The sequence below is a fragment of the Falco rusticolus genome, chromosome 1 (assembly GCF_015220075.1).
Source record: "Falco rusticolus isolate bFalRus1 chromosome 1, bFalRus1.pri, whole genome shotgun sequence".
Classification (NCBI taxonomy): domain Eukaryota; kingdom Metazoa; phylum Chordata; class Aves; order Falconiformes; family Falconidae; genus Falco; species Falco rusticolus.
Genome location: NC_051187.1, coordinates 50,364,344 through 50,425,291, shown reverse-complemented (window position 1 = coordinate 50,425,291; position 60,948 = coordinate 50,364,344). Strand labels below are relative to the sequence as shown.

Below are 60,948 nucleotides of genomic sequence, written 5' to 3'. Positions count from 1 at the left end.
GACGGAGGCACAGCTGTTTGTGGCACTAGCCTCAGGCACGCACTTAAGCAGCTAGTGACTTCGTCCGTTCCCCATCCCTCAGCAATCAGGAGGAATGATAGCACTGGACATTTTTCTCCCTCCTGCTAGGCATGGAGGCACACATGCTCTTCTTAATTACTGCAAGGTGTTTTCATCATTGTTACTAGTGTGCTTACACTAATTTACAGTGACTTACTAGCATGCACCACTGGATTTCCCCTCTCACAAAAAGGCAGCTGGAAAGCCGAGTTTACACTGGCTTTATTACAAAACTAACCAGCACAGCTTCAGCTCTCGGCATGCTCACAGCCACCCCTGGGAACTCGTTTCCTGTGGCTGTGTGGAAATCACATTTCTGAACACCACACCGAAGCGAGGGAGATGCAAATGACTGTATCATCTCCCGCTGTTCTTTTTCTCATATGCCTTTGGCTGGTGCATCCAGGGAAGGCTGGGATGTAATGCTGCTTGCAGTATAACCAACAATCCGATGCTACATGGAGAGGCACCAAAGTCCATTTGCAGTGAACTAGCCAGAACAAAGCACGTGCTTTCTGTAGACGCTTGTGTGCTTTTTCTCCTGTGGCTGCGGCTACTCTGACAGCTTCTTCTCTAATAGTTGCTTCACCAGAACAGGATTGGATCGTCCTTGGGTTTCTCTTTGTACCAGGCCAATTAATTTATTTAGCACTTTTTGATTTCCTGCCTTTACCGCCATAACCTTTAAAGAAAAAACATGACAGACAGCATTGTTACAGGAGAACCAGACATCTTCACTCACTCATGCACAGCCAAGGTATGAATATTTTTGTCTGCTGTGGTAGCGTATTATATTTTGGGCTAAGCTGTTATTTATAAGAACTGCCTTCAGCTTTGCAATAAGCTCCTGCTCTGCTCCCATGAGACAAGAGCAAGTCCCTACAGCAGCAGGGCCTTACAACTAATAGAAAGATCTGCTCTTATTGAAAAAGTCAGAAAACACTTTTTGGATTGTAACAGTGTCTGCAACTTGCACAGCAACTTCCAGGAAAGGAGCGAGAAAAATGAGATGGACTTCTCTTGCTAATAGGATCTATCTTTCTCATTCAGTATAATGTTCAGTTATAACAAGTAATTTGCATCAAATCATAACCTATTTGATAGTATTTGTGAGGACCTTCAAGCACAGACATAGGTGTTTTTGTAACAGCATGTTATTTCCTTTAAGCAAGGAATCCTTTGCACCATAGCAATTAATTAACTGATGAGAAGTACGGCCTCCTATCAGACAGCTAGTGTTTGATGCACAATCACCTGCAAAATAGCAAGGGCCATAATTAAAAGCTAAGTAAAGACACTGATGAAAGCATTGGAAATGTCTCTTTCCTAAAGGAGCTGCTACTGCTGACAGACAAGCGTCTGGCCCGCGTGCTGTCTGTGTGGCAGGGAAGACACCGTCTACATTGTCAGAGTTACTGGGCAAAACACAATCCCTGCAATTAAACAGGATGGCGTATTTACAGATATTAAGGGAAGGATTACGAACATATGAACCGCCAACCGTGCCAATACCAAGCACAAATGCAAATATTGCTCCTCATTATGGTATCCAAAATATTGGCAGTCTAAGATCTTTGTAATGCCACAATATGGAAAGGACTCATTGCTCCTGATCGGCTGGGAATTACCTATACGGGGCAGCGTGCCATACAACCCAGACAGTGCATTTTCCTAAGTGCTCGGTGGTAGCTTGAGCAACTGTTTGTAAATTAGTTAATTCTAAGGAAAGTTACTACCAAAAAGGACACCACTGACTTTTTTTTTTTTTTGCCCCTGTTAAGTACTCAGCTAACACTGTTCTGTAAGGCAAGCTCTCGTAGCAGTGAATTACAGGCCTTCAAGGCAGCGTTTGCCTTGGTGTAAGATCACCTGGAAAAAGCAGGGAAGTGAGGCCATTCTACTGCATTTGGCTTGACTAAACCAGTGGAAAACAGAGAGGAATTACATTTTCGGAGAAAGCATTATTATTGAAATGGGAGTATAGTTACGGACCTCCAGCTTCTGCACTTCCCAATCAGTTCTAACATTCTCCCTATCCCCACTTGTGCTTCCAGACCAGTCTGAACATACAGCAGCGCTTTTATCAGGCTTTGCAAATGAGTCAGTCTGATGGAGGTCACGCCGACCTACTGCAAGCTCATTTTCTTTATCAAAAGCTCTTGCAGAGCTGTTAGCATCCCCCAATGAGATCCGGGGTGGGTGGTATTGTTCTCAAAAGATGTTAATGTTTTTTTCCAAATGGCAAATGTATCTAGACAATGTTTATATTAGAAGCAAGCTATTCACTTCTGCTTTTACATTTTTTCTCCAGAGAACATATAAGCACTTGTTTTCGTTTTGCTTTTTATAAAGCAGATTTTAGACCCTGTCAAGATCCCTTCCCATTCCTCCCCCTCGTGATCAACAAGGTCTTCTTTCCCTTTTTCCCAGCTCAGACCCTGTTGGACCGATAAGCCATGCAGGCTGCTGCGTGTCCTCCCAAGGAGATGGGGGAGAGCCAAAACCCCATCTTCCCTACTGCAGCATGTGCGCTGCTGCCTCAGCCCAGCAGCAGAGCGGACAGCAGCTCTGGAGCCACCGATGCTGCTGCCACAGGGGTCCGGCTCCTCCCCACCCCACAGACACTGGCAGGCAGCAGAGCCAGCTCGACTCATCTCTTTGGCAGTGGAGGGAGACAGGGATGTGGTGAAGAGACAGATGCAAGTAAAAATTTTGCCTTGCCAGCTCTGATATAGCCTCTAATTCTGTAACTAATACATGCCTTGCTGGCAGGTAGCTTTAATCTCCAGCCTCAGAACAGTTTAACACTGTTGCCCTAATATCACAACAGACGACATAAAAATCAGAGTTATGTGGCTGGGTGGCCAGGTCAGGCTAATGACAGTATAGCTGAAGGGGGACAGGGTCCTGCATTTTTGCTTTCCTGCATTAAATTTTTATGGTCTCTCACAATGACTTAACACATGAGCCAGACTGGTAATTTCTTCTGCTGATCATTTTGTGTGAGCTTCAATTTAAAAAAAAAAAACAACCAAAAAAACCCCACCACCACTTAGTAAAATAAGAAAGGAGAAGAAAAGCCTGATACTATCTCAGCAGCAGCTTTACTGCTCCTATACTGGCTCTAGAGCTCAAATGCCAATCAAAAGGAAAAAGAGAGAGGCCATTTTAACCCGCTCTTTAGTGCCACAGACTGCAGTAGTGCACAAGCTTCCCAGCACCATCATAATCACCTCATTTTCTTGTCCATCAATCACTGCCTGGCAGATCTGTTCAAGCTCTTTTTGATCCTGTATCAGTTCAAGTTTCTTTTCTTTAACAATTTCCAGAGGAGTCTTCCCCTCTCCCTTCCACAATTCTGCAAGCACCTGAAAATCACAATGAACAGCAAAGGTCAGCGTCTCGACGCACCAGCGTTGTTTACACACGGTATTTCAGTTACTGAGCCAAGAAGGCAGATTTTAGCTCAAGCAAGAGCAGGTTGTCTGAACGTTAACAAACCCAAGATTTAAGCCTGTGCCTCACTGAAAAAGCTCCTGTACCCTTCCTCATTTTTAACAAACCCGAGATTTAATCCTGTGCCTTGCTGAAAAAGCTCCTGTACCCTTCCTCATTTTCTGCATCCTGAAATAAGAGAAAGCATTTTCACTTACTGCATGAGTACACGGTGCACTCTGCAGCCTGCCACAGTACCGGGAGCTGCCCGCCACTACCAGCGGGGGCACCTCTTCAAAGGAGCTCGCCGCGTGCAGCCCCCTGGGTACCTCGCTGCACCGAACCGAACCGCTGCTCGCTCGCTGGGAGAGGCCAGCACCACGGCAGAGACTGCCACCGACTGCAGGGCTGCTCCTCGGGCTGGACTCATGCCCATCGCATGTTACTGCCAAGAACTGCCTGTGAGCGGTAAGAAATGCATTTCCACAAGCGATGTCTCTGCCCGGGAGCTGACGATTAGCTGACTATCGTACCAAGCCCAATCCCAGGTAACTCATCCCATTACCAGTGCTCATCAGCAAGCTGTAACGAGGATACGTGTGACAAAGCAAAAGACAAATAGTGCCAAGCAGAATGAATGCAGCGGCTCCAGCCCGCCTATGCATCACCTCCAAGTACGGGACCGCTGGGCAAACCCAAGCCTCCAGAATAATCCCTTGTTAACGCTAGTGTGTTTCCCTATGCTGTAGCAGGGCTATCACCCTGGAATAAACTTGAGAGAAGAGAACGTTTATAAAAAACCAATTTCCTTGGGCAGTCATTTTCTGTATTCCCTTTGCTCTTATTTGAGAGCTGTGGGAGGAGAGAAAGAAACCCCTTATTAAAACAGCTGCTTGTGCTCCATCCTGAGCTAAAGATATAATTGTATGTTTGGGCCATTGCTGTGTACCGATACGGAAATGGATGTCACATCAGAATTTCAGCATTAAATACTCACTGTAGCGTGAAGAAGAGGCTGGGATGGGGAGACGAGAAGGGGCATTCAAACTGCATGTTAAATAATTAGCGGGGCAGCAAGACAACTTGGGAAAAAAGAAGCATGTGGGATGGCATCTTAACTATCCCAGCAATTTTCTTCAGCACGAAGAATTTTCTGGTACAAAAGACCTCCAGTTAAACAATTTTTTTTGTAGCCTCAACAGGCATTTAAGAACCACACATTGACATAATTCCTGCAAGAGGAGATTTGCTTGCCAGCAGCACCCCAAAGCTTTTTATGGGATCTTATCACTCTGCTGGAGACCTTGAGAGAGGGTAATGACAAGCAGCCTTATTGTGGCAGCTACATCTTGTTTTTTCCCTGTAAGAGGGTTAAAGGCAGATCACAATATTAGAGCTACTGATAAGCAGCCAGAGTTACAACTGCTGCAAGTAAAGCTTTCAGATGTTTATATCTAAATAAATCAGTGCAGTATATGATGTCTCCTACAAGATCTTCCTTCTAGCGCAGTACTTAAAAATCATCATGCCAGTGCTACTTGGAATGTCCCTAGAAAGAAATACATCCAGCAGGGATTCAAACTGTCTGCAGCCACCTGCCTTTTTTTTTTTTTCCTTCTTTTTTTTTTTCCTCCACTCCATTGCCACCCCAGGCAGCCCCCTCCTGCTCCTTCCCTGAGGGACCGGGCAGGAAGCTTCTCTCCTGAGGCCTCCGGAGGCACAGGGATGTGCATCACCCCTCAGAAGGAGCCCTGTCCGCATAGCACAGCCCACAGCAAAACACCCTGGAGAGTCTGAAGCGCTGCACAAATCAGGGGCTGGACAATAAATAAGCTGTATCGCTCTCCTGGCAAAAGGCAGATGTGATTTTTAGGACTGGTAGGTATTCAAGCAGGAGGCCATGGGCTGCAGGAGGGGAAAATCTACAACAAACAAAACCTACGCAGCCGATCATGGCAGAGTTACCCCCGAGCAACTCATGCATCAGACTGACTTAGATCAGGGGCGGGACAGCTTGACAGCCAGAGATCCAGCTCCGATTCCCTGCTATTCCTACGCCAAATGTCTCCTGGCACCGAGAAAAGCTTGCCCATTAGAAACCTTGAAGGCACCAGATTTCCCCCGTGACATCTGCATCATGTGTACTTTTCAATTTGGTAACAAGCATCTCCACTTAGCTAGCAGAGCAACAACGCTATCAAGGCCCTTGCTTGTTTACAGGTACGTAGGAAAGCAAAAAGAGATGTGGCCAAGACCTGTCAAAGATGCACTTTTAAAAATGTGTTTCTGCACTTGGCAAGGAATACAAAATCTAAAGAAAGCAGTTTAAAAAAATTATTTCAACTCATTTACACAAACTGCCTGCACCAGAACAGGAGGATCAAATGATGAAGTCTCCAGAGCCAAAATGAGATTTTCAGGCATCATTTCCATTACTGAAATCTCAGTAGTTTCTACTATTGATTCTTGCCTGAGCGTGATTAGGTTTTAATGATGTTCTGCGGTCTCTACCTACACAGGCATAGCAGCAAACCATTGGTCAAGATGAATTAATCGGGACTTGCAGGTCTGGCTGCCACGGGCATCGTATCAAACATTTTGCAACTGGTGAAGGTGCCAGCTGACTGCTGTGCCTGAGAATGCTCCAACTGGAAACCCTGTCTGCAGTGATTTGCTGCCAAGGGGGGGAGGGAAGCAGCAGGCAGTACCACCCGAGGCAGTCCTGCGGGCATCTCTCCTTTCCGGCGATGGAAGCCTTGATGTCTGGCAGTTGTCCCTCAGCCTCCGACAAAAGTCAGGGGCAGGCTGGGTCCAGTCCTCCAGATGGTATAGCCCTAATTGTCAGAGCAGATGCTTCTGTTTAAGTTTGTGTACTGTACTCATTCCCCTGCTATCTATGCTAAAGTATGGGTGCCAAGTGGGTCTCCTGAAGTTATTTCTATGTGGGTGACCTATGCAACTGCAGAAGCAAACAAGACCTGGGGTCTGCTCTGCTCTGTACCCTGCTACAGACCCCCGATGTGACGAGGGTGTCTGTGCCGAGTTGCTTCAGCACGGCTTTCAGCAGCGGGGATAAGTTTCTGCTTCCCTGGCCCAGGAAGCAGCCTCCTCCCACAGCGCTGTAACTTTAACAAGGCAGGCCCCTCCGCCAGAGGTGTCCTCGCTGCCAGCCCCACCAACGAGGCATGAGGCCCCATCTCGGACATACTCCCCGTCAGGCTGATTTCAGCCCTGGGTGAGCAGCACTGGGCTTCAAAACGGTGCCTCTGGGGCGGGCCAGAGGGTGCGCCTGTGCGCAGGTCCCCAGTCCTGGACACGCTCACCCCACAGCCCTGCACAGCGACAGAGCTGGCAGCTGCTCCCCTTTCCACAGGCACGCTGGTCTGAAACCGCTCGAGACCTCTGGCGTAGGGTGCTATATTTGATGGCAAGTTGGGTGTGAGCTCTGTAATTACCCAAGTGGTAATTACGTAAGCACACAGTGCCCCTTCTACGGCATACGCATCCTACCATACAACGTTCTGTGTCTATAATCAGTGCTCACAGCTTTTATCTGCCCGTGTTTTGGTGGCTTATACAGCAGAGACCGAACACAAAACCTCTTAAAAAATTTAAACTGTTAACAGCTTCCTGCAGCGAGCATGTATGTATATGCATGTCTGCACGCTCACCCCATGGAACCCTTCCCATCCTTTCTCACTGGATCTGTCTCTACCACTGCAGCTCATTCTCCCCCACCCCAAGTGCTGCAATTCATCTGCTGTTGTGTATATATAGCCCTTTCTGCCCTCAGGCCATCCAGTACCTCTGCCTACTGCTGAGAATTGTTATAAACGTTTGTTATTCTTCTGACATCCAGGCAACCACAATACTTTTCTAAATGCGGCAAGGTTTCTGCAGGTTGATAGCATCGCTCAGGGATGGCAAACAGTACTGTTAGTTCACTGTGTCCAGTTTCAGAACGCCAAGGACAACACACACATTACAAGGAGTTGGTAATTAAACAAGAAAAGCACCTCTGAAATTCTTGACATTTCATAACCTGTCAGAAGTGCTGGCACACAAATATATCACAAGGGGAAAAACTCCTGTAGAAGAGCATTAGTACCCTGTCCCTGCCTCCACAGGGAAGCCACGAGTCAAGACTGGAGTTCTGAAGCTTCCCTTTCAAATGCAGACACCAAACTGATGGGTGTGCCATAACCCCCGCAGGCACAGAACAACTTTGCATTCCAATGCTTTTCCTGTTAATACTTTATCTCCTTTCTGAAGCTTTTACTTTTCCAGCCCAAAATTTCCAAATGCACATGCCTGAAGTCAGGCACTTAAATCCTTATTTATGACACCTGTCATATGCAGCTGGCTATTCCCAGAAGCAGACCAACGACAAGACCAACTTAATTGAGAACCACAAGCATCTCCAAAAAACAGAACAAGAAACCAGGAAGCTGAAGTGTCTCTTAGGGTGAAGAGCCACATTTGCAACAGTTACACTTGGTTTATAATCATGCAAAAAAGCCTTAACTGACTTCAATGCTATTCCAAAATTGTACTTGGATTAAATCAGTATGCGCTAGAAAGATGGAAACCCGCCCTTTGTTTTTCAGAGTTAAAAAAAGTTTGAAAGCTGACAAGGTAAGTGAAGTATCTTCACTAACAGTTTCACTGACAAACACCTGAGAAGAAACAGTCATTCAATGTACTTAGAGGAGGATAATAATTAATCTGAAAAGACAATGCACTCCACATAAATGAGTGGGTGACAATTTAAAATGAATGTCAGATTATTCTCTATCACAAAAAACCCTCCAAATTTTGTCTATAGACACAGCAGTCACTGTACCCATAATAAGCACTTCACGACTTCAGATACAAATCAGGAGCTGATTTTTCAGACTGTCCTAAACAAGATGATATTTCAGAAGAGGAAGAAACTAGCTTTACCATCAGTACTACTTGTTTGAAAGGTCCATAACAGCACTTGCTCAAAGAAGCAAGGATAAAAGAAAGGCCAGACCTCTCCACTTTTGACTCAGGGGTACACCAAAGCAGAACTCTTTCTATGAATACACTCAGGTGAATTATATCCCTTTCCACATGCTAATGCCTGGGAACATAGACCTTACTGTCCCTTAGTACCTAGTAACTGATGCTCTCAGCTTAACTGCAAGTCATGGATTAGCTCCTACTGACCCTTTCACTCGAGTCTGACTTGAACTGTGAAATTGAGATCTAGTGTCCAGTCTGTTCAGAAGCAGGATTTATTTCATTGTCTTCAGTTCAAACTGCTTAAATCTACTATTTGGCTTGTGTCCCGCTCTAACACTGAATATGCAAATATATCTACATTTATAGATTAGAGAATGTATACACACGAGGCATTTTCATCTATTATAGTACAGATACAAAACCTACCCTTCGTCAGCACTCTAAATAATTTCCCTTTAAAGCAACCGATGTACCGGTACACACCGATTATAAAATTGTTATGCAAACGGAATAAGCAGCCATAGATTCAAGTTATAGTAAAATCAAAAAGGTACTTACCTGCTTTGCTGCTGTAGAAGAAATATCTTTTTTTTCTAGAAGGTTCAAAAGGTCAGCCAGGAGAAAAGAACTAACTGGGCTAGGGGAAAAGGGGGGCAGAGGTTACCTCAGTGAATGAAGTGAAGTAATATATCTAGGCTACGAAGTGAAGTAATATATCTAGGCTACTGTTGCTTGCCCAAAGATCACACAATTTAGCATGACAAGCTAGTATTTTTTCCTCACGATACGCTATATTCAGCTTCAGTATTGATAGCCTGAATGTGTCTTACCACTGCCAGGTAAGGTAGACTTAACCAAAAGTCAGGAAGACCCTGATTACTACTCTTAACTACACGGTCCTCTTCTCTGCAAGACGTTTGGTTAACTTCATTCAGAATGACAGTGTCGAGGCCTCCATAGCACTGCCTGGCGTAACGTTAATCTGCTTCACAGATAATAACTAAAGTAGAAGCGAGCAACCAAGTGACACGATACTATGCACGGTATATGAGAAAAGGATCACTTCTGTTTCACCACCGTAGTAATCAAGAAGCCTGACCTTTCCTTTACTGTAAGGGAATGTTGTTTCAAGTAACTCAGCAGGTCATTTAGAATCCAGCCGATCACCTTCTTCGGCTTCATTTGGGTCTGCTTTACCACATTTTCATAGAATTCTGTTAATCCCTCTTCATTCTGTGTAAGAAAAGTTAAACGCATCAAAAGGATACCAGAGCACAAACACAATTAATTATACAATTATATTCAGAGTATAAATACTCAATCCTAAAGTAAACCTGGTTTGCGAATTTACTGCAAAGTCACAGGACTTTGGAGTGATTTTATTAACATAACAGCAAACTAGCTACATTAGGTCTAGAACAGATACATACAGCCTATCTGCCAGCCTGTCTGTTGCAACGGAACTTCCAATAAACCAGCGATCTTTTTTCTCTTAACTCCTCCCTAAAACGAGCATTTGGGGAGAAGCTTTCTCATCTTCTCATGTGTTTGAAGTATAATGCTAGAAAATATAATGCTGCCATCTTGCAGGCTGTCATGCTACCTTTCACCAAGAGGAGATTTTTCCTGAAACTGTCGACAGATATTTCACTCTTGATCTTGCAATCACTTATATTTGTTCCGGATTGAAGGAGTAAGTTTAGCTTGCATTCACCCTTCAATGACATGGAAAGGTCATACCCTAAGAAGCAGGGGTTTATTCTTCTCGTTTTTTTCAGAGAAGCTACGTAAGCTTTTCCACAGTGCCCTAAATGCTCAGAAGATACGACAGTAGGGGTTTCAATTTATAGCCTAAGTGAAATCTGAGATTGTTTTTAGAAGAACAGATACTGCAGAGTCTGTTGAACGCTGTGCTGTTTGTCATCAAGGCACTGATGGATCTTTTAAGTGCAGCACAGAACTCGTTAGGTCTGCTGAAGGCTGGTGAGATTCTCAGTGGCGGCTCCTACCTTTTCAGGGAGGAAGCCAAATCCAGCGTGCCACTGGACTTCTGCGGTGTGTGGCATAAATGCACAGGAGGAGAAGCCAGCTCTCAAAAGTTGAGAGTTAAGAGTTTAGAAACAGCCAAGGAGCTATTCTAAGTGTACTGTCATCACAGCAAAAACATTTCCCAAGCACATACTGACTGCAGCCGGATCACTAACAGTTCCAAGCAGAAAGACTGCAGGTATGCACAAAACTGAAGCCTGACTTTTCCACTCAAACACGTCCCATCCCATCAAAAGAGTCCCATTTGCCCTTCTTTTTAAAGGCAATTTATCACCATAGCGATACAGAATTTTAGACCTTCCTCCTCAAAATTTTCACAACACAAACTTCCAACAGCTCTAGATACCACATTTTTCATTGGTAATGATGTATGGCTTTTGAGAAGACTGCAGACAACTGCTCTCTCTTCCGTGAAACAGAAGAAAATGTACTTGGATTAATGGCTGATGTGCTGTAAAACTGGTGTGACAAAAATCAGACCCATCCCCTTTACCGTGAGACCAGTGAGCAAACAAACCAGGTTCTCAGCCTCGGAAAGCCACTGAGGCCTTTTGTGAACCAAGGTAAACCTTGTAACTCCCCCTCGTTTTCTAACTAATATACACAGACATTAATTCCCTTCTTTTCCAGTGTTTTTACAAATTTGACTAGCTGCTACTTCATAATTAAATTATGTAAAATCTAAGGCTAAATAGACTAGAGGAAAAAATGTGGCTTAAAAAAAAAGCAGTAAAGGAACGACATGATTACCAAAGTACAGTAAACTTGATTAAAAATCGCGTGTGTGTTAAGTGGAATTACTAAAATGATGCATTACTAAATACTGTACTCTTCCTAATTCACCTCAGGATTCAATAGCACAAACAAACACTGATTATTTAAACAGCAGGTTCCCTTCCACAAACACACCTGTCCAATTTAGGTAAGAAAAAGTGAGCACGTATAAATGCTGGTTCTTTACACATGCTGCAGAAGGTTTTACAAACACTCCAGGCACAGTGGGTCTAGTTATAACATCATGTACACAAAAACAATGTCTGCGGATGCCACACGTCTAAATGCAGGCTACACAACTCGGATGCAGCATGTCCAACGCTTCCATCATGTGGAGGCTACAGAACATATCTCTAGCAGTGGGCACATTCAGATTTCTGGATACCAACAGCCTGGCTAGAGCTACAGCTCTGACCCTGCTGCCAGACCTTTGAAAATCAAGGGCAAACATCTCCAGCCTTCACATTTTACTCAGGGATTCCAGGCAGGAAGAGCAGAAAAGCCCAGGAATACTCAGACAGACTTACATATGCTACCATGCACCAAACCACATACTCACTACGTGTGCACAACCAGACATATTACCCAAAACTCCTCTGCATTTCGTTTTAGGTGGTTTTTTTTTTAAATGACTGACATTTTCTGTAGCCAGAATAGGAATACCCCGCAATGCTAGACTGAAATGAGTAAGGCAGAATGTCAAAACATCAAAATGACTGACAGAAATGAAACATTTTCTTTATTTTCTTGCCATATTAGAAAAATGTAGGCATAACTTGATTAGCTTCAATTTCTAGATACTGCACTACTTGAACTTGACTTTAATTTCTTCTAAATTTTGGTCAACTTTCTTCATGCCAAATTCACTCCAACTACATCTTGTCCCTTGTGACTGATCTGAGCTGAAAACCACTGCACGCTCCAGCAAGCTGGTTTACAGGAATGTTGACTGTTCTCCCTTAATTCTGAGTAACGTATTTTAATCTTCATAGAACGAAAGGCAGAAATCTGGAATTACAGCACCGTGTTTGTGATCCAGGCCCGCTGAGTGCTCCCATTACACACCAAATATGCTGTAACTTACTCATTGGTCTCACTGGCATGGTACCTCGCATACCAGTATTTTAACCAGATGCAAACTTCCTTCTTAAACATGGTTTAAAATGATCATTTAATAGTACTGAAATGCAAAAAAAAAAAAAAAAAAAAAAAAAAAAATAGTGGTGGAGTGATTTCAGATGCTTTTTAAACAAGTTTAAAACTATGCATTATCTTACAGAATAGCATGGGTACAATCTTTAGGGACATTGGGTCTGTAATGCAAAATTATGCTTTTAAAGACCACTAATGTTTCTCAAAGAACTGAAGAAACCTACATCAATGTTGACAAATAAAGTGTCATTTTCTGCTTTCTTATTCCCATTTTCACCACCACAGTGCCCACAATAACCAGCTGTGAGGTAACAACTGCTGCAAAAACGTGGAAGATTGTTTGGGAAAAAAAACCCAAACAGAAAAGCTGGCCTGTTAAAGCAGACAAGCAGAGCAGTCAAAGAAAGTTCAAACTTTTTCCTAGAGCTTCTTACAAAATTATTTCAGTTCTAAAGATAAGCATAAATTCTCCTGCATACCAACGTGTATGAGGATGGCATGTCATAAACAAAATGGTCAAAACGGACTTCTACAGCATCTCACTGTTGACTGTTGGGAGGATTAACCAACGTAATTGTCCCACCAAAGCAATAAGCCAATGCCCAAGTGGAACAGCCACTTTTATCTGAGTAAACAGAGGAACAGTAAATGCACAGGAAGGCTTAGAATTCAGATGAGAAAGAAAATGATCAGACTGCTTTTTTCTGATGCTGTACTGTGACAACTGATCTAGTTTTCAGTTGGACCTCTCTGGACTTCAGCGTGCTTTTTGAAAACAAAATGTCACATTAATGTCTATGCCAATACATCTTATTTTTGTGACTCAGTAGGAAGCAAGGCACAAATATTACAATACCGTAACTGGCAAAACTGTCAGAGGTCCTTCTTGACTGAAGTATTTTCCAGCCTACCCGTTTACACACCAAAGCAGAAACTGCACGCAGAAACTGAGCACCCAAATACATGGAGTCTATGTGGCTCAAAGAATTGCATCTTTACGAATAAGAATGGTTCTGCATGAAGAAATCAGAAACTTCATTTATTTTCACAATTTATACCAAACTGTCAAAAACATAGACGCTTACATTTAAGAAATTTCAGATATAATAGGCAATGGTCTTCCATTTCAGTACATCTTGTAATTAGGCAAAGCAGGAGTCTCAGATTCTCAGCACTGCAGTACATACAGGCAGCTATTGTGTATGAGAATAAAGCTCATGAAGCAAGCTCAGAAACTAACTTGCATATTGAAGTATGGTATTGTTTTATTATAACTTTGGCGCATAATGTTTTCTCTTAACAAGTTGGCACAGAACACAGATTTTGCATTTTAGCGTCATCCCTTTACCACTGCCATTTATTTAATGAGCACTCCTGGGCGCTCTAACCTGAAAGAATGCTCATTAGATTTGTGCGTGCATCTGGCCCTATCAGCAATCTTCTGCAACTTCCGATGTAAGCTTAACACAGCAACAGACACACCGTTTTCAGATGAATTAAGGTTAACTAGTCTCCCAGTGAACAGGCAAGCAACTTTTATAGAGAGTATACATGCTGACATCGTAATGCACAATAAAAGAAGACCTGCAATGAAGAACGTGTTCACTTCATGCATTCAAATGGATGCATTATCTTATTACAAGCTGGATTGCAAATTTCAGCTTGGAGCTCATCAATTGTTTTTTACATTGCAAAAAGAAAAAAAAATTAAAAGGGGAAAAGCAAAGGCAATAGTGGATTTCAGAGAACAGCTGGGAAGGGCAATTGATGAGGTAAATATATAGGGCTAGTTGATAAGAGAGAACAGAAAACACACAGCCATTAATACTAACAAAACTGAAAAATGCAAGTGGGATGATGGCAAGTAAAAGGAATAGGCGTACTGGGTCTGGCTGGGATGGAGTTTATTTTCTTAAGAGGGTGCTGTGCTTTGGATTTATGACTAGAGCAATGCTGACAACACACCAGTTGGCTACTGCTGAGCAGTACCTTTTCTTTAGCCCACTCTGCCCCCCACAGCGAGTAGGCCAAGGATAGGCATGAAGGTGGCCACGGGGACACACCTGGATAGCTAACTCAAACTGACCAAGGGTATATTCCATGCCATATAACATCCTGCTCAACAAGGAAAACAGAGAAGGGCATTTTGGGGGAGGCAGTCACTGTCATTGGTCAGAGACTGGCTATGCATCAGTCTACTTGTGGAAGTAGTGAGCAATGACATTTGCATCACTTTCGGGTTTTTCCTTTCCTCTTTCCTTCACTTATTTAAGTGTCTTTATCTCAAACCACAAGTCTTCTCACTTTTGTTCTTCCTGTTCTCTTCCCTGTCCCACTGGCAGGGGAAATGAGCAAGCAGTTGCGGTACTTAGCAGCTGACTGGGGTCAACCCATCACAGAGGGGGAGAAGAAAAAAAGTCATAAAAAAGTGTTTAGGACCTATCTACCCTTCTGAGCAGTGTTTATTTTAATATAACAAAAATAGGCTGATGTGAAAAAACGCATGCACGGACAGGAACACTGGCTGCAAAATCACACTTTGCAGCCGTTATACAATGAAAGAGAAAGGTAAGAACTATTGACACCTCTTGGTGTTATCACCGCAGCCTCATGACTTTGATGAGACTTATGACTCATCTGCCCACCAAACAGTAAAAGATCTGCAACTCACTAAAATGGCACACCGCCACAAAAGCAGTTTTCTTAACAGCTTTCTTCAGAAGAAAGTACCAATTTTTTTCCTGTAGAATCAGCTTCTGTACAAGTGTATTAAGTTAGAGACACACAAAGGAGGAATATTAGGTAGTTATGTGCACTGTTCTCCCTCCATTTATAGTCAAAAGGAAAGGAACACCTCCAGAGGACAATTTAAGGTACTTATGGTTGCTCTGAATCTTACTCTAAAGAAGTCTTTTTCCTTCTGTCTCCACTAATCACAGAGGTAACCAAACAGGACACTGTCCTAGATTAACTAGCTATGTGAAATGTCTGATGTTGGGTGGGTATACTAACCCCCACATAAAGTTACCGTTGGCAGAGATGATACAGCTTGTATTTAAGAAGCTCAAAGTCCTTTAAAATAATTTTGGAAGTCATGTGATTTTGCTGTCGCTTTCTTATTAATACCCATATTTCCCATGTCCTTTTCTTTCTCATCCCCTCTTCCGAACCTATCTCTGGTAAACCGCATTGTGAGGTCAAAGCTGATGTTGTACAGCCATTTGGTTTATTTACCAAAGAATAAGTCTGGTTTGTTTTGGTTTTTTTTTTTTCAAAATAACGTGGAAGCTAGATCAACAGGCACATGAAGCTGTAAGATTTAAACTATGGTGTTTGCTTCTGTGGTCAGGAAAACACATCTATTAATTCGTTAAATACTGACAACATGTCCAGCCTTGTCCCTGACCCAAAGAGATGAAGAGCAGGCACTTGCAGACAAGGGTTTGTCAGCAGGAAGTTGTACATTTGTTGCAGTCAGTCACGGGTGCATCCATGTGTAGACAGACAAGATCAATATTAACTAACAGTTATTTGACTGCACCTTGCATGAGAAACACTTTTAGGCACACTGTGTATGGTTTCTTTTCCCCACTGTTCTACGTACATGGCTCCAAGGTAAAAAGTATGCACTGGACATATTTCCAAATAAAAAACATCCATGAGAACTGACAGCTGGTTAATATGACATTTGTAAATCTTTTCAAAAACTGTGCAACTTTGAAGTTTCTAGGCTTCTTTTAGCACTTGATCAATAGACCTACCAATAAGGTGAAGCTGTGTTCAGGAAGAATCCCATACTGTTCAACAAGCTTCTCTCTCTTCACACTGGGGAGGTCAGGAAGCCTCTCATGAATCCAATCAATATTTACCACTTGCTGATGGTTCATATTAGCCGGCAAAGATTTTGCATCGTACACAATCAATGGAGGAAGGTTTGGCTCTGGCATGAAGCTAGTAACAATCAAGAAAAACTGCTTTATAATAATTTTCAGTCAGAAGCTAAACAACAAGGAATACATTTTTGTATCACAAGTTTAAACTTACCTGGAAACTGTATTACTACTTCAATTAAAAAAAATACTAAAAATTTATTACTTGGTATATCACTGTTAAGTAGTAAGAGACCAGCCCCTGAACTGCTGCAAAGCCTCTGTTTTCTTTATTTGCCACTGATTGTCAAAGAGTTGATGATAGAAAAAGGGGTAACTAAAACAATTCTGCACCCAGAAAAATAATTTAAAAACTCATAAAACCAGTAAGAATAGATACGGAAACGATGCACTCCTTCTGGCATCAAGCATGAATTGTGGATCTAGAGAAAAATGGGAGTGGACTGGCAGGGAAAAACCCAGACTGATAGCAAGCTGCCAGAACTGATCCGGGCAGGTTGTAACCTTTTCCAGACTACCTTCAAAAATCTTGATGAAATGTCATGCTGTGCTAAAAGCAAAGTTACTGTGCTCAGCAGGGTGCACAGAACAAAAGGCTCCCTTAAAGAGAAGGCCAATTCAAACCACTCAAATAACTGTGATTGAAGCAGAAACCTCACTCTTACATGATCAAATGAGGGGTTCAAAAATATCAGAATAAAGAACATTGGGCACCCTCTACATTTACTATAATAATTTCTGTTTCAAATCTGCCTAAACATAGATTTTAAGTTTAAAGCATAATGTGCAGTAAGTTACAAAAAAATCTGAAAAACCCAGTTTAATACTGATCATAATCCTAGTAGTAGTAACAATCTTTCTGGTTTTTATGTGAAATATCTTAAGACTCACCAGTTTTGCCTAGGTTTTAAACAATTTTATTTTGTATTTGTTCAAATTAGTCTTGTTAAGCCTCATGCCAGCCCCTACCACAATAAGGAATTCACAAAATGATCAGGACCTTTTCTGCTGCATTTCCACAAACAGTAATTTAAAAAGCAGATTTAAATTTAAAGTTTGTGGGATGTTTCCAAAGTTCTTGGTCTGCTCTAGTAAGATCAGTGGTAGAATATACACAGATTTAATGACCACAGATTCTGCTAAGAGGCTCTGAAAGTTCTCCATCTGGGAACTGAACTCCAGGAGTAACAGGAAGACTGTTTCTGGGATGCAAAATTAGGGAACTACTGGGAGGATCAGCACTAAGGTGGCTGGAAGCACGGGAGGAGGCAGAGGGTGCACAGAGCAATCAGCCACCACTCAACTGCATCACTCTTCCCCACGCCATCCAGACACCAGTGCGATGCCTTCCGTGCTAGGGCACTAAGTACTTGTCCCCAGCAGTGTTGCTTCCCAACAGGACTCATGTCTTGTCCACTCGCCCTCCGGCTAAATCCTTACACGGTGGCTGTTTACGGTTTGATGGCTGTCATCTCACACTGGTGGAAGGCAAAAGTACTTATCAAGGTAACATCTTCATCAGGTCTACAAAGATCTTCAGGTAGAAGCCTGCCTATGAATGCTGACATCTTTTCATAGGAGTTAGGATTTTCAAACAGTGATAGTGATCTACGATCACAGAATTTAAGCATGGAGAGGCAGAGCCTAGTATCTGAAAATCGTTTCCTTCTATTTACTTAGAGCAGGAGCAATGCTTACCTCAGAATATTCTTATGTTTTATGACAGGCATTCTTAGAACACGCTTGTACTGGCCACAAAGTAAACTTCACCTTACTCACCTTGAGCTAACGTACTCCAGCTTAGTTTTTCGGAAAGATATATGGGTTTTAGCAGAGATGAGACAGTTCTAGATGTGAACTGCTCAGACTAGCACTGATTTTGATAGCACTCCTCCCCTTCCAGTGGAAGGTACACTCAAAATACATACTATGCTGACTAACTTTACATGCTCATTACACTGACTATACTTCAGAAATGAAATAAATTCTCAGTTCTTGAAATGTTATTAAAAAAATATACAAATACCGATAATCCTGTTTTCCTTCTTTGTCTCTCATTGGTACAGTGCACCTAAAATAAAAACAAAACAAGTAAGGTGTGGTCCTAACATAAGAGCAAAACTACTAACATGTGCCAAGCTGTACATCACAGAATTAGCTTTATGGCAAAAACACAAACCAAAAACTTTGCCTCATGAAGATTAGAAGAGCTTCTTAAAGCCACTTCAAAGAATGTGTGTATGTAAGAGGGCAGTCATTTTCACACAGACACTGCCTGATGTAGCACACAATGTGTTGCAAAAAAGCCTCAACTTTAAGAATAAATCACTACCTGTGAGGAGACTACGCTTGTGAACACCAGCTTTAGAAGACAGAAATTAAGCTATACTATGTTACCTCTCGTATCATGTCCCTAGGTATCTATGGCACTCTAAAGCTGCTATTCCTGATGCTCCTCCAAAATAAAAACTCACCCAAGCTTGGAATCAAAAGCTCTTGTTTCATTCAGAATTGTTCCTCCATTTTCAAGTTCCTCAATTTGCCTCTGTATTTCATAGTCTGACAGAAACAAACGAAAAAGGCAGTAAGCTTTTTATACTGCACTATTAGCTTGTGTACACTCCACTTTTATTTTTCACTAATATGCAATAATGGAATAGGGTTTTTTGGTTTTAACTTTAATGAAATCAACAGCAGTAGTTACAGGCAGAACTATCAGTCACTGTCTCTCTCTCCAGCACCGTTTTCTTCTTTGCACGTTTTCCTCATCTTCTTTCACTCCCTTTAAAAATAGAAAACATTTCCTCCTAGGCACTGCAGCCAAGCCATACATTCCTAGTGATCTTCCAATCACCCAATTGAGTCTTTTTTTGAAGATGTAATAATCATCCTTTCTTGCTCATACCCAAGCTGCATCTGAACTTCATACACACCACCTACCGTACTCAGTGGAAAGCAATCATCTACATTGGAGAACACAAAGCTACTGCTAACCTATTTCGGTACTAAGCATGGTAGGCATTGAATCAGCTGCTTTACTCTTCTTGCAGGCAGCGTAACCTCTGCAAGAAAACAAGAAAACAGACTAACATGGCTGCTATACCCAGAGTACCTCATACTGAGATTTATGTTGTCAGGGAGCAGCAAAAGCAGTGCTGCTCCATAAGGAGGGATAAGCCAGGAGCCAAGGGTGACCAGAGCACAGGCAGGACCCTCACTGTCTGGTGCAGTTCCACTAGTTTGGACAGCGGGGGCAGAGGCATCGGCCACTAACAGGGTCCACTGACAGTCAAGGTGAGGGGATGAGCTGCATCCAGGGTTCACCCAGGGAGTTCAGGCAGAAGCAGCGAGAGGTAAGTCCAGAGACAGGACGGGGAACAAGAGTACAGAACAAGTCTAAAGTCCATCAGGAGACAGGACTGAAAACTGGCACACCTGTGATGTAGCTCAGGCAAAGTCTGAAGACCCCAGCCTGAGCTTAAATTGGACTCCTGGACTCACAGGCAAGATGCACAGAAAGGACACCCAGGTGAAACTAGTCAGGGCATTTAAGGCCAATTAGTGCACTCAGGAGACTGACATATTCATGTCAGATCACATAAAATATCTACAATGCTCTTATAATGAAGCAACCATCATTTACCTACTGCTTTTGCCAGGAATCGTATACTATTGATATTCTTCACTTCGGTCCTCACTCCATAAGGCTCTCCAGGGTGATGCACGGAAACATTGGCATCCACTCTCAGCTGACCCTCTGTAAAAGGCAATTTTATCAACAGAATAGTGTGCCCTGTAAACTAGAGTAAAAACCTTGGCATGCATTAATAAACTGCATGTTATGTGCAGACCATTACTAGCAGGCTTCTATATGTTCAGAAAAGAGTAACAACAACCTCATTATAGCTGTCTGTGATTCCATCTCAAGCCAGTGCCTAAAATAATTCAAAATTTTCTAAGTATATGACGACTATTTTTTTTTTTTAAATATTGCTCGTAATTCCTCTCAGAGAAAATTGGACGGTGCAGTGCCACGCAGATCCTCTAAGCTACATAGTGAAGAAAGATTCTGATTCACAGCTCTTAAATAAAGGGCAGAATTAGACAAGCAATGTGGTGGATTGTGAGCTTCCATTCCTCTAAAAACAGCACAGAAATAAGTTTTGGAATTACAATTTGATGGATATATACTCCTTCAGCATGGAACACAAGAACTCAGAGTTATGTTGAACAGATTTACTAAGGTGTTCTCAGAAATTTACAGCTCAAGGACAAAATGTGAGAAGTAGTGGATTTTTTGGTAATTTTCTTCTTCACTTTCAAGAAACTGCAATCTCTACGTCCCCACGCCCCCGGCCCCCAGTTTCCAAAACTGCCAGAATCTCAAACTGAATACCAAGTTATCTATAAAAACACTGTGCGCTTTTAATGACTCAACCACAAGCAACTTGTATCTTCCTAAGTTTTGTCCCTCTAAAGGCATCCCTTCTGAGTAGAAAAGGCTTGACACAGTTGATCAACTAACAGAAGAAGCTGTATTAAAAAGAAACATTATTTTTCCCATATTGCACAGTGAACATCTGTAGCCTTCCTCTTTTTTTTTTTTTCTCATTCCAATTTCAAATACAGATAAAGAGAAACAAATGCTTACTGTTTAGATACAGTAGCATTACGAAAGAGCGAAAAATAGCTCAGTTAAACCTGTGAAGACAGCTAGAGATTCAGAATCCATTCCAGTCAATAAATGTAAATTGCCCAGAGGCGCCTTGGTATGCTTTGTAAAAGCAGGCTGCATGATAGCACACCAATTTCCTCTGTCCTCATAGAGTCTTGCCAGACATGCAAATGAAGGACAAAGGTGATGGAATGACCCAACATCTCTTTCAAGGGAAGTGTTTTGCATGTGCTCCCTCTTTGGGGTGAAATGAGTACTTGTTCCAAAAGAAGAATAGTCTTGTCCTGCCCTTGCTTCATTTCGAGACATGACCTGCTTCTACTTGGATGTAGGTGTCAATGTGACAAGACAATGAAGTTAATCAGGCGTAAGTGAAAGGAGAGCCAGGCCCCAAATGTTCTTTAAAAAGCTTTTTTCCTTTAAGCCCACTTCCAAGATCAGCTTCTTTTCCTTTCACATTGCAATGAAACAATCTTTTCATCTGTTTGCTAGTAAAGTAACACCTGATAACTGGGCACTTGTCTTCACTGAACACACAAGTAGAATGAAGGTAAAATATGAGAATGTAATGCGCCCTTAATTGAAAGCAAGTAATTATGATGAGGGAAAACCAGAGCAGAAAGCTACTAAAACCATCACCTTGAAAAAAACCAACTTTCTGAATACTTTTAAATTTTCTTAATATAAGGGAGGAAAAACATACCCAACACTGCAACTCTTCTCTAAACTCAGAAATCCCATTGTGATAAAAAAAAATAAAAATCACAGTGCAATTTCAATGGCAATCTTAGGGCCAAATTCAGTAGTGATAAACCACGTCCACAATACGTATGTCCACAAAGGCCTTTGAAGAAGCATACAAACTGGCTGCTTAACAATTGTGCCCCATTTGACATGCATAACACTAGTGTGAGAAAAGACTCACAAGACATAGACAATGTCTAGCAGTTATTATTTCCCCCTACATTAAATCAGATTTGCATCACTAGCCAACATTTTTTGGATCCTGTTTATTTGGTGATACATGGACCACTCTGGCTCAGTTCTCTAGAAGATGCACCCACTTAATGCTATGGACTGAATTTGTTGCCAGAACAGTAAGGCGAACTATCACAGGCAAAAATATAGCTTACATTGTGATGTGAACACTAACAGGCAGTTGATAATTGGGCGTATGTGCAGAGAGGATGAATGCCCCAAACTGTTCTATCAATCTCTCAAGCAGAAACCTGCTATTTGCTAGCTGTAACCATGGACTAGTTGTAAATTTTGGTAACATTAGGACTGCACAAAAATGACATGACTTTAATCCTCCAATTAATACAGAGACATGAGACAGAATCACCAATTGGGAGGCTGATCACACACTGTGCTTCTGCACATTACCTGTTGAAAAAATTGGGGCCTTAGGGTTCCAGAAAGTAAAGCTGATGCCAAAAGCAGGGATTCCCAAAAGAGGAAGGGGGCTAAAAAAAAATAGTAGTGATCTTGGCTAGAGAGATCCTGAAGGTGGAGGAGGATCTCAAAGATCAGAGATGCATGGAGACAAAGGCCAGGGGATGCCTAGGGACCTTGGTCTCAGACACCTCAGACCAGTATCCGCAAGCCTGCTGCACAGCACAGTTTTCTTGCCCGCCACCCCAGACCAGCAGTGATCTTCCTAGTCAGAAGAGAAACTGAGACCTAGTGAACATAATGCTGGAAGTGAGGGAAAGGCAAAGCGAGCGTGTGAAATGATCAAGCAGGGTAAAATCTTCAGTCTTGCTGGTTCTTAAATTAACCCCAGCACCCACGTCTGCTATGCGATGTTGTTTACTCCGTATCTCCCATGATACCAGCACAAGTTTACTGCCTACACCCATTTTATGACTAGCTGAGACCTGACATACAACTTACAAGATGATCCATGCTCCCACTGCTTTGCCCCTTACGTGACATGTATTCTACAGCTAATCCTAAACACAGATATTCTGTGCTACAGTGCTGTGGCAAGCAAGATGAGGGCTGAGAGAAACACCACACAAGAACCCCAGGGACATTCCTTCCTGCCTCGGTTTATCCTGCAATGTTACTGTGAGGCAATATAAAATCTAGCACTGCAAAGCTCTGCAGATGGAGGCAGGCCCACAAGGACATCTGAAGCATGGCAGGCATTAGGACAGGCTCTGAGGATTGTAAAAACAACAGCTAGAAAAAGCTATGCATTATAAGCAACCACAGAGCAAAATAACCAGAAGCTGCAAAGCTCCTGCAAATGCAGGGAATTACCGGTGACAAGGGAGCACGCCCTTCCCCCTTCAGTACCTGCCATGACTGCCTGGCTGCTCCCAAGTGTTTGAAGAATGAGCTGAAGCTCTCTGACTGCTGCAGCTGCTTCTTCCCCACAGCACATATCAGGCTCCATGACAACCTCCATGAGGCCCACTCCTATCAGGGAGAAAGACAGGAGATTTTCAACAATAGCTTTTGATCTTGGCACATTAGAGTGCAACGGGCTAAACACATGAAAGCACTTGGGCTTTTTTTGGAAAAAAAAAAAACAAACCCAAAAAAACAAAACAAAAAAAACCCCAAAAACCTCAATCTATGTATTATTTAGTAACTGTCACTATGGGCCTAGCTGCAGACTGCTATAAAAATTTTTCCTCTTATTTTTTTAAAGGAACAGACAAACCGCAGACAATTCCCCACCCTTTGATGACATGCAGATCAGAAGGACACACTCCTCTTCTGCCTTTCTCTAGGAGAACTCCCATTTAAAGCCAAGCCAATTCTAAGTTCAAATTTATTTATCTTAAAACAAATTTTGGGACAGAGCTGTAAACACATGTAGTCTAGTTTTTAGCTTCAAGATCACGCTTTCAAAGAATATGAGCAACCACAGCCCTTAACTCCAATGGACACCGGAGCACTTGCCCCAGTTGGGCTAGGCCAGCCAGGTTGCTGCCCCTGTTGGGTGCTAATTTGGTTCATTCCTTCTAGAATTTCAAAGTTTAAAGACAAAAATCTGTTGGTTGGGTGGTTTTTTTTGAAGCTAATAATTAAAAGCAATGTCTGACTAATGCACTGACAAATTCCAACAGCTGCTCCTTCTATACACAAACTTGATTCACTAGGTCTGTGACTTTTTTTTTTTAACAACACACTCAGTGGCAAGAGCTTAAATAGCTGAGAGGCTGTATGTGACTGACAGAGTTCTGAGCAAACTGAAGCCAACAGATTTCTAACTTGCTACTGCCAATTGCCATCAACAAACAGCCATGGGAAAGGTCCACTGGCCACTGAAAAATTCAAGTATTCCCCTGCTTCAAGCGTAATGGTAACTTTGATGAATATTTGTTTTCAAGGAAAGAGACATCAAACTACTTTTATTTTTCACCTGTTCCCTGTCATCCATTTCCCATTAAAGACTCATCTCACACAGAAAGGAGGAGAAAAATGGGAAAACAATCCAAGCCTACCAGCCCTATTCAAGTCAACGAGAGTCTGACTCCTTGTGTCATCATGAAGACTCTTTCCACTGTCTTGCTCCAACTGAATTTGTTTAATCCTCACAGTTTTGGTCACCATCTGGCTCATTTTTTTGCCTGTACAGAGACTGTATGACAGACTTCCATTCACCGCAATGGGAACTCTTTGTTGAGTGATTTGATAGCCAGCCTGTCAACAAAATTAGCTTTACAGTCAAATAAAACATTAACTTTACAGAAAGCAGGGGCACGGGTAAGTGCAAATATTATAGACTAAGAACAAAACTGAAAATGCAACAACTTCCATAATGACCTATTAGAGAACAGAACACATGCACATGTAAATTCAGAAGCTCTTTTGCTTAGCTGGAAAGGAAGCAAGTTAGAAGATGGGTCTAGAATTCCATGGAACTGTGAGAAGCTGGTGGTCTGGGAAAAATAGGAGCACTCCTCAATACAGGCAAGTGTAAGATCCTATATGCAGAAATAATCAAGACGCAGCTGCACAACCACTTGCTAAGGATGACATACATTTCAGTAACACCACCCTGAGGCAGGAAATGGGACCAGGAGAGGTTCTTCCATACCTGTGGTTCCATGATCATGTCAAATCTTGTCTGAAGCCAGTTATCGTACCTCCATCCTCAAGCTGGGGCTATCACTCATCCTTCCATTAAGCTGAATATCCCTCTCTGCCTGTTCAGAACTTTACTCATTAGAGGGGAGGAGAGGGAGAGGGAATGGGGGAGGAGGTGGAAATCAAGAAAATGAGGAAGCTCAATTTCATTAACGTAGCAATTTAAAAGATAGGCACAACAACCTCACATAAGGCACACAGCTGATAAATGCCACCTCATGCCTGGGACTCCACTCAAAGGTGAAACTGCTAGCCAGAAAACAGGCTGTCAGTGACAAGGTATTGGCATAACTGCAATGATGTAAAAACGCAGAAGGGAATCAGTCACTCTGTTGAAGTAGGTTGCCCATCTCTTCCTCTTTCCTGCCCTGTGCATGTGCCCAGTAGTGAGAATTAAAAAAAAAAAAAGAACAAAAAAACAACCCTGCCAGATTGTAATGAATTGGGAGGAGCATTTGCATATTTTGCAGGGAGGGCAAGCTTACTCTAAAATGTAGAGATGGTGACAGTGCACTGGAATGGAAAACAATGGTCTGGCCCTGGGAACAGCTCCATTTATATATGCAGTGAAGTGCATGACCTTCTAGCCATAATCACTATAAGAAAAATAAAATAACTGACTATGCAGCCTATGCTAATCACACAGCTATTCCCATCTCCTAAAACTTCCCATTAAAATGATTATTTTAAAAGCCTGAAATAGTAAGTGACAATAAATAACAAGAATCCCATTTCCTATCCAAAGTCCCATTTTCAAGAGTAACAATAATCCCATTGTCAAACAACCGTAAGAGCTGGATTTATTCTATCTGTTCTGTACAGCTCATTAGCCTAAACTCTGCATCTTATTACAGGGTTCCTGACCAGACTGTTTCACTATGAGATGCAGTTTACTGTCAACGCTTAAACTGCAGAGGTCAGTCGGCAGAAAGCCAGAGTTACATGTTTCAAGCTAATAAAATGTGTCAGCATTTCCTTGACCAATTTCCATGCTTATCTGACCAGAGGATCCTGTAACTCATGCCTGCAGACAACAGCAGCCCACCTGGTGCTGTATGTACCTTCTTCCACCTGTCTTCTCCTCTAAACACTTGTCTGTGGTTTCTTTCCTACGACAACATTCTTCCATACAGCTTCTATGCAGCAGACATCACAAGAATATGAGAGATTGTTTTCAGTTTAACAGCAGAAGCAGCAGAGGTAGCTTGCAAACAAATCTGTAATATTTTTGGTGTTTCTTTATGATGTGTCATGGAACACTGAAAGTCATGTTTATTTTCTGTTATTTCACTTTGTTCTCTCCAGGTCTGGAAATGGGCTTTAAGATAGTTTTACAAGTAGAGGGAAAAAAAGTATTGGCAATTCAAACTGCTAAGTTTTGTGTTTCACATTCCCAGTAGTTTACTACAGAGCCTCCAACAAAAGGGCCTCTTAATGGCTCAGAAATACTATCAAATTTATCCCCAGAAACAAAATCACTAATTACATCAACTTCACAGAAAGTTCCCAGCCTAGAAGAAAACAGAATAGAAATCTCTCTCTCCTGAGGATCCAGGCCTCCAGTGGACAATTATAATTCCATTCTCTTTCTAAGGTGGGAAGCAATTCTATTTGAATATGTTTTGTGTAACTTCAAAATATTTCCAATGCCTGAATAAAAGAGTGGGAGAGAAAGTAGTCTGATTCATAATACAGCATCTCTACACAATTAATAAGGGACCTGTGAAATCTCTGACTCTGCTTCTCCGGATGTCCAGGACACCTCACCTAAAGAGAGGGTAAGCTAACATGCCTCACCTTCCACAGATAAAACAGATTTTTTTCTTTTAACAGTTATCAGATCCTCACCTCAAAATCAGAGAAGTAAAACTAGTGTCTTCTCTTTGACAGGTTAGTGTTAAACTAAACATTCAGTACAAATAAGCTGACAGAAAAAAAAATGTTTTAAATTAGAAAGGTTTAATTTCATTAAAAATGAATTAAAGGCTCAAACACTGCTGTATCCAGTTGCAATGATGGAAATCAGGTTCTTCAATTATTTCAGTATTTCTACACCCATATCAAGTGCAGCAAAATGCATTTGACTTCCAGTGACACCTTCTACCCAACATGAAAGCTACCAACAAACCATACTGCAAAGACTCAGTTTATAATTTTTTTTTTAACTTATTGCAATTACTGACTGAGAAAGTTTTAATGGGAAATTAAATATTTTTAGGTCCCTAAGCACACAGGAAAAAGACACTATCATGTTTATACCACTAGAATCTGTGTTTGTTATGCGTTCACTTTAAATGAAGCACTATTATCAGACTGCTTTTACCCTAACAATTAGTACTCAACACCAGGAACAGAGAACTTAAGGGGCAAAGCAGCTCCAGCTCCCAATTCAATTACATTAAGCTACTGGAATCATGCAGCTAAGCAAGGAGTCAGCAATCATATTCAATCAGTGAGCACCAGGTTACAGCTGTCTATTCATCACAGTACAGCACTGCATCCTGTTGGGGTTAGCAGAACACTGAAAACAGAAAAAGCATCTCCTCTCTTATCCCTTATTGCCATCCGTACTCCAACTTGTCCTTTCCTAGAGTCGTAAAGACACCAGCTATAGCACATACTTACAGGCAGATCTGCATAGAAATAGTGTTTTCTGTCAAACAAGGACTTCTTGTTTATGCTGCAGTTGAGTGCCAGGCCTGTCATCACTGCTGCTTCTACACATCTCCTGTTGAGAACCTAAGGAAACATGGCACATGTCTTTGCTCAGATACTCAGTATGTAACAAACGTCTCCCACACGTTGCCTTACATGGAGCATATATTCAATTTTGCTTGCCTTCGGCCACCATTAGATCTCTTTCCCTGCGTGGGTAGTTCTTATTCATCATTAAAGTCATCATAGCTACAAATCTGCAAAGCTTTAAGATGAAATAACAAGCCATTCAGTTGTTTTGTCATGCCACATAAGGAGATGTGCACTGTTCTGGCTTGCTACTTTTGCAAACATTCCAGTACTTCTGAATCTTCGAGGGTGCAAGAGACAAATCACAGCAAATGGTAATTGACTTGTAACCAGCTGTCAACTCATACTGGGAACTGGAAGCACAGGGGATTTGCATTAGGAACTGCAGTGCCATTTCAGTAAAACACTTCAGAACACCTGTAACCACAGAATCAGTGAATTCATTAGTATCTACACATAGATTTCAATGCTTTGCTTAACCAGGATGAAATTCAGCATATTTATATGCTTTGCTAAAACAGAACCAAAGAGACATCAATTTATCCTATGGCTACAAGTATACATGCATTTCCAGTACCCAGGTAACTCATGGGATTAAGGTTCTTGGAGAATGCCATGTGATCTGAAGACCCAGCAAGGCCTTCATGAAGGAACAGAAGAGTGAAATGCAGTTTCTCACCATGGACCTATCACTCCACACCCTTCTATCTCCTCAGCAGGGTCAGGATCCAGAGGAGAAAGAAAATTCCACTCAAAAAGGTACTAACAAGCAATGCTTCAAAGTTAGGGTTTTTTTCAAATGTGCTCTCATTAATTTAACAGTTGGTTTAACTAACATCAAATGGATAAAACTGAAAAGAAAAAAAAAAAAGACTGAATTTGTCTTAGCACAACTCTGACATGCTCACACTTGCAATATTTTGAAACAGGAAGAGAATTTTACCCATCTTATTCTGCACTGTACAGCTGCCAAGAAGTCAATTTCCAGCAAGACCATTAAAGGGGCACATTATGTAAAAGATTCATCTGCATTGACCAGAACATAGAAAGCTTAAATAATGTTTTCTTCAATGTTTCTGACAGTATTTGCTTTTTCTATTCTCTAGCCCGATTTCTGAAAACAGAATGAACTGCTGCACATTCTGCATTGTTGTGTATCTTCAGCTGGAAAAGGATTCTCTTTGCTTTACTCATCTAATATTTCAAAAATAAAAATAATAAGAGAAAATAGGAGAAACTCTTCATGTAACAGAAACTTAAAAATTGGTTATACAGACAAGAAATTAAATTTTTAAGACATTTAACAAGGGAACTTTCAATATCTTTAGTGTAGCTATATATGGCTAACTAGAACACATCATCTGTTTGGGCATACTTATTAAAAAAATTTAAAAGATACATAAAGCAAATTTTAAACAAGAGAAAAGGAACAACAATTTCCCTTTGAAATACTGATCTGCAGCAAAATGAGCACAATTAGATCTGACTGTAATCTAAATCAGAATTGGTAACTATGAAATATTTATTTATTTTAGTATCATAGCTGCAGTTCATTATGTAGTACATGCTCCTGCTTTCAACAATTAAATGCTTCCAGACAGTACAAGATACAATTTTTTTCTACCATTTAATGAAGCCTGAAACAGTGCTAGTCATATTGTTCAATGTTGAAAATATAAAATTTCTAAATACACAGGCAGAATTTGCTCCTACTAAAGCCTTATGGCACAATCCTGTTCTTTACAGATTTACAAATCTAAGCTTTACAAATTAAGGAGGACCATGCCAGTCAGCCTTTAACAAGTGGTTACCAGAAACCAGTTTTACTGATTTTAACTGGAAATGTGACAAAACCCAACTCCTGAGTCACAGTCGGTTAGAGCCTCATAACATTCTTCAAACGCAGGTGGAATTTAGCTAATGGTTACACAACTACTGCCTTTGAGCACTCCCTCTTCAGTTTTTGCTTCCAACAAGGCAGAGTGTCTCTTACTCATCACCCTAAGGGATAACATTGTTTTGAGGTGAAAGAAGTAATTACCACATAATAAAAGTGAGAACCTTTTGCACTACTACTGATGAACCATTTTGGTGGCTCTGGGGAAAATCTGGCATAAACATGGACATATTGATTACTTTCTATGTAGCATTACTAAGCATTTAAATGACTGGAATATATACGTGTCCCCAGTATACCGGGTCATACTAGCCGAAACACTGTATATGCACCATTTCTCAATTCAACAGTACCACTTCCTGTGCTACCTCTTCATCAAACTCTGTGGTGATAAAAGTCATTGCAAAGCAGGTCTTTCCCACTATGGCATACTGAGATGTCTGCCACACTGATCTGCTTCCTGGGTCCTGTTTGACTCTTAAAAAAACCCCACAAACCCCAAACAAATCCCCCCCCCCCCCTTGTCATCCCCTGTCCCCCCCCAATGACACTTTACTTGCTGAAAAACCTAAACTTTCCTGTTTAATATTGCTCCATTTCTGAAGTGACTACTACCACCCATTCCAGTGATCAAAGCTGTGCACATAAAGCAGACCTGTTTAAGCAAACAGCTAGCCTTCCTTCAAACAAGCCTAGCTTTTCAAATAATCTGCAGCGATAAACATCAATTCAGTATGTGAAACTTCCCATACTAATGACCTAGAAGAAGTTCTCCAAGCTTGTTGATGCAGTAAGCTGTTACTATGTTGACAGCTTTGGCTAGCACCAAAGATTTGTATTACTGGCTTGAACTGACAAAATACCAGTCTGGTATGTCAGCAAAGTGCTGGCCTTGAAAGCAAGCTATGTAGTTTCTGCAGTAGCTATGGACAAAACACAATGGCGTATAAAGCCTTCTTAAATTTCTGGCCTTCTAAAATGGAAGCAGCTCTCCTAGGTATTCAAAGAAAATCCTAGAGAGCTATCACAAAAGGAAATGTTAATTGTTTGTATTGGAAACTCATGAAAAACCTTAACAATGCCACCACAACACCAGCACCATTTTCCTTGTAGCCTGCTACACTATCCTGCTAGAGCACCATGGTAACTGCGTGTTAGAGGAATGAAAGAACAAACCAACCAAGAGCTCCCTTTTTCCAGTACTCGTCTATTCTTTACATCTAGTTCACAAGTGGAAAGACTCCTTTCAGAAATTTATGATCTTTATTTGCAAGGTCAGTTTAGTCAAGACCTTCGTTTCAAATGCAAGACTATTCAATAGCTATTCAAAACTAACACAGTATCTTCAATGGCACAAATTCCCACCAAAAGCAATTTTTTAACAGCTTTTTCTTTAACAGCAGGTTTACTCCTTATATTAATACATTAAAGAAAGCTGGCCCCCTTTTAGGTGAAGAGATATGTTTCTATATTTAGTAAATGATCATTTTTACATTTTAAAGAGAGTACGTAGGCTTGTTTTGCTAATGAGTATTATATAGGATAATTGGGGCAGAGGGGGAGAAGAAACATCTAGATCTCTCTCCTGGAAAAAGTTTATTTTTGCTACCTTTTAAAAAAAAAAAAAGAAAAGAAATCTTTGTCGTAACAGTGGCACCCAAGAAGCCCAAGTTATGGAACAAAGTATTCCTAGTACTCAAAACAGTAAAATCAAAATAATCCCCTGGAAATTTTAGAAGTTTTTCATTCTAGGTCACACATTTTAGCAAAGTAGAATTCACATTAACTGGCTGTCTTAAGACCTTCATTCCTACTTCTAATCATGAAGAAATCAGCATTAATCAGATTAACTACAGGACTGTTTATTTAAGAAACATTTAATTTTAGCTGCTTTTCATCGAAAGTAACAGCTGGAAGAAGGTAGTAGTGCAATGTACTTAACCAGCTCTCTGTAGACCAGGCAGTAATTTTTAGACACCTCAACAGATATATCTAATCATATTTCCCAGTACTCCCATTTCCTATCACTGATTCTTATTTGCTTCCACTAATGGATATATTCAGTCTTCCTATTGAAGCCATATAAAAGTATCAACTTGCTCCAATATATGGTTCTTTGAAGTGCAGTAAGTTAAACTTCAAACTACTCATATCTTCTTAGTCCAAATATAATTGAGACTATTCAGTCTGACACTGCAGATGAGTACTTCAATGCAGCATTCTTCCTTGGCATCCTCCCACACACACAGAAGGGCGTAACTGCCTTATAACTCTGCATGTACAGAATATACATTACAATAAATGAAGAGCTAACCATTTCCCAAATGACCCATTTATTTCAACAGGTGTACAATCAGAGCCCTCTAAGCATTCAGTAAAAAATTTACAAAATAAGCCAATCTAAGTCTTGTCATTTGTTTGGTCTGCAAACAGCCCATATGTTCCAAAACCAGAGGTCTTTAACTGCAGGGGAAATGTAAATAGCTGGCCAGCTTCAGTTTAGGGTCTTCTGCATTTCAGTCCAGCATCTACTTCACAGTATATTCCCTGCCCTCATAGGACCATTATGTTCTTATTCCTAAGGAAAGGGGCAACAGAGTAGGGGAGGAAGCACCAGACATTTTAAAATTCGTTCTCAGATTAATAGAAAGAGATTCCAGCTTAAGAAAAGAGAACAACGTGGCAACTGAGAAGATGAAGCAGCTAAGGAATTGGGGGTGGGTGGGGGTGGTCTAAATATATTTTATTTACCTTAATATATTTTATAACTTTGTGTTTCTGAAGTCTGGTACCAAAGATATATGCAGCTATACAAAACTTAATATTATTCCTAACGTCTGGTGGCAAAGTTGGCTTTGCGATGATGCAGCACACACTCATTCAAGTCATATCTTAAAACCATGCAACTCTGACATTTTAAGAAGTACCCAGCTGCCAAACACGTTACTTTATGTGTGCTCAAAGAGTAAGAGGGCAACTCTCTTTGAAGCAGAAGAGCTAGTCCAAGAGCTCATACCAGAAGGCTCAGAACTGAAGGAAGCACATTCCAGTGTCAGTGATGACTAGAAAAATTCAGCAGCAATACAGAGAAATGCTGATCCCTGAAGCAAGAACAACCGGAAGGTATCATCAGATACAAAGCCATATAAATACTGACTGACCTCTGGGGTTTTCAGCTCTTTAAGAATGAGCGTTGCTAAAAAGAAATAATAAAATCTACAGAAGGAAAAATCCATTCAGACCACCATGTGGGCAAAGTGCTTAATGGAATAAAGCCATTTTCTGGGGTGGCAGGGAAGCAGCTGATCCAGTCCCATTGCCTCAAACCAGTTATCTTTGTGTCTCAGATCCCATCAGCAGCAGCTAAAACAAAATAAACTTCTACCACGCAGAACTAGTTCCAAGCAGGAGAACCCACAGGGAAGACAGAACAATGCAATAGCGATACAATGGTTCATGATACCTACAATCAAACACTGTGTTTCTACGGTGTTCCTATCAAGAAGTCCAGTATCTCTCTTAACATCCATGCCCTCCCCGTTGACGGCAGTCTTCTGCATCTGCCACATGTCTTTTTTTGACCTGTCATAAGGATGCTCCCTCTCTTATGCCAATGAAATTTTGAAATTTTAATCATTGCTGATGGTATCTGATCCAGGACAAGTTAAATACAGAAAGATCCAGTGAAAACACTTCACTGCCTCTGGTGGTAGGGGACTGAGCAATGGCTAAAACCTAAGTTAAAGAATGGGATCAAATCCAAAGTCAATCAGAGCTCTGAGGTGGATCTTCTCAGACCTTTTTTCCTATACTGAGTCCCATGAAAAAAAGCTAAAAAAAAAAAGGCATTTAAACATACATAACATTTGCCGCCTTTAATATAACCTAGATTGTTTAACTTGTTAAATAGAGAAAATTCATAACACTTAGGGCAGAATAAGTTTATAAACCAACTCCTGCCCCGTTTATCCTTGCAGACAGTCCTTTGCTTGCAGGCCTGGTAAGGACCTGCCCTGTGGTTTTCTGAGTTGTAACAAATTTTGACCTTTGATATATATTGACTGTCATTTTCTATAATCTCTAAGTCTTGCCTATCTGCCCTCTGCTCCTTCTCACAATCTTTGTGTGTCTTAGAATGCATGCTAAACACACACTAAAAACTCCCATTCCTTTGTTGACTCCCTCATTCCTTTTTCCTCCATTTGCCATCTCCTAAAACATGCTTATTTGCCCCCCAGAGAGGTAACCATCTCTCTGTCCAGGCTGACCCAGATCCCTTAAGAGAGCATTAGCATACAAATTGAGAATACACCAGAAGTGGTCTATCACACACAGAGACAAGGATATACTAATTCAGGGAAACAATAGGTGACATAAAACCAAAGAATTTTAGTTTGCTTTCTTAATAGATTTTTGCAAGACTTGTTGCATTAACAAAGTTGTTCTGGAACAGCAGAACCAACAAAGACTAATTTCCTATAAATAATTGCCCTAGTTTGTTTTTCCTAAAGAGTGACCTCAACACTCTCTCCTTCATGGTTCCCCCACCTTCTCCCATTTCATCAAACATCCGAAACTGAGTATAAAGTGCCACAAATCTCCGAATAGCAGCAGCCCAAATAAAGCTGAGATTAGAGGGCAGAAGGGACTCAACTGCTCATTTCTTCTTCATGTGCTTGCTAATATATTCATATAAACCTCTACAACTTTTTTGCAGGCAAAACTGGGTGGACTTTGCAGCGAAATTGCAAAACTAGCAGTTCTGTACAGAAAACAATGATTGCAGTGGCATAATTTGCACATGTAACTAATAAACAACAGTTGCAGAGGCTTACATAATCCTCTCAAAATCAAATACACAGTCATAATATATTTAAGGTGGCAAGGTGGCTGATAATCAGAGAGAACTCAAAGAAAAAAAAGTCATTTTACTCCAGGAAGCAATTCCAGCCTAATTGCACCAAGATAAGTTTCAAACAAAATACATAAACCTGACAGTTACGCAACATTACACACAAGACAGCTAACCATGAAGAGCACAAAGACCCTGTCTACGATTACCTGTCATTACTGTTGGGCAATGTTTCCCAAGTACCTTTCAATGAAAAATCTCTTTAAAGAAAAATTGTTAAGAACAGAGAAGCAAGATGTCAGTTTGCAAAGTTAAAATGCTAAGAAACTGGTAGAACCATCTTTGTCACAGAAACTTCTGCATAACAGAGCACTGCTTCCATACACACATATACAATATAATACCTTGGATTTCCTCAAAGGGAGTCACCTGGAACCAGACTGTTTCTCTACATACTGACAGAAAATTAAAACAAACACTTAAGGATGCCAGAGCATATATAGTGACTGATAACAGAAGTAACAGAAATTTGTCCCAAAAAATCCCCTCACGGTTTGAACCTAAAATACATTCCCAGCCCACTAAGAAAAACTACTGCAAAAAGCTTAATGGGCATTTCAGCAGCAATTTCAGTCTAGCTGTCATGCAATGCTTGTTCTGTCCAAAAGTATCAAAGATGGCACAGTAACTGTAGTAACAGAACTGTGTGCAAGCAAGGAAACAACATACTGCAAACTTCTGCTCCCAACTAAGAGCAGAACAATATCTGTTTAAAGCAAAAAGTAAAGCAATAAAAAAAAAACCCAAAAAACAACACAAAAGGAGATAAGAGAAAATACACAGATAACATCACTGATGCACTGAAGGATCTACTGAAATAGGTGATAGCAAGATGTTTTATGAACTCAATGCCATTCTAATTGGAAGCTTACATCAGCCAGAGGGACCTGTTAAGGACAAACCCGAAAGCCAACAAGAACAGAAACAGAGCTCAATAGTTACTGAGGTACTAAGGAGACAAAGCCCTACAGGAGTTGTTAGCCTTGACAAAGAGATTAGAAAACTCAAAATGCATGTCAGAACCTCTCACAGCAAAAAGCAAGAGAAAAGCTTACAGGGGACTCCTTCAAGGAGAAGAGCAACAAATGCCACCAAATACTTCAAAGAACAAAAGCAGGGGTGTCTCCAGAAAAATGGCATTTACAGTTAAGTATGAAATGCAGTTGAGCTAAGCAACACTCAGTAACTGAGGAAGTAAAACACTTCTCAGACCCCAGTGAAGGAGACTAGTCCTGCAGGTAACCCTGGGGCTGTGAATGATCCTATGGAGGAGGAAGAAATAGAATGAGGAATAACCAGCACCACAACCCAGCTCTGAAAGTTTCCTGAAGCAGGCCTTCCTCATCTTTCAAAAACCTCTCCTGACCAGTACAACAGTGTTGAACTGATTAATAGCTTGAAATTACGTAGGCTTTAACCCACCATGCACTCAGAAATCTAAGGGTCTATGAACTGCAAAGGAAGCCAATCTCAGGCAGGAATGGTTTGAAAGCCTATTACACTCCTCTAGTTTTTTTCTAAATCACATGGGATTTTCTTTCCAGAGGCTTACTGGGACTGCAAATCCAGCAAGCTGGGACTCTGTGAGCAACCAAAGACTGTTAACCACTCCTGAGACAATGCATGTCACCAACCCAAACGCTGTCAGGAAGGAAAGGATTGCAACAAAAAGGCATCATCAGTTTCTATGACCGTATCTTCTTTTTTTCCCAAAGTACAATTCCTACAATTTTACTGAAATAAGTAACAAGCAATTGCTTGTTGTGAACCCAGATGTAAGTAAATGGTTTAAAACAAGCATAAACTCACTTTTTCCTTCAAGCACTGCCACTAATTTATTTTTAGAGGAGAGCTCATGGATACAGCAAGCTGGGCATCATGTGGTTTCAAAGAAAAGAAGAAAATTTATATAATGAAAGCTAAACCAACATGCATACAAAGATCAGAAGATTGTCCAGTTCCCCAAGAAAGGTGTGTGTGCAATTAAAAATGTAGTTATCAAAAGCCAAGCTAAGAAGCAGGTTTTTTTCAAAGCAAAGTAGTACAAGAAGGGAGTAAATTCATATGCATGCTAGCAGGAATGTCAAAACAAAACTGAAATCACAAGTTGGTAAAGCAGCTGTTGCAATCACCAGATTTTACAGGCATAGGATATCAAAAAAAATTTAGTTCCAAGCTGTAAAGTATAAATTCTGGTCTCAAATGCTGTTTCTGTTCCAATATGTATAGCTGACAGAGCCACCAAAACCTTATACAAACCTCCCAGTGCCTTTGAAAGCAAATGCATCAGGTAAATTCTGTATATTAATAACATTTAAAATTCATCATAAAATCTGATAATCTATCACCCAAGACATATGGAAAAACACTGGGTACCTGCCACTGCGAAGGATGGATGCAGTGTCAACAGAGGCAGAGGAATTAAAGCACCCTCTAGGTCCCCAAACTGAATCGCGTCCCTGGGCAGCCATCTCAATCGCACACCACCGCAACAGCAGTGGGGAAGGCAACAGCACGATGCACATGCTCTCTGCTACTGCGCAGTGTTGCAGTGACATTTGTCAGCTTTGGAGAAGCCAGCGTTTGTAGTTTAAGTTGCCAGCAGTACAATACCAGAAGGAACAAGGGCTAATAGCCATTCTAGCCTCTGTCTTCTTCCATGAAAAGGCGTATCTGATTGCCCGACTGTCATTATACAAGTGAGAGAAGATACAGTAGGACCCAAATGCTTCCTTCTACACTATTTACAGAGTGGAAACTAAAGAAGTTTAAAACAAGAGGATATGAAGATCTCAGTACAGGATAGCAGCAATGAGTGAGCTGTCAAGCCCTCAAGGATGTCCAGTGGAACAGGAAAAAATCATATATTCAGATAAAATCATGCGTTTCATATGATATTCTACAGCAATGTTCAACACAGATCCTACTCTGTTTCTTCTGAGGTCAGATGGTATTTACCCTTTCTTTATTAGAAACAGAGTTTCATCATTACCAAGTGTTTCTGAAAACACTTATCTTAAAAAAAGAAAACAGATGCTGTTCACACTGTGAAGAGAATGAAATTCAAATACATGAGAAGGTATCAAAAATCTCACAACACTTAAGACTACAGGGCTAACACTCGTTCAAATTTAACTAATTTGAACCTTGGCTATGTAAATCCTAGATTATTTCTTTGTACACTTGCCTACAAAGAAACAGGATCAGGCTTTCACTTCAGTCATGCAGGAGACAAACATAAAACATGCATCTTTTGGTATGACTAGCAACAAAGAGTAAGCACAGACAAAAAGATTTCAGCCTTTAGCTACTAGATCTACCCTCATATTTCTGTGGCTGAGCTATAATTAACCTTTAGCAAGCCACCTCAATCATGAGAATAGATAATCATTGATTCTCTTTCTGTGGGCCACTCTTACCTTTATAAAGATTCTCAGAATTTTCAAAGAGGATAGATCAGACTGGGAATGCAAACTTTATGAATCCTTAGAAAAATTTCAGATCAATCTGCAGATATGATGTAATATATGCCACCACATGTAGCATACTACTTCCTTTATAACAGGTCCTCTAGATACACCAAGCTAAGACCATTACCCAGTCCATTCACCAGGTAAAAAAACCCAGGCCCCTGCACATTTCATTACATGAAATGTAATTTATGTAGTCATATGTAGTCCCAAAGCAAGGAGAGGAGGACAGCCTTAGACTAATTTGATTAAGATGTTATCTGGCCCAGTGGTGAAGGGCTACCTCACCACAGGGCACAAAAGGTGTGCAGAGTAGCATGGGATCTGCCATGCAGTCTCACTACTTCTAAATCTACATTTTTAATCAAAGCTTTGCCACATCATTTTTCCTGTCTCATGACAAAGAGGAGCATACCTGCATAGCTGTTCTTGCTCGTACCTGTCTCTCAGAGGCACATATGAGAGCGGCATAGAGAAACGGCCACGACACTAACACTGTGATTGTCCCCCTAAGGCCTACTTGCAGCAGAAGCATAAAATAAGCTGTTACAGTACAGAAAGAAAACGTAAAGAGGAAAGATGGAAGAAGGCTAAATACATTATTCTAGTGTTCCTTCTGTACAGACCACAGCAAAGGCTCACGCCCACACTCACTAATGACCCAGAAAAGGTCCCTTTATCACCATTCTTTCTGAGCCCATTGTGAAGCAGCAAATTCTAGCATGGTTGTCTATCACAACCACCTCACAGCCCCTCAGTAAATTTAAATCCCAGTGATACTGAAAACTATCCCTGTATTTTTCAGTGTATAACAGCAGTTATTCGCTGCTACAGAGAGCACAACTTTATTAAACTTTGCTCCCTTTTTTTTGTTTTGTTTCTCAACAAAACAGAATCAAAAAGAAAGGCCAAATACTTACCTTCTAAAGAGACCTACTAGGCAATAATCTTACCATTTGTTAAAACGTGGGTTTTTTTACAAATACTTGCAAATTTTCAAAAACTACCTTCTGTCTTTCAAAATCCAATTCTACTTTAGATACTACTGCCATGTACAAATACATATATTTATTTAAAGGAAAAAAGCCCAACTGTTGGATTCCAGAATAAACATTGGTCTCTTTTAACAATAACTCCTGTGCAGCAAGTACAACGGGAAAATAAAGCTGTGACTATTGACTGGATTTTGTATCCCATTCTAACATGCAAGAACATGTATTTTGTAACATTTGCTTTCAACTCTATTTTCACTAGTACTACAGTGAGAAAAATCTTTCTTCTCTTTCTATAGGTAAAAGCAGCTGGTAGAAGCTAACATAGTATCACTACTTTTAAATTAACCTAACCATCCTCCATTTTGCTTCTCAGGTGCAATTCTATTCTCTGCCAAAGCCTACATGTACTGAGGTTTTCTCACAAAGGCCATACCAAGCCTCATTTGTAAAGCACTTCAACAGAGGAAAAAGCCAAAAACCCCCACCCCAGAAAAATAGTAACATACATAAAAATTAAACTCTTCTTAAATAACTCATTTTTGTTTATTCAAGAACAGTTTTTCTCCTTGACTGAAGATAAGCATTACACAATTTATGAGGATTTCTGTACATTAACAGAATGTTAAGTGGAAGGGCTAAAACCTCACCCTGCCCCCAAATGAAAGAAACTCCAGAAACTCGTTTCCCACGTTTAAGTTTTCTGTAAGATTCCCATTCTCTCTGGAAAGTTTTCAGAATTTCCATACAGTTATATCTGAATCTCAGCCATGAATTGCCACTGAGACCAGACTGAAGTCCCAATCTTATCAGCATCTAAACTTCACCTCCTCAGGTTTCAATACCTTTGCAAATACAGAATGAATATATCAACTCACTTCTCTTTTCAAGGATCACACGGCATATATCAAGACCCTAGAAATCCAGCCATACATTAGTTCTCAATTTCAGAATATTGTTTAAGGCTGTATTATAGTAATCAAAATAAATTAAAAAAATATATCTGCAACTGGAATTCAAACCTCCAGTCTAATAAATGTACTCAGTGAAACACTTTTGCATTAAATACTTTGACCCCATTACAGTCTCTGCATGCTTGTTGCATGAAGCAATGCTGTCTACTCAGTATCTATTTTCACTGCATAGTAAAAGCTTACATTGGACTTTTTAAACTATTATTTTTATATTAAACTTGGTAGATTCCCAAAGAATACAGCAGTAGTCATAGCCATCACAGTTACAATTAAGCTGTGACTTCAAAATTTATTACATTGCCACTAATAAATCCCATTGCTAAGTGCTAGCTAGCTACTCTGACTCACTAGCCCACAATGTCTCTCACAGATATGTATTTTTTAATTGTTTTTCTCCAGAAATAGGAATGGTTCACACTTTCCTAAATCAGAAACTTTCTGCTTAGGAAGCAAAGTACCTTCATAGCGAGACATTCCAAATGACAGCTACATAAACAAACACATGGCAAAGTAACATCAAACGGCCAGTCGGAAATCTAAAACGTTCTTCTCTCATAGGATTTTAAATATCTCTCATATTTAAGGAATTTCCTGTGTGTCATACTAACCAAATACACCCACTCTGGCCTCAGAGAAATATTGGGATTCATTCAATATGTTGAAGAGACACGCCTTATTGTTTTCCTTTGTAGAGGATATCAAGTATTTGTAATGATAACTAGGGAGTAGGTAAACAGAAAAGAAATAGTACTAGGCATCTCATGTTATCAAACCAGAAAATAGAAAAATATGTAAAAGTAGTTCTGTAGTTAAATCTTGGGAAAAACAAAATATTAGAAACAAACTCAAAAGTTGTCTGACATTAATCCTGACATAAATTAAGTTGAAGCATCACTTACTGGTAAAGTTCCTGGTAAAGAAGCATCAAAGAAAGATACCAAAGAGTTAGGAGGTGCTGCAAACTGGACTTGGGAACCAGAGAAAAGTTTTGAGTTGGAGCTAATCTGTGCATGAATTTCCAGACCCACAACTGGTACCCATGGAGCAAGACTGAAAAGGAAAGAGAAGGGAAATACAGATTAAATACAGATGACATTAAACCCCACAAACATATAAAAATACAAGAATAAAGAACTTTTCATTTACTCTTTTAATAGAAATTACATTGCAATTGTAAAAAAATGTAAATGATGTTGTAAATACATCTACATTTTAACAGCAAAAGTTCTGCTGCAATACTGGAGAACTGAGCCTAATCGACAATACATATATGGATGGATGGGACTGTATGGCAAAGTATCTTCATTATATACAGAAAATGCTATAAAAAAGAAATGTAATGGTCTGAAACTTTTAACTTTTCTTTACATGAGAAATCTTAAGAGAAATTAATGAGGCAAACTTGCATGGTGGATGAACCCTAATTTGGTACTTTGTGAAAATCACAGAATTGTCATAAATATCAATTACTTCTCAGGTAGTTTGATAAATCTCTAACAGACAGGTGGCATAATAAATTACATGTTCTTTGTCAGCTAGCCACTTGCATGCTGGGAAAGGTGGCTCTCCAGAGCAGTGTTAGTAGCATATTAGCATAAACATTAGTAATCTGGTAATAGAGAAATCATCACTTCAACTAGAGAGCTACTGTTTTCAATGTATTCCACAGAATAAAACTTATCCATATAATCTAAAAAGTAATTGCAATTCACACATCCATAACCTTTATACGGACAAGAGAAAAAGGTCACCTTCACAGTATAAATTGCTTGACAGTTTCTGTAAGTAATTATCTGGCCTCGTACAAATGAAGTGGCACAAACAATATTTCAGAGATGAAATCACATTTCTATGGTAGAATACTTCAGCAGCATATGTACCCAGATGCTATAGGAGATAAGCGAGCTATAGAAAAACATCAAATATACGTAGTATTCCTTCCAAAGGTGAGCATAACACATTGCCAAGATTTCAGTTTGCCATCTGCCCTCCAACAGCTGAGGACATCACTACAAACACCAAACTAGCGATGCAGACTTAAATTGCTGCTTTAGAAGAATATTATCATAAAGGATCAAGGTTCAGACTCATAGAGAAACTAATACACTTTACTGAAATATAGTATTTTCCTCGGTATTTTTAACTATTCGTAAAAATGACTCAAGGCTTAGGAAGAAAAAAGGTGGGTTGTTTGTGATTTTTAATTTTGGAGACCAATTTATTTCATTGTTTCCTGTATTTTTTTTAGAAATGCATCTCTGTCACATCACGACATTAAAAATTACACCAGGCTTCGCTCAATCAGTGCGTTGGCTTACATACATAACAAAGATACGTGCACCAATGAGTCCTCTACTCCTACTATCAACGCTGATGAGAAACCTCAAGTTTCTTGCCACGTTTGTTCAGGTTTACGTTTACTTGTGTGCCCAAAGTACCAGCAACACACTTCCGCCTATGTCTGCACAACTTCACTTGGGTGATCAGCTGTGCAGAGAGATACCTCAGTCTTGCCAGAGAACACAAAAGCTTGTACAGGCCGTAACTTTCAGTTGCGGCTGGAATAAAACGCTCCATTCCAGGCACACATCAAAGTTGCACAGTTCTGTACTGAAAGTAAAAGCCTCCTTGGGACCAGGAAAACCCTTCAAAAAATAGTTATGAAAATTGGTGCAGCTCTTGCCGTTTAAAGCTCTAATTTACTTGCATTGTACCTGGCTCTCACCACAGCCGACTGTGCCCAAGGGACACGTCACTCCTGCTACGCCTAACACTGGTTTGGGGGTTCTGGGGAGGGGTGCGAGCTAAGTGCGTGCCGAGGTGGCGGTGCCAGCCGTCAACAAGCTGTGGCTGCCTTACACCACTCAGCAGATGGTACTGCAAGCGGGCCCTTGCTACCACCACACCGCCTGTCCCCGCCCGCACCCGCTGCTGTCACACCCGAGCCCGGCGGCGCGGAACCGCGCCCGGTCCCCGCCCCGCAGCGACGCCCCGAAGGCGGGACGCCTCAGCGGAGAGCCACCTTCACCAGCCCCACTCCCCACGCCGTCCCAGCACCCTACCCGCTCTTCCCCGCCGACACCGCCCCGCCTGTCGCGCTACTGGCGACAGCCCGCTGCCCATGGGGAACGGGACCCCCAGCACCACACTGCCGCGCTCGCCGCCAGAGCCCGCCGCACCCCCGCACTACCGCCGCCGCCATTTTGACTCGCTGGGTGCCGGACGGCTCCCGCAGCGCCCCCTGGGAAATGTAGTCCGGCGCGCGGGATGGCTGCGCGGAGCGGCGAGGGGGGGGCGGACTACAGCTCCCGGCAGGCTCCGCTCCGCGCCCCGCCCTCCCGCGCAGTCGGGCACTTCCCAGGGCGGGGCCTGCCCGCGCGCGCCACCTGAGGAGAGCGGCCGCGGCAGGCGGGGTCGTGAGTTCGTGGCACGGGAGGCCTTCCTGAGGCGAAGGGCCCGTGGGAGGCTCTGCAACTCCTCAGGGCAGCGGTAGGAGGCTAGTTGCAGGCACGCACCTCGCCTTCACCGGGCTCCGCTCAGCTTGTGGTGTGTGTGCAGCTTCCATCCCTCGTCTTGGCTGCGGAAAGGCCTCCCCTGCCTTCGTGGCTCAGTGGAATGGTGCTTTGTTACCAGGCAGGTTCAAGTCCTCCCGCACTGCTCTCCTGCTTACAGCCTCCCCAGGGGGGTGTTTCCCCAGACACCCAAAAATCTGGTACCATTAGCACGGGAAGCGACAGCATTACAATGTGAAGCGGCCTTGATATCTAGGTCTACAGGTCCTCTGTCTATGCTGGAAGTGCTGGAACAAGAGACAGGGATCGCATCTGTGTCTTTTAGCTGTTGCTCAAAATGTCTTAAGGTCACGTCCTCATTGGGGTTGTATATGGTTTTCCTTTGGGTTCATGCTGATAAAAAAACAGGTGCTATAATTTATAGATGCTATTTGCAAACCTTGGGCATCAAATGACACAATGTTGTGTAGTTGAAATCTTGGCTCTTAACTCTGTGTATGTAGAGCAGCGAGGTCCAATCTCTGCAGGGCCTGGGGGCGTTTTGCTTTACAAATGCATGATAATAAAGAATGCTGTCTGGGGCATATGCAAACATCTTAAGTGCTGTTTACGCAGCTATGTTGCACAGACAGTAGAATTAACTGCCTTCTGTCCTAAGCCACAGGCCTGTGGAGCTTAAATGGGAATGTACATTAGCTGTTACTTATGTCATCTTTGCTCTATGTCAACTACTGCTAATAGAAGCTAATTGGTCACAAATATGAGTAAGATGGATTTTTTCCAGCAGAGGACAGTGGTGCACGTAAGCCTATGACAGTACCTTGCAACCTTTATACTCTCTTGTCTCCCCAAGCTCAAATATGAGGTGCTGTGTGGTTCAGAGTCATGCGGAAGGTAATTTATCCAGCTAAGAGCATGTTTTATAATGGTTGTTCTGTAGCAGTAATTTTCTAATATATTTGTATTTTAAGTGAGGTAATTAATGGGAGGCTCTTCAAAAGAGGAAACAGTTGAGAAAGATCTTCAGCAGACACTGATCACAGTTATTTACACAGTATAGCTTAGTTTAATTAGTTTGTCACATTCCCTTTCTTGGGGAATATCCCTCCTCCCTTGTACATCAAAGTGTAATGAATACAAAATTCCTTTCCAGTAAAGAAGAACTGGCCACAGGCCATCTTGGACACATTGTGGAGAATAAAAGAACATTGGAGTGGCCCTTTTCTTTCTATCCTGCTGTGAACCTCTTCATATATAAGGTAATCTAATCTAAAGCCTATATAGCAGTCTTTAAGCCGATGGAAGAGGTAAGAGGTTTTGATAATTTTGATGTGAGGGAAACCCCATTGTCTTTTGGCCTTGGGGGGGGGGGGGGCGGGGCTATACAAGGTATTGTCACAAAGAATGCATTTCAGGCTGAAGCTTAAGTATATGATTATTATTTCCACAACAAATGTATTCCTTTAACAGTTATCCTCCATGAACTTTGGATTTAATTATCATGCAATACTTTTGTAGGGATTGACAGATCATTTCAACCCAGCTGTAAGGATAGGTTCTGAATATAGCTTTAAAATATTTTACTGGTGTAAAAATAGTAAGTTTTGGATTATTCTACTTTCTTTTAAGCCTGTTATCCTGATGTAATAGAAGATTTCAAAAGTAATCACTAAGAAGTTAAAACCTTATGAATATTAAAATCATGTTACTTAAAGCTTTACTCTGCCTTGATTGCATAGACTTCTGCCCTTTGTGCATATTATTTAGAAGGGAGTAGACAACACAGAGGGGTTGAAAACCACTGCATGCATCCCAAATGTTTCCCCTGGAACTTTTAGCTGTATGGATGTTGTCTTGCATCGAGAGGAGGAAAGTGCTATTGTTTGTGATTTAAATTGTCTCAATGCTATTTTAATTCCTTTCCCAGAAAAAATCCTATTAGAAAGACCTTTTTCTTTGCAGCCCTGTGCCAGTGACCAAGTAGGTAATACATGAAAGCTCGGACATCCATATACGGGAAGCTGATCAATCACAGACAAGCAGGGAATAATTGCCTTTCCCAGCAGCTTACTTTGAGGTAGGAAAAGCTGCATATTTGTTCCTTATATACCCTTGGCAGCAGTCTCTACTTTGCAGTGTATTTATAGATGATGTTGTGGCTTGGAATAGGAGTATCTCCAGCACTGCATAAAGATTTGGACAACAATAGTTTGTTCAATATTAACTATGTAGACTTCTGTCTTAGGAAGGGGTAGACCTAGGGGACAGTTTGCTCTGAGTTTCTTACTCCTGTAGGAATTTAACCAAAGCCTGAGAGGAAATTAGAATTTTGTAGAGGGCAGAGGCCCAACAGCATATCATTTTAAGCCCCAAACATGCAGTCAGTCCCATTTACTTGAAAGAAGATCCCTCTGAATTTCAGTTTATAGGGTCTGAGCTCTAAATTCTGCTTTCTTGCAAGCCACGTTTAGCATGCATACTTAGTCCTTTTGTGGACACTGAGATCTCCTTTTGGTATAGCAGGGAACTGGGTATTCAGACGGGGGCGTTACAGACATCACAGGCTGCCTGCAGTGTCCGATTTCAGCATGTGAAACAGGGAACAGACAGGAACCTCGTTAGATTTTAAAGTGGAGGGTGTGGTGTGGCTTTTGGAAGAGCAGATACCTAGTTTATCACTTAGTCAGACATTGCCCTACAAGGAAGGGTAATGAAGAGGATTGTTAAGTTTGGAAGCAAACTATAAGGGATGTTTTCAAACTTTTAGGCCCCCAAGATCACCTGTGTACTTTGAAAGCTTTTTTTCCTCTGTACATATAAAGAGAGAAATTTTCTTCTTTTACTGCATAAGGGAAATTATTTTCAGCCTGATTAATTCAATTTGTCCATCTGCCAATAATGGGTGATGGCAAATACAAAAAAATGTACTTGATATTGCTGGAAATACCCTGGAAAAGGGTGTTTCTCTTGACCACAGGAGACAGTATTTAGTGAGCTAATAGAGCTGCCTTCTATGAGCTGCTGGCTTTATCTGCATGCATGCTTGCAGTGATAATTTGGTAACATAAAGGGCCTCATAGTTTGAGGGGTCTCGTATAAAGTGTGTTATTGTGTGAAATTGCATCAGTTTCTATTGACAGAGAGATAGTGCCATTTATATTTTATTTCATAAAATTGTTATTACTCATGAGCTGAAAATAAGGGCCAGGCTCAGCTAGGAAAAAACCTGCCCTAATAAATAGATATGCATAAGCAATTTCTGTAAACAGCAGTGGAAATAGAAAAGTAACATGCAGGTACAGGTATTACTGCAGAAGGTGTGAATTCACTGTTTGCCGGAGGCCATGTTGTGGGAAAGAGCCTATATCTTTTATTCAGCCTTGAGAAACCCTTATACTATGGCTCTTCTGTACTGTCTTTAACTTGGTATGTCATACCCAGGAATGCTGCAACAAACAAGTGACTGCACCTGTGATTTAAGTCAGGTGTTGGCAATCTTGAAAACTAGCATTTTGGTACCTAGTGTACTCCTTATGTCTCAGGACACTGAGTTAGTTGGCAGTAAAGTGGTTACTGGGCTTAATGTAGCTGGGGAGTCTTGCAGCCTATTCCCTGAAGGTAAAGCCAGTGTTTAAAGGAATTCAGCACTGCTAATGCTGTCTTATGGTGAGTACTACTGCTAATCCTATGGTTTAATAAATTAAACTCTTCTTTTTCTTGTATGAAGTTCAGCTGTTATAGGCATAACAGGTTTTCGTAGTATATTGCTTCCATATTGGTATTGTTATCTTGATTATCAGAAAATTTGTATTATGAGTCTATGTTACCTTTGGTATGATTTCTGTCTGCCTAGGGATTAATTTTTTTTAGTTGGAAATCAGTATGACTCCTTTTGGCTTGGACTTGTTACCATATACAATGTTTTCTAAATGCCTGAGTTGTAATTCAGGATTCATGTCACGTTTATATTTAGATGTAGTTTGGTCTATAAGGAATATCTTTTCGTGGTGGCATACTTTTACAGTATTTTTCAAGCAATGGGAACTACATTTGGAAACAGCACAGAGTAGGCTAAAGTGTCTAGATTAGAGAAGAGTCCATAAACTTATTTTATGAATCTCATGCATGTACTGTCTGTGATGGAGCATACAGAAGAAAGTAATTGATAATATTTCAGCTGATCTAAAATTTACTACTGTATTTTCTTTATTTGTATTGTCATCTGCAAGAGAGCCTTTAAAATGTTTCTCCAGCCTTTAGTTTTCGCTTTGTTCCATATAGTAAAGAACAAGGAAGGTTGGAGAAAAAGCCTGTGGAGGTGAGACTGATTTGTTCCTGTGTTTTATTACTTTTTGCATTGTGTATTGTGGGTTTTCTATTTACAGTTTTCAACTGAAATTTCAAAAAGCTATGCTACACCTGAGGCCTGTTACTTCCTAAATTAAGAGCCACAACTCTTGTTGCAGGCTATCTATGACATATATCTAAGTCAGGGATGTAAGATTTCAGCATCATATGGTTTCACATAACCAGTACTTGAACAAGAACTTCCCACCTTGACCCCAGGATAAGGGAAAGAGCTAAATGCTGTTGTACAAAGAACAAGACTAAATCCTAATCTTTTGTTTCTGAAGGTATCCTGACATAGTCTTGATGCTTGTCAAAATATCTAATTTTAGACAAACTATGCCTTCCAAACTGCACTTGAGGTATAGATTGTCCATTCTGATATCCTCCTAATTGTTAGATGGCTTCAGTTTCATATACTCATTTATAAGATTCCAGCTGACAGCCCCACCCCAGGAACAAATAGACACAAAGATCTATGCTATAATTTGTTAAAGAAGAAAAAATTTAGTTCAACAGTCAAATTGGGAATACACATCAAAATGTTTTCCCTGACTAAGATATAGCATCAATAATCAACAAAATCTTCAATTATTATTGATTTCTCTGCCATGAATAAAGTGAAGAAATTGTTTGAAAGAGTTGTCAAGCAACATTATGCTTGGAGAAAGGCAGTTTAAAATTATATTCGTTTAGTCTAAAGTTAATTTTTTAATGAAAACCAATCTAAAGGTAGTCTCAAGTGTTAAATCCTGCCAAGGCACTGCTTTTCAGCGAGGGATTTCTTTAAAGCGCGAGATTACTTGTAGGTTGAAGCCAATTTGAAGAGGTTATATTTTAAAAGAAAATTGTATTTCCAGAGCCTTAGCATAGCGCTTCTAGGGGCTGCCTTTATTGTTCTTAGCGCTAAGGATTGTTCTTAATTGTCTGAAGTGGTAAGGATGTGAACTAAAACCATTGACCAGATGGAACTTTGTGATTAATTGCTGCACTAGAAGTACAGAATAAATGTGAATGAAGGAGAAGAAGGAAAATACTGCAGATAAATGCTCAAAGGCTTTGAACAAGGTTCCAGATCCTGAAGTGAGACAGCCCTGTCTCACCTTTTTTCTGTGCAATACCACAGCCTGTTGTTTTGCTTGTTCGGGATTGATTTATAGGGGTTATTTGTTTTCAAGAGTTTTTGTATATTCCTTGCCTTCAAATGTATACACCTATACTTTGTGTTATGCATCACCCAAGCGGGCTTGAGGAACACAAATTAAACCCTTATCCTGCTGGATGTGATGTCCTTACTCTGGGACATAATTTTACTTTTTTTTTTTTTTTTTTAACTTGCATAGTTGCACTGCTGCCCTCATCTTCCCACACTGCCTGTGGCATTTGAAGCAAAATCTGATTTATGTTCTGCTTTTTTTTTAAATAAGTGACAAGAATGTTTGTGGTGTGTGTTTGTTTTCCCTCCCCCTCTGTACAGTATTTATGCCATACCTATGTGTTTGATAACTTCTCTTATAGTGAAATGAAAAATGTGAACATTGCATCATCTTGAGAATGAAAAGAAAGTAGCAGTACCCTTGAAGTTATTCATCCATCTCACAATTTAAGTAATACTTATTCCTGTATAAATGCCAAATACATACTGAGTGACAAGTGAAATACAGAATAAAGTAAGCACCACTATTCAGTAGATTAGATGGAGGGATGTGGTTTGTTTTTTCTTTTTCTTTTTTTTGTGGGTTTTTTTTTTGTTGTTGTTGTTTGGTTGGTTTTGTTTCTTTCTGCAGACTCAGGCTCATTGCTCTTGAGTCCTGCTTATGATTTCTCCAAGGACCTGGTAAAGATAGTTAAATAGTCACAGGCGTTAACTGAGAGCTTGTAAACAGAGCCATATTGTAACAGCTTGGAGGAATGAGTACCTTTGGGTACAAAACAGGACAGAACACACAGCAGCAGCACAAATGTATTTCCTCTTTCATTACTTACATATCTAGTATCCTAATGGAAAAGACCGCTAACAAAGCTGAAGCACGTTTTTCATCTTGTGTCATTTATTCTGTCCTTGGGCTTTCTGTGGCACCATTAGTTCATGCTTACTGATGTGAACTGCTGCCCACCAGTTCTGACTAACCAGAATTGTTTTTATTTTGTTTTGAACTGGTGACCTAGTTGCTCATGGGATAACTTGGCCCCTTGAAGACTCTTGGGTGGTGTTTTGTACATATTGTATCACAGAGTTTCTGTTTTCCAATTTATTATTTAGAAAAAGTATGAATAATTGTGCATTCTTGTGGGCAACAGCTGTATTAAAGCCATATGCCAGTGTGTAAAATACATTGATAGTAGGATACCTCTTTTGCTGTTATTGTAAAGGTAAGGAAAAGAGGAAGGTGCTGGTTTTGAGGGGGTTGGGTGTGACGTTTTTTGTTTGGTTGGTTTTTTCCCCATCATCTCAGATTAGTTGGAATTCTTCCACTGTGGAAGTGAAATTCTCTGTGTAGTAACTTCTACTAACTGATCAATCGTATTAACTGCTTTGGGACTGAGGTGCTTCAGTAACTGATTAGTAAATTGCTGTCTGAAGCCAGAATGTAAGAGGTGTTGTGTGCTTTGCACATACTGGGGCAACGGCTCATTAAGTTTTAATAATCTTTGAATAATGTGATCTTTGAAGTTTATATTTCCTCCTTGTGTTGTCCACTATAGCAGCATGTGCAAGCGTTTCAGTACAAGTCAGTAATAGCACAGTACACTTTGTGTCAGAAGGCTGCTTCTACAGGCCTTGTTCAAACAAAATTCTCAGGGACTTTTGGGATTGATCCCAAAACTGCTGCTAAAGCCAAACCAAAAGAGTTAGCATGTGTTAGATAATTGCAATAATGCCTTTGCCTAAGGGACTTCAGAGATCAACCTTTTTAGCTTTGCTATATGCCCTTCATCTCTTTCCTCTCTACGTATTAGCATTTATAGTATGATAGCACAGCTTTATCTATTCTAGCAGTGTTTCCTCTCTCCTGATGGTCACTGTAGTGGCCTAAGTAGTGGTAATGGCATATGAATGCGTTGCTGGCTTTTGTTCTAACAATACTTCTAATGTCTCTTCTTTTCTGTCTTTTTCTGCTGCTTTGTAGATTAAAGCAATACATAAGTGATTGCATAGGGAGCCTTTTTTCATCATGGTAGTATCAGTATGAGAAGTGATAGTCTACCAAGTCACTAGACAATTTGTATGTTTTTAATGAACGTACAGAAGAACTTTTCTGCTAGGCCAGGCATGCAGCAGCAACTGTGTATTGAAATGTATGTGATGTACCTGGCTTCAACGGGCATGCTCTGGGTTACCACTTCCTGTGTTACTGAGATGGAAATTCAGAGAGATGTTATTTTGAATAGATATGCAGTTGCCTTATGCATGGATAAAAGAAATACATCTGTGTATCAAGAGATTTTATTTTTCCAATTGTGATCTGCTGTCTCTTGGTAATAGATAGGAACTGTAGTTCAGGGAGCGTTTTGTTACTGCTATATGAGTCATGCAAAACTTACTATTTCTTTTAGGTTCATAGAGGGAGAGATTTAACTTCCTGTTGGAGTCCTCTTCCCCAAAGCATGTCTGTTGTTTTTCTTACAATATTCTGAAATGTGGAATTAAGCATTAATTGGAAAAAACACTGCACAAAACAAATGGACAGAAATTAAAACAAATAGTACTATTGGCGCTCTTTGAATGGAAAACACAAAGGACAAGAACAGTACAACAAGCTGCATTCTGAAATAGACAGGTATGGAGATACTGTATTGTTAAGTATGTGTATATAGCGTTTGGTAATAAAAAGTAGCTTATACCCTCAATGAAAAGGGGTAAACTACCTTCCATGGTAGTTTCTGCATGAATTCTGTTGTCTTGTAGTTACACGGTCTTGTTTGTGGTCAGGTTTACTTGGTCTTTCCCGATCACAAAATGTCTCCAACTGTTTCATTTTAAAATCCACTTTTATTGTTACCCGCAGAAAGCAAAGGCATACATTAACTCAGGTTGATTTTACTCTAACTTAAGGAGAAGAAAGAATGTGAAAATTTTTATGCAAAATATAGTCAATGTATCTGCTAACCTCTTTAGAACTGAACACAAGATGAATTTGTTGTCTCTTTGTACAAAGAGCACTTGAAAGATTTGCAAATGCATGGTAATAAATAAGCAGCACATTGTGAATATGTCTTTCAGGGGCCAAGGAATAGCTTAAATACTATTTAAAATGGTGGTTGATATGAAACATTTCCAGTTGGATCATGTATAGAGTAATTAATTTTGACAAGTTAATTTTGAAAGTGTCCAATTAAGCTACTAATAACCTATCCCTTCACAGTGTGACTGTATTCACAAAGATATTCAGGCTTGCATTTCTATTACACCTTTAAGTATATCTCTGAATCCATGCAATGTGAATTCATTGAAAGGGCAGTTCTTAGTGTTGAGAGTTTGAATCCCCCAATCCAAATCACAAGACTGGCTTAAATCAAGAGGGATCTGAGGTGGTGTTTTTTCTTTTTTTAGGTGGTAGTGTTTCTTAATTACGTGGCTTCTATTTTTTTTTTTTTTCAAGCTGTTAAGATTTGTATCCTCAGTTTTGAATTTACACTCGTTTTAACAATATAAAATCAAATTTAGGGGTAGTTTCTCATGAAGCCACCAGACTCCCAAAGCTGGGACTTTAAATGGGACATCAAACATCAAAATGTACCTTAGAATTAGAAGATACAGAACTAGTAACTCTGTACAAAAGTTATAAAGTAAGTGTAAAGAGAGTATGGAGTATCAAAACTTCGAGATTCCAGAATGGCACTAGGCATTTTTAGTTGATAATGGAAGCTGCTGATAGAAGTAGAAATAAACTAAATCAGGAGCATGTTGTGATTATTCAAAAAGTTCAAGGGCATATGTAACCTGCTTCAGTCAGGTGTATGGTTTTTAGGAATTAACTAATAATATGCATTAAAGATGGACATTGGCTTCTAGAAACTTTTAAAAAAGAACTTTAAGAAATTTAGTATCCAGTGCTTATTCTTTGAGTGAGCAGAGCAGGATTAGGGAACTGCCACACTATTAATCAAGCTAGTGATTATACCAAACTGAAAACTCAAGGGACCAAACTTACTAGGCTCTGGGCAGGTAATTTACATGATGTGTCCTGGTGTTAGTGAGGCGAATTCAGCAAGGTGTATGATAGTAATGGTAGCTAGTGTTTCCTTTCAGTACTGTATCCTGTTTTTCACTTGCGTGGAAATGTCTCCAGTGCTAATGGGACCAGGTCAGAGCATAGCTGAACCTTTATGGTTCTTTGCTCTTGACACAAGTCAGTTCTAAATCACTCTGAGGAGAGAGAGAAGCATGTTCATTGCAGACATGACCGAAAACCTAGACTAATGCTTTTGGACTTACCCCACCCTCCCACCTCCCTCTTGCAGGCCTACTGCTCCAACTTCAGCAAGGTGTTGATTTAGCTACACACACATCCTCCCTTGCCTTCTGCTTAAATTGACATGGGTGCTCTCACACAGACTCAGGTACCTACATAGCTCTTTCCAGTCAAGGCTTAAGTGCTTCTGAGTTCTTTCAGTTCCTTTGCCTGTTTTGAAACTTAAGCTATAAATGGATCTTCACAGCAGGTTTCACACAGGGATCTAGATATCAGGTTGTATCATTCCACACACACGTATTTGGATTAATTTCCTATCTGTTCTGCAGCTCTCACACTGATGCCTGTTTGAACACAACAAAAGCCTAGCTTCCCCTTGCGTGGCTGGAAGTTGCTAACATGAGAGGAGGGGCAGGCCAGGCCAGAAGAGCACATGTTGGGAAGGATCATTTGAAGTTTTGAATGTGACTTGGATTTCTAGGATTGACGGGTGAGCCCAGCAGATTTATCACCAAGTTTCATTAGTGCCACCCAGCAATGCAGTCTGTAAGCAGCAGTGATTCTTTTTTCCCCAGACTCTGTGTAGCTTGACTCAGAAGCTCTGTGCTTTGGAGAAGACCCTCCACTATAACTTACCAAGTAGCTCAGGATGCCAAGAAATCTCATCTCCCCTAAAGCTTCTGAGTTTATGTCCATCCCACACACTGCTACTTAAGTATCATTGACCTAGGCTTCCTAAACATGACTTATCTAATGCTATTTATCTACCTACTTACTAAACCAAAAAAAATCTGACCTTCAGTATTTGTCCGCTGGGCTATTTCTCTGAGATTAATTTTGTAAGAGATAGCTAAAAATCACTTTATATATTGGCTTTCATATCCAACTGTGGAATTATCCAGAGTATAATAGTAATATAAATCTTCCACCCAGATTTTACAGCATTATTTCTCTATTTTTTTTTTCGGCACAGTTACAGCAGGTCTGATTCAGGTTCATGTTCTCTCTTGCATCATTGCTTCTATATGATAAAATAACTCCAAAAAGTATAGTGTTCCAGGGTACACCTCTGTTGACCTCTGTTTTGGTGCAGATAATGTGGTAACTGCTGACCAGTAAAACAAACATATACTGGTTTTAGTATAATTACCGTTAGCTGAAGCAAGAAAACTTCCCTAAACTCCATTTGAAGGACAGCCTTTGAAGCAGCAAATAAGCAGAACTCCTGTGGCCTGAATTTCAGTGACAAAAGCATAAATGATGCAAAAGAAATACATTTTGGAGAGGCATTCGAAAGAACATTAAACATTTTTCTGGGTAGAAAAGCATGTTCAGATAGTGCAGTCTTAAGCAGATTGTCCCAAAGTTGGTGTGAGAAAGCTGAAGAGGTGGTAAGGTTTTGGCTGAAGAAATAAAGCATTATTAGTGTTACTCTGAGTGTTGGCAATGCAGGGCTTCAGAAAACTAGTTAAGTACTATTGCATGAAAATGTAATTTAAAACCAACCTGCTGCTTTTCAAAGTTATAATGGAATTCAGATTGCTTCTCAGCAGTCCTGTACGTTAGCAAAGTGCAGATGTAGCTGAATGTTTGGGGTTTTTTTCTGTTATCAGGGGCAGCAAACAGAATTGTGGTGCAGTTGAAGCTTGGTTTTCATCGATGCTAGTTTAAATCAAACCTTGATCTAATGAGGACAGGTCATACAGCCATATTACAGCCATATAAAATGAATGTAGTCTAGGCTTGTATCCAGTCCAGAAAGTCTGTTTATTGGGTAGTGGATTTTATGAATGGGCTGTATGCGTTCTGGTGCCTGGTAGTAAGCTGCTGAATGCAGTACCTGGTGTCCTATTGCTTGGGCTGCATCCTGCTTGGACTATGACTTGCCACAGCAATTATTAGAGCTGTAATACAGTAATTGTGTACCATGTGTTGTGTGTTTGGTTTTGATGTCTAGATTCAAAGATGCTTTAACCTTCAGTTTCAGAGTTTGTTCACGTATTTCATAAATGCATCAGTAACAAAATTTAGTACTCTCATTGTACTTCCTATCTTATGCCACTGCACTAGTATTTAATTAATCTTCATTTCATTAGTTATATATTCATTAGCGTAGGCAAACACTTGGGGCTGGATTCATCGTCCATGTAATAGGTGGTACAATTATTTAAATGCAGGAAAAATTGCTCTCTAGGGTATTTAAGTGAGGGGGGAGTCTGGTTTACATATTGGGAAAATTCAGGGCTAGCCAAAGAGTGGCTGACAACCCATTCAACCAGGCTGGAGTTAAAATAGAAGGAAAATACAGTCAGCAAGGAAATACGGTTTATTGAAATCTTTGTGTGTATACGGGCCTTTAGAGAAGTTCCCTAGGAAAGAAAAAGTGAGTACCCTAGCTGTTCTTCCCTTCTGCAAGAGGGAACTAAATAATGTCTTACAGTCTGACCCAATCTGAGTATAGTCACCATGTGAATCTCTGTGAGGGCGACGGAGGCATTGTCACCTCTGCTACCAGGTCTTGGGGGCAGGCAACTTCTACTGTATCTGCTGTTTTCTTCCCCTGTGTATCAAACATAAACGCCATCTTTCCTCTAGTAGAGGATGAGGCATGTGTCCATGCTTTGTTTGGTGTATTGGTACAAGCCACAGAAGTGTAGGTTTGTGCTGATGTGCTGGGCTGTGAGGAGGGCTGGCTGAGATAGTCATGGTTCTGCCATCCTGCCCAGGATTCCAGTTGCGCTGCTTCTGTGCTTGCTCCAGCGATAGAACAACCTGTTCACTTACTTTATGCCTTGGCATAATCATGTGAAACTAATAGTGCGCTCATCCTTTCAATTCAGTGAGATTGAGGTGTAAATTACTACTCCTTATATGTTGTTTGACTCCGTCCTTCACAAAAGTAGATGAAGTTCCAGATGTTAATAATAGTGTTTGTGTTGAATCGTTACCTCATTCCACAGTTGATCTCAAGGATGGAGGAAAAAGTATTTTGGGTCAAACCCTTCAGTCTTTTCTAACCTGGGTAATTCCTTAATTGCACAAATAGTCCCATAAGATTTCATTCTAACAGACTATTCACTCAACTGGTCACTTAGCTTAAAATATTTTTTTAGAAAAAGCTTATAGCAAGATCTTAAGATAAAATAAGCAGAATCAGCAATCCAAATATACAGGCCAAACATGGCAAGTTAATATTATAATTGTATGAAATTTTGTAATATTCCTCCTACTGGAGTCTGTAGGCATCCTGTTGGTTGCCAGTTCATACTGGAAGATAAATAACACGTTTATCTAAAAGGTTAATCAGTACACTGGTGCAACAGTTATTTTTATGAAGAGGAAGACCCCCAGAGACTTCCTGCCAGTGTGCAACACTTCCAATAATTCTGTTATTTATTACTAAGGTATTTGCCCCAACTGCTCCAATACTTATTAATGCTATTGCGCCACCCATTAATAACCTTTTTCATTAACTTCTTATCTATCACCCTCTCCTCCCACAAATAAATACTAGAGTTGCTAAATCATGTGTAAGGGATGAAAATATTCTTAAATGCTTTGAGAAGGGAGTCAGGTTATCTGTTCAGTGTGCTGTGATTTATTTGACAAATGAACACAGAGGAGGATAGGGATGCAAATATTGCAGTGTTCTTGCTTTCTCACTTTTGAAATTTCTCTTTCTTAATTTCCTTTGTTTCAGTTCGTAAACACAATTAGTATATGCCTGTATGTGTCAGGTGCAAGATGATGTGTATGTCTTCCTAGAATTTACGTAGCTTTTCAAATTTTTTTGAAAGAGAAAAATGAAGGACAATACACTGAATAAGTTGACAGCTTTGATGTATTGCTTCTCAGCTGTAATAATGCATAGCTTTGGTTTAGCGAGAATATTCTCAGGCCTTTACCAGCCCTCGAGAAGTCTTACAGTGGATTGTACTTCCTAAATTATTACTTTATTCTTTAGACTACTTTTTTTCCTCATGAATTCAGGTATTTTCTGTAGGATTTTTATCCAATAGATTTTTTTTTTTTTCTGCTAATACTAGGTATTATTTTTGAGTCCTCAAACCTGGCAGTTCTGCTTGCAACAGGTTTCAGTGAGTGAATGAACACTTGCACTACCCTAGGCCAGAAAGTGGAGATGGGCTTAAATGGGAAACAGTTACGTGCTATTTTTAGTTTACACTTTGAAAAGGAAGAGTGGTAGCTCATGCATTACTTGTGCTGAATAGAGTTATGTCACTTACCTTTTAGCCTACATTTATGCTTAGAAGTGGCACATCTGCTTTTCATACTGTACTAAAACAAAGAAACATAATGTTATTTAATTCATATTTGTGATCCAATATAACAACCAGATTCTTCCAACAGAACCGATACCTAGCAAGCTGTTCTCCATTGTGCCTTCAGTAGTTCATTGTTCCTGCCTCAGTGAATGAACTTGTGATATGAACACTTTCCAATTACTATTAGAAGTTATGTAGTTTTTCTTAACAGACTCATTGTTCTGCTTGAGAGAAGGCAAGTTCTACCTCTTTTCCTGTAATAGAAATAATTGCAATACAGAAATAATTTTTATATGGTAATTGAAAGAATTAGATAGTGAACCAGTCTTCTGTAGGGGATTTTTCTGGGATTTAATGCTGTTGTAGTCCATTTGACTTCTCAGTAGCACACTAAGATTTCTCTTTTGAGTAGTGTCATTTTTATTTTTTTTCCCCACTCTGAAATATTTGGAAGAGACTTGTTTTGAAAATCTGTTTTTGCAAACTTACAATGGTCTCGCAGTCAGAAGTGATGATTGCAGAATTTCCACAATATGGTTTCTTCTGTCACATCCAAAATCATCTGTTAGAATTTCAGAAGCCTATAGAATCATCTGTTAGAATTTCAGAAGCCTATCGAATTTTAGGGATGCGATGGTCTTTTAGCTGATTTTTCTGCAATTTCATTTTCATGATGTTCCCTTATAGGATTGAAATATGAGTGTAGATTTGAATGTTAGCATTTGCATGTGTTGAAGAGTTGCTTTTAGAGAGAATCAATCCTCTATATGGAAAACAACAAAAAGAGAGAAGTGGTTAGCAAAGAGGACTCTAATGGACTGGAGTTTGTGCAGGAAAGCGAGCTCTGCCCATCTGGCCAGGGCACTTGAACTGCATATGATAAATAAATTGTAAGACCTCCTTTGCCCAAAGTTCTTGAGAAAGCATCACAGTGCAAGCTGGTAAGTATGGTTGACTAGATGGAAAGAATATGACCTCCTCCCAGATCATCGCATACATAAACTTCATTCAGAGGATTGACTTTAAAAAGAGAAAGAAGAGCAGCAGCTCTTTAATCCCCTAAGTAAAGCATTATTTAAAACCAACAATGACGAACTAATGAGGAAGGACTGAAGTGGTGCCAGTTGTCACAGGAGTGACAACCAGGAACTGTCCAAAACTTAAAACGCTTTCTCCTTTCTCAGTAATTTGGATATTTCCATCAGCATCCTTGGTCACTAAAAAACTTATTTTGAGACCTCCGTAGGGATCAGGATGTGTGACATCTTGGCTTTCACTGTCAAGCTGATCTCCAGATCAGAGACGGTGATGCAAGCTCAGGAGACTGATGTGGATTATTAGTATTTACTTTTACTACTGTGTTCCCGTGGATTACATGAAAAAGAACCACAGCAATTGTGAAATTCAGTGACCGTTTTGCATATATTTTTGCATAATTGCAACAATAAAGGTTGAGGTAAGATGCAATAAATTGTCCTAGTGATGATTTTTAAAGCACCATCTGTGGCCTGATATTTCTGGGTCTTTAAAATTGGTATTGTTCAGAAATCTGTTGTGTGGCATACAGGTGGCTCATTCTGTATATGCCTGATAATCAGCAGTAGCCTATGTTGGTGGGGGATACCTTCACAATGACAGACAGTGGTACTTGGCGGGTTTTGGAACAGAAGCACTCCCCCCAGGCTATAACGTAGTATTTTACTTTGCTTGTCAATTTCCCACAAGACCAAGTGTCCTGAAAATGGCAAACAATAAACCAAATGCTCGTTATTTGGCTTCATGTATTTGAACACAACACAGCAATCTGATATAATTGATTCAATTCCACTAAGTAGTATATGATGATGGTGATGTTCTAGGTGCACTGTACAGGGAAAACAGTAGGAAGAAAAACATGCTAGTGCCACGTCCTTTTCTAGTGACCTTCAAAGCTGATAGATCTGTTACTGAATCTTAACCCAAAACCCCAACAACAGAATAAACAAACAAAAAGAACATCCCATTCCACCCAACGCTCCAAAACAAACAACCAAAAAAACCCAACCCTCAATCTGTTAAGAGTAAATCCTGGATCCCCTAAGACGTTACTCAAAGTTGATGTCAAGGAATTCATATTTAATGTGTATACCTTTGAGCCCTCAGCTCCTTCTGTTAACTTTTATTCCTTTATTGGGCCAAAATCAGCATAAGTAATCTCGCTTATTTTGTGCCATTTTTACAAGCAGAGCCTTATAGGGTGGTAGCTGAGTAGAGAGAGAAAGAAGTTCTTATAACAGGGGATTTGAAAGATATGTTAGCATTTGACCAGTTATCTTCATAGGGGCTGTTTTTGTAATCAGTTGTTGTCCTTGCTGTGGTAGTGAGAATTATCACCAAGGAGTATGTTATGCCATCAGCTAAAGCTTCCAGCACCTTCAATTAGGAGATGCCCCGACAGGAAGCCTATTACTAGGAAGGCAGGGAATATCTTATAGGGAAAGCAAACTTAAAAATGTTGATTTTACTGCAGTGTTGTGCAGTGGCAGTACTTTTTAGTCAACCTGGCATCCCGTTGTACTTGAGTCCATGTAAAATAGCGCATTGAAGTGCCAGGCTGAAAAGTGCCATTTAAAGATATGGTGTGGCCAGTGCAGAATTTGCAAGTAGTGTGTGTTAACGTTGTGGCTCATGACTATTATCCCCAGTAATCCTAGATCTCAGTATTTTGCAATTTTGGCATTTGCTATGGCTTTTACTTACAAGAGCAATACTTTGTTCTATTCATATCTCACCCATCACTCCTGGGGACTTATTAGTCCGTAGTATCAGTAACATAAATGTATTTCTGTCATATGTTAATGAGATGGAATTTTATAGCATTAAACAAAAGATGCATGTTGATACGAGCTTGAAAATGTTTCTCTTCCAGTTTAGCTAGGTTTTCTTATTTACAAGGAAAACATTAAAACAAGCAAACAAACCCAACCCCAGGCCCCCAAAATTCAATAGTATTTGTCCAGAGCCTATCAGTGACCTATTGAAAAACTGTACTTTTAGGATGCTTCATTAACAGTAATTAGAATTCATGTTGTATAGTCAATTAGAACACAGTTACTGAATGGAGTGTTTCCCCTTTCCCTACCTCCCATATATGCCTTAAGATAGTGAATGAGATGAATGTATGATGGGACTATATAGGACAGTAAATTCTAAGACCTATAAAAGGAAGGATTTTAGTAAAAGGCATTTGTTCACCTGTATAATCTGAACTCTGAACCCCTTTGTA

The 60,948-nt window shown here is 40.4% G+C and overlaps 1 protein-coding gene across 2 annotated transcripts; it reads right to left on the bottom strand.

Annotated features, from left to right (window-relative positions):
- Positions 1-264: 264 nt before the first annotated feature.
- GATB (glutamyl-tRNA amidotransferase subunit B) lies at positions 265-43,348 on the bottom strand. 2 transcript variants are annotated; one of them, XM_037378671.1, is made up of 13 exons: positions 43,184-43,348; positions 41,021-41,171; positions 27,757-27,870; positions 24,486-24,684; positions 23,329-23,451; positions 19,993-20,106; positions 18,824-18,908; positions 18,376-18,420; positions 16,221-16,410; positions 9,584-9,717; positions 9,043-9,121; positions 3,294-3,428; positions 265-742 (listed from the first exon to the last, which is right to left on the bottom strand). In XM_037378671.1, exons 1-13 carry the CDS (start codon positions 43,321-43,323, stop codon positions 614-616), a joined length of 1,638 nt encoding a protein of 545 aa, XP_037234568.1. In that variant the 5' UTR covers positions 43,324-43,348; the 3' UTR covers positions 265-613. The 2 variants fall into 2 exon arrangements, with proteins under 2 accessions (XP_037234568.1, XP_037234576.1); XM_037378679.1 differs by lacking the exon at positions 18,376-18,420.
- Between the last annotated feature and the right edge of the window lie 17,600 nt (positions 43,349-60,948).

Coding starts and splice junctions, on each gene's coding strand:
- GATB (XM_037378671.1), bottom strand. CDS start 43,323: ATGGCGGCGGCGGTAGTGCGGGGGTGCGGCGGGCTCTGGCGGCGAGCG. Junction 27,871..41,020: donor CTTTACCAGGAACTTTACCA/GTAAGTGATGCT, acceptor ATGTTTCCTTAG/GTTCTCAACAGGAGATGTGT. Junction 16,411..18,375: donor GAAGGAAAACAGGATTATCG/GTATTTGTATAT, acceptor GATTGTTACTAG/CTTCATGCCAGAGCCAAACC.